General features: G+C 31.8%; 3 protein-coding genes, 1 long non-coding RNA gene and 4 pseudogenes across 8 annotated transcripts; 3 read left to right on the forward strand and 5 right to left on the reverse strand.

The window, feature by feature from the left end:
- The first annotated feature begins 2,709 nt into the window (after positions 1-2,709).
- On the forward strand, positions 2,710-3,322 carry LOC148573056 (2-hydroxyisoflavanone synthase pseudogene; annotated as a pseudogene).
- A 3,757-nt stretch (positions 3,323-7,079) lies between these two features.
- LOC107624960 (uncharacterized) lies at positions 7,080-16,917 on the forward strand. Of its 4 annotated transcripts, XR_015904736.1 has the most exons (6): positions 7,080-7,240; positions 7,560-7,638; positions 8,303-15,403; positions 15,726-15,794; positions 15,905-16,050; positions 16,317-16,917. It is a non-coding gene; the product is annotated as an uncharacterized LOC107624960 (long non-coding RNA). The 4 variants fall into 4 exon arrangements; XR_015904735.1 differs by having other exon boundaries at positions 8,303-15,794; positions 15,876-16,050; XR_015904734.1 differs by having other exon boundaries at positions 8,303-15,794; positions 15,900-16,050.
- A 5,848-nt stretch (positions 16,918-22,765) lies between these two features.
- Positions 22,766-26,275, reverse strand: LOC148573057 (uncharacterized). The gene is made up of 16 exons (XM_088504839.1): positions 26,199-26,275; positions 26,046-26,111; positions 25,897-25,965; positions 25,747-25,821; positions 25,620-25,673; positions 25,382-25,468; positions 25,089-25,154; positions 24,907-25,005; positions 24,738-24,803; positions 24,170-24,653; positions 23,996-24,082; positions 23,743-23,871; positions 23,518-23,652; positions 23,270-23,382; positions 23,106-23,199; positions 22,766-23,020 (listed from the first exon to the last, which is right to left on the reverse strand). The coding sequence occupies exons 1-16, from the start codon at positions 26,273-26,275 to the stop codon at positions 22,847-22,849; spliced, it is 1,875 nt and encodes a 624-aa protein (XP_088360965.1). The 3' UTR covers positions 22,766-22,846.
- A 201-nt stretch (positions 26,276-26,476) lies between these two features.
- LOC107628188 (uncharacterized) lies at positions 26,477-28,510 on the reverse strand. Its single transcript, XM_088504840.1, has 4 exons — positions 28,188-28,510; positions 27,366-27,647; positions 26,764-27,252; positions 26,477-26,692 (listed from the first exon to the last, which is right to left on the reverse strand). Exons 1-3 carry the CDS (start codon positions 28,372-28,374, stop codon positions 26,846-26,848), a joined length of 876 nt encoding a protein of 291 aa, XP_088360966.1. The 5' UTR covers positions 28,375-28,510; the 3' UTR covers positions 26,477-26,692; positions 26,764-26,845.
- A 16,711-nt stretch (positions 28,511-45,221) lies between these two features.
- Positions 45,222-47,103, reverse strand: LOC107624959 (putative inactive patatin-like protein 9). Its single transcript, XM_016327461.3, has 2 exons — positions 45,874-47,103; positions 45,222-45,730 (listed from the first exon to the last, which is right to left on the reverse strand). Exons 1-2 carry the CDS (start codon positions 46,795-46,797, stop codon positions 45,497-45,499), a joined length of 1,158 nt encoding a protein of 385 aa, XP_016182947.1. The 5' UTR covers positions 46,798-47,103; the 3' UTR covers positions 45,222-45,496.
- A 3,805-nt stretch (positions 47,104-50,908) lies between these two features.
- LOC107628187 (mavicyanin pseudogene) lies at positions 50,909-52,052 on the reverse strand (annotated as a pseudogene).
- Positions 52,053-55,351: 3,299 nt separating this feature from the next.
- Positions 55,352-55,840, forward strand: LOC107626862 (F-box/kelch-repeat protein At1g30090 pseudogene; annotated as a pseudogene).
- Positions 55,841-64,821: 8,981 nt separating this feature from the next.
- On the reverse strand, positions 64,822-71,050 carry LOC107624957 (putative pentatricopeptide repeat-containing protein At1g69350, mitochondrial; annotated as a pseudogene). The gene is made up of 2 exons (XR_015905277.1): positions 70,791-71,050; positions 64,822-67,351 (listed from the first exon to the last, which is right to left on the reverse strand). The product of XR_015905277.1 is annotated as a putative pentatricopeptide repeat-containing protein At1g69350, mitochondrial (transcript).
- Positions 71,051-72,089: the final 1,039 nt, after the last annotated feature.

Here is a 72,089-nt window from a genome sequence, read left to right on the forward strand (position 1 = left end):
CGTTTTGTCCAACAAATCAGAAAGAAAAAAGAAAAACTGGGTTGGAAATAAAAAAAACTAACATTTACAAAAGTTAACATAAAATTCGAAATCTAATAAATATATTCTCTAAGTTGACTGCAGAAATAAAAAAAATTAACATTTAAAAAAATTTTACTTTTAAAAAAAAAGAGAAAAAATTTCATGTGAGCATGGACTCTTGTTAGTTTTCTAGTATATAAGATTTATTTCATTAAAAAAAAGTGTTTACTAATTTTTATATTATTTATGGCTGTGTTTGTTTTTAGAGACAGGACAGAACATGACACTGAAACGGAGACAATAGAACGGAGACACTAAAAATTATCTTTTGTATATTATGTTTGGATATGATAGACAAGATACTAATGTAATGTCTAATATTATGTTTGGATACACATGGACAAGACTAAAATATTATATGAAATGACTAAAATAGTCCTGTGATTCCAAATTTTTTACATCAATACAAATTAATTTAATAAAAAATGAGAGTACGAGTACAGACGGAACTTGAAAAAAATATTTGAAGAGGCAAAAAATTTTAATAAAAAAATATATTAGTATTTATATTAAAATAAAATTTATAAATATAATTATTTTATTTTAAAATTTATTATTAATATGTAGAAATACATATGGTTAAGATTAACAAAAAAAATAAATTTGAGTTTGATTAATAAAAATTTTGTTTAAGTTAATAAACCAAATTAATTTTAAATAAAAAATAATTTTAAAAAAATCCATTTTTACATGAAAAAATAATTAGTTTTTGCATATAAAAATCTATTTTTATTAAAAAAAAACTAATTTTTTTATCTAAAAACTAATTTTTCTTTATAAAAAACTGATTTTTCTTTAAATTATATAAAATCAATTACAATTTATAAATTATTTTTAGTATTTTAAAAGATCAATTTTACTTTTGATAATATTTATTTTTCAAAAGTTTTAAGATTAATTATTTTTGTTATTATTTTTATTACAAATCAAATAATATAATATAATGTTAAAATGGTATTAAAGTAAAACCATAAAAAGAAAAGAATTATCTACCCCAATAAAAAATTCTACAGAAAAGAGAGAGTACTTGGAAAAGAAAGAGATAGAGAAAGAACAGGAAGAAAAAAGTATTTCTGAACAATGCAATAGAAAAAATAAGAAGGGGTAATAGTGGAAAAAAAGAAAAACAAAATTTATAAAATTGTCTGTCTCTTTCAAATTCCGTATCCATCATTGTCCTTCATAAAAGAAATGAATACAAAAGTATAAAAAACTATCTCGAAGACAATATGTCCACTGTCCATGTCTTTGCTTTCAAACACTTTTTAAACAAGTGTTGTTCATGCCTCCCAAAAACAAACACTACCTATAAGACATGAATAAAACTATATAAGTAATCAACAAAAAAAAGTATTTCATTTGTATTCACCAATTATATATATACAACGATAAAATTAGAATTTTAATATTAGAGAAACCAAATAAAATTACTCTTTATAATTATTCTTAATTCATATACTCACCCATTATAATTATTCTTAATTCGTCATAAAATGCATTATAAAATATTTTAAAAATAAACATTCTTATTTTATACTTTTTTAGAAAAATAATTATTAAAAATTTAATTACATATTTTTTGTTAATATAAACTCCAATCATAAATTTTGTAAATTATATTGATTTTTATTAAAAATATAATAACATTATAAGAATTAATAAGTTAACTAAATCTTTTTTATAATTAATCAGATCTAAACCGATCACGTTGGCCTGTTTGATAACGCTATTTTTATTATAATTATTTATTAAAAAAACTAATAAAAAATAGAAAATGAAACAAATAATGAAAAAAAAAGAGAAAGGCGCGTGTTCATAAATCATAATTTTATTTGTGTGTGTATATACCACGAGTATTTTATTAAAAAATAAAACTCTAATTTGACGACTGGCGTTCAATCTCGATAAAATCTTGCAAGTTTGACGATGTGATTTGCTAAATTTTTTTAGTTTAGGGAGGCATTAAACTTTAATCCATTTTATCTTTTAATGATCCGTTTTGATTTGTTTTAACATCCCTATTAAAATGATATATTTTAGTTATTTAAAATCTGTTACGGATCCGACCCACGAATCCTACACCCGAAACGATTTCTGAACCCGATTACCCGGATCCGACTCGCTTCGCCCATCTAGAAGGTCCAAAACCGACCCACTAGAGCTTATAACCAATAATCAAATTCAAATACCTCCCTTATCTTAACCAAATAAGAAAAGATAAGATAATTACCATCGCTCATATAAAGGGGAGCCCCAGCCCCTTCAGTATTCATTCATTCCTCGCATCTTATACCTCTTTGATCCATTCTGACTTGAGCGTCGGAGTGTCTTTGCAGGTACTACCCCCCATTGCTCCAGTCAGATAATCCGGCATCTGCCTCGATCCGAAAGTTTTCTATCCATCTCTCAACCCGTACCAGAGACATCTTGTAAATTGGCACCGTCTGTGGAGAATTTGCAACGTCGTGGCGGCTTGACGGATAACCCAAAAGAGCAATCCTCAAACTCACTCACTTGATTTCTTGCTTGTAACAGAGAGCAAAAGGAAAAATGTTTCTTTAACTTGCATCACCTTCTTAGTGATAACATACCTTCGCCCTACTCTAACGGCAAAATCCCAAAGGAACAATGTTTCTTCGACTTGCAATCACCTTCTTAGTGATAGCACTCTTTATGCATCTTCGCCTTACTCCAACGGTGAAATTCCAAATTCTCTGAGCCCAAAGTCTCGCCTCCCTTTAGTGGGACACCTCCACCTCTTGGACCCTCTCATTCACCACTCCCTCATCCGTCTCTCCAAGCGCCATGGCCCCATCTTCTCCCTCTACTTCAGTTCCATGCCCACTGTGGTTGCTTCTTCTTTTGAACTCTTCAAGCTCTTCCTCCAAATCCACGAGGTCACCTCCTTCAACACCAGGTTCCAAACCTCTGCCATTCGCCACCTCACCTATGACAACTCTGTCGCCATGATCCCTCATTCAGACCTTACTGAAAATTCATAAGAAAGCTCATCATGAACGACCTCCTTAACGCCACCACCGTGGCCAAGCTCAGACCTCTCAGGAGCCAAGAGATCAAGAAAGTTCTCAAGGTTCTTGCACAGATGCGGGGGACTGTCAAATCGTGGCAGCATGACGAAGAACCTCGAGAAGCAATCCTTCAGCCAACACCCCCAACTCAAACCCACAAAGCCAAACTCCCGAACTCCAAGATAACACTCCTCCCAGCCACGGGAGGATAACAAGTGCGGCACATCGCCAACCAACTCCAACCCAGCAACAACCAAGAGAGGACAACCGTTCTCCCACTGAAGCCCGACCACTCGACGGCCTGGAAGAGAAGGCATTCCAGATAAATCCAAGAGCTGTGCCTCAGGGTGCAAAACCTCAAAGGCCGAGTTACACCCAAAGAACGGTACCACCCAGAGCATGCAAGCCAAGTGACCTCCAGGACCTGATCTCACCACGATACCAGGAACACCAGGCTGCCTGAGCAATGACACAGCAAACGGCACGACCGCAGCGTTTCCCCAGACCCGAAACACCGACGCGGAAAAGACAACCGACGGCACCATCGGGAAGCCAAACGAGCAAGAAACATGCACGTGGTAATGGAAGCCATCCCATTCAGAGAAAAATCCTTGAGAGCCAAACTCCCGAAGGACTTCAACAAGTCAACTGACATGAAATACGACGGGACCAAAGATCCCCAGAAACACCTAACGGCCTTCAAGGCCAGGATGAACCTGGAAGGAGTCGCCGACATGGTCCAGTGTAAGGCTTTCTCGATAACCTTAGCCTGTCCCGCAATCAAATAGTTCAATGCCCTTCCAAACGACTCCACAGCCAACTTTCATGGCATATCCAGAAAGTTCATGGCCCAGTTCACCACCAGGATCACCAAAGCAAAACACCCCATCATCTTGCTCGGAATCACCCAAAGAAAAGATGAATCCACAAGAAAATACCTCAATAGGTTTAACGATGAGTGCCTAATGGCCGACGAACTCACGTACTCGGTCGCCAGTCTCTGTCTAACCAATGGCCTCATAAATGAAGACTTCCAGAAACACCTCACCACCAAACTAGTTTGGACCATGCACGAAATTCAAAGTATCACAAGGGAATACATAAACGACGAAGAGGTAAGCCAAGTCGTGGCCGCCAACAAATGACAGCACGGTAACACGGCACCTCATAGTAACCCACCATCAAGAGATACACCAAAAGAGCACCTCAAACCCGTGAATGCCAACCGACCACCCAGGGTTGGAAAGTTCTCGAACTACACCCCTACCCGTGCCCATTACTGACATCTGCCACCAAATAGCGGAACGAGGCATCTTTCCGAAGGCGCGTTAGCTAAAGTAACAGACAGGTCGCAGCAAGCTGTAACTACCACCGATGATATGTGCATAAAATTCAAGATTGCTTCGACCTAAAAGACGCCCTCGAAAAAGACATCCGAGACGGCAAGCTCTCCGAGTTTGTCAAAATCATTCGAGAACCTTGGAGAACTAAAAGAGAAAGATCACAAGAACGTGAAGGACACAACCCGAAGACGATACAATAGGCATCCCAAGAAAGTCCAAAAACTGACCCCACCATAAGTGTAAACGTCATCACCGGAATGGACGCGCTAAAAAAGTCAAAATCAGCAATAAAAAAGGATCTCAAAGTCCTAGCTATAAGAAACCAAGCACCAATCTTCTCGGTTCTAGCGGTAATCACATTTTTTTCCGATGACTGCCAACACAGCACTTCGGCGGAAGACGCCCCATTGATCATCTCGGCAAAAGTCGAAACCAGACTTGTGAAAAGAATACTGGTCGACACTAAAGCTTATTCCAACATCCTCTTCAAAGTAGCCTTTGACAAGCTGGGTCTCTGAAACGAAAATCTGCAAACCCACCACAATGGGGTTACCACTTACCGAACTCGGAGACAAGTTTCTAAAACTGGACAATTCCATACTATTACTACTAACCATCGAAACTAGAAGCCAGAGGAAGAACATCCTCTCCGAATTTGTGGTTGTCAAGGACTCTACTGCCTACAACATCATCCTCGAAAAAAAGATGATCAACAACCTATCCGCTCGCTGTCATCTTCACCAAATCCTAATCATGAAGTTTCTGTAGAGTGTGAAAACACCAGCTCGGCCCTCCGCAAGAGATTCCGAGACGCGGCAGGCATCTTCCTCGCCGACCTCGATGCACGCTAAGACCAAAGTCCACACAGAACCATGGGAGAAAATGACAAAAAAGCAGAGTGGGACCTTGCAGACAAGGTCAGGAGCATAGCACACCTACGGGAGCTAGCCCTAAAATAGAGAATAAGTGTAAGGTACAATAGTAGCACGGTATGACGAGATTTCGGACCAGGAGACCTCGTCTTATGACAAAACGATATCAGTTTACCCACTCCCAGAAAAGGAAAGCTCACTGTCAATTTGTTTATTCAGCCTATGACCAAAAAAAATAATAACAATAATAAATAAATTTAATTTATCTGCTTTTGATGGTAGGTTAACTTTAAAAGAGTACTGCAGTTTATACTTTACTTGGAGTGCACTAGCTTTCGCCATAATTAAAATATAAACTATTTTTATTAAAGTTTTAATTTGTTTGGATTTATATCAGTAGCACTATAACAATATTTATTTAAACACATATACATAATTTTATATTTAAGTGAAATTTATTAATATATTTAAGTGAAATTTATTAATATAGACTAAAAAAGTAATAAGATTATTTTGGTTTCTATAAACAAAGAATGCAATAAAATTATATCTTTTACAATAAATTTTTATTACAAAAACCTTTTTAAGTTAAAAATAAGAGTGCTACACATACAAGTCATTTTTGTTTACAAATCTTACAAGTTGGGCCTAACACGCACGTTACAGAAGAAGAAGCAGAAGAAGAAGAAGAAGAAGAAGAAGTTGGGCCTAACACGTGCGTTACAGAAAAGAAGACGAAGAAGAAGAAGAAGAAGCGTGAATATAAATGACTTGTATGATTTGTATGGAAAAGCGTTCTCTCTTTGCCTTCGATCTCCTTATGTTTTTTTCGATTTTCATAGTTTCTGAAATCAAGCTTTGAAATTGTTTTGAAGATGATGGAACTTTAGAAATACACCCGAACGATTACAAAAATACACCCAAACAATTATAGAAATACATCCAAAGGATTACAGAAATACACCCAAACAGTTACAAAAATAAACCAAACAATTACAGAAATACACCCAAAGGATTTAAGAAATACACCCAATATAGGGAGAGACAGTATATTTCTTCTTGAAATCAATACACCCAAAGAATTATAGAAATACACCCAAAGGATTACAAAAATACACCTAAAGAATTTAAGAAATACACCAAAAATTCGTTGAAGTACACTTTATGCATAATTCAGAACTCTTTCTCTTTTTCCTCCTCATCTTCTGCTGCTTCTTCTTCTTCTTCAAAAACGATTTCAGAGCTTGATGTCAAAAAACAATGGAAACCGAGAATAACGAAGAAAGAAAATAAAGAGAAAAGCACGTAAATAAAAAAGAAGAACAGGAAGAGGAAGAAGAACGTATAGCAAGAAGAAGAAGAAGGAAAAGAGAAGGCAAAAAAGTACCTTGAATAATGTTTTTTCGTTTTTTCTGGTGATTTTGACGAAGGAGAAAGAGAAAACGAAAAGAGGAGAAGAAATTTCAATAAAAAAAGAGGGAGGAAGAGAAGAAAAAGAGACACAGAGAAAGAAGAAGAAAAAGAAGAAGAGGAAGAGGAAACACAGAGAAAGAAGAAGAAAAAGAGGCACAAAAAAAACGTGAAACAATGTATTTATAAATGACTTGTATGACTTGTATGAAAAATCACTTGTACGTGGAGAATTACTCTAAATATTAATATTAATGAGCAGGTAACAACAAATTTTTATACTGAAATAGTATTTGGCCTTTTATAAGGAACATGCTCAATTGCTCACTGCTCAGTAACAAACACAAAGTGGCCGGTCGCAGTTCACTACTTCATTCTTCACCGGTCTTCCACCTCCAGTGGAAACACAAGAGGCGAGGTAGGACGCAGAGGTTCCTCTTCTAGCACCTTCCTCCGCCTCTTCTCTTCCTCACTATCTTCATCTTTCTGTCCACTGCTGGGCTGCGTGAGTTCACTTAACCTCCCATCTCTCTCTAACTTAATCCTTTTCCTTCCCCTTTCTTCTCTCTTTCCACCATTCCTTTCATTCCTTTACTTCTCTTGCCCCTAGGTTAGGGTTTCCCCTTTATGGTAATTTCCAAAAGCACTAACACAATGCTGTTTAAGTTCTGTCTTTTGCCCCTAGGTTAGGGTTTTCCATTGTTTTTTCCTCTTTATAGTAATTTCCAAAATCGCTAACACAATGCTGTTTAAGTTCTGTCTTTTTTCCTGTTGTCATTGTATTTTTTGATGATGGTTCACTCCCTCACTCTTCTCTTTTCTAGTTCCACCTTCAACATAAACAAAGAAAGCAGAAGGCAGAGGTTGAGGTGCGGTCGAGGTCGCCACCGTCGAGGAAAGAAGGTACGAACTTCCCACGTTTACCATATTGAATTTTACTAGTGTTTGGCCGCGCGATTGTGTTACCAAAGAGAGGGATGGCGAACACAGAGGAGGATGAGAAGGTAGGAGGCGGAGAATCCGATCTGGAACGGTGTGGTAGCGAAGAGCAAGAGAATGTAGAACAGAGAGGGAGAAGACGTATGAATGTATCCACAACTAATACTATCTACCACCATGAATTCTCCCTGAATGCTACTAGAGTTCTTCCTTTTTGTTGGGGGGGGGGGGACTTGAGTTCTTTGCATTTTAGAAACTTAGAATTACATACTAGCATTTGGTCTCAGACTCTAATCCATCAAACAAAATATAAAATATTAATTCAGAATGTTCAATTGGCGCGATAAATATTTAATTTTAGAGGTGACAATGGGGAGTTGGTAGGGGCAGATTTTTTACTTTTTGCCAACTACCTGTGGCATTGGAAAAAATATTAATTCAAAATGTTTAATTGGCGCGATAAATATATTTACCTCGGCCGATGGGAAGGCATTGAAGAATTTGGTTTAATGAAACATCGATTTAACTGGTTTAGCTTTTTCGATTAGCTAAGTTTTTCTGATCATTTTGAGTACTCCTGTCTTTTGGATATTGAGTTTGGCTCTATTTCAATTGTGAAAAATTGCAGATTTTTGGTGATTTGTGAAGGCTATTATTAGAACGGGACAGTTCGTCATTTTTACTGTTTTTGGAGGAGCCAGTAGATTATCTTGCCTGTAGGTTGGTATTTATTTTTAATTAATTGACTTTTAGTGTTATTGAATATTAATTGAAATTGACAAATTAAGTAAAATAGAAATCATATATAAATTGAAGAATGATTGTATATTTTGGATAGAAATTTGAACAGTTATGATAGAGTTATAGGATAAGAGGCGAAATATTTTTGTTTAGGGACATACAGATCCTTCCAATTTGTTTGCGTTTGCTTAGTATTTAATGTGGGAAATAAGTTAATTAGAATTATTATAATTAAATATGGTAATTATAAATTGTATGATGCCTTTCTGTATTATGTAATGTGTTGGTGAATGTGTGAAAATAAGCTGATGTGCTTGAAATTTGAGAACTTTGGAGTGTCCAAACCGTAGGGAAGACTACGTTGAAAATTAAAAAAAAAAATTGAATAATTAAAAAAAATGAAACAGTAGATCCTTAATGACAAATAGGAGAAATTGTGACGCAAATAGCTCAAAATCGATCTTGAATATACGATATAGTCTTTTTAAATAAGGAGTTTGAAATCATCTTTTTCATTGTATTTTTCATAAATTATTGTTTTGTGTTTTCGAATAATGTATATTTACTTATTATTTATTTTTGAATAAATAAATTGTATTATTTTTTATAATTTATTTAAATATTTCGAGTTGGTATATTTAAAGACATGACAGGTACCAGAATATAATTAACTTATTTTATTTAAATATTTGGTACTGCAATAATAAATATTAACAAGCATAGACATAAACATTAGCATCCATATATATCAAATCATCACTAGAACCATCCATAAGATTCACAGTAATAGAGATCATATACATAATAGAGGTTTGTGGAGTTAGAAAGTTAGCAGCCATGTACAATATACATATAAACGTGCTAGTTACTTACGATCTCTTGAATGCGCATCTGGGCTAAATTTCCCGAAGAAAAGGCCAGGTAACATATATAGACAGAAAATGTGCACATTTCGTAAGGCAATCCACGATTACCACAGATGGAATCATGTCCTTGAGACATTCTTGTCAACCCAGAAACAAAACTAAAGCTATACTCTTCTATTTCCATATTAGAATCTCCAAGGGTAAGAGAAGTCTAATGAGTTTTGGTGTTCAACTTTAACTTGCACGTTAAGCATTGTGCTACGTGCTCCTCTATTTCTTTTTTTATTTGTGGCCACCAAAACATCTTTTCGAAGTCTTGGTGCTTCTTAATGATACCGGGATGTATGGCAAAACTCCCTTTATGTGACTTTTCCAAGATTTCCTATTTTAACTTTCAATGGTTTGGTATGCACAATTGATCTCTAAATCTCCACAATCTATTAGTATCAGGAGTATATCCTTCCAGTTTCCTAGTTTTTACCAGCTCTATCATCTTCAAAATTTCTCGGTTTTTGCCTAAGCTTTTCTTATCTTGTCCTTGAAGTTACATGTGGCTCTGAGTTTTCTATAATGTAAAGAGAAAAATAAGAGGAGATGGGGAGTTGGTGAGAAAAATGAAGAAGGTTAAAATAGAGTGTGGATCGAATTTGCTCGATACCATATCATATTGAAGGTCACGAACACCATGAACATGGATCTTGAAATAGACTAAGCTAATTTCGTAGTGATATAATTGATTAGTACTTCTCTTCTATTTTCAATAGAACAAGTTTTGTTATGTATAGTTAGCGGACTAAAAGTATATAAACATTTTCTATTTTTATATTTAATTATTTTAGTCAATAACAATTTTACAATGATGATAGTACTTGTTACTTTTTTTTGACCGAAATATGTAAATAGTATTCTGTAGGAAATTAAAGAACTCGTTTCATACAAATAAACTTGTATATCTCATTAAATGGTTTCTTCTCGGTTTGATTGGAAATGGAAAAAAAAATGACAGATATTATTTCTTTAGCTACAAATCAGAATATAAACAAACCAAGTCATTCGTTCTTCTCTTTTACACGAGTGATAAGAATTTTTATAGAGCTTCATTAAGTTAAAAATAAAACTGTTATTAATTTTTTTTTTCTTTTTCTTGCTTTTTTTTAATGTACATGTATACAGTATGCATTTGTTGTAGGATTCGAAGTAAAGGTAAATCTGGAGGTGAAAAAGAACGGTAAAAATGATTATTACTTTTCAGTCTATAATTTGGTATATAGCATGCTTATGATGTGATTCTAAGAAGGATCCGCATTGAGGGTTGAAATTCAGTTATAGCTTTATATTTCTATTGTGTCGATACCAAACTCAACCAATAACAGGTGGATTAATAATATAGTTTCTTCAACTTTTTTTTTTTCTTAAAAGTATATTGGGATTTAGATATTTTTTTTGTATCTTATAATTATAAAAGTGTCCTGTGTGTTTTAGATGTTGGCGTAATTATAATCTAAGTAAAGGAACTATATAAGAGAAGGCATCTAGGAGAATGTCATGAAATATTTATGTCATTTTGATTCCCCATTAGTTATTATGAGATCCTTTAGGAATTATAAATCTTTCAATCATAAGAATGTCATTTACACGAACACAGCTACACCTAAGGAAAAGCCGCAATACCACAGTATCTTATCGGCTATGGTGCAACTAAAAGGTTTTTCATTTATCTAACTAGTTGGGGCTTGATTTTGGGAAAAAGAGTGACAGTTTTATTAACTTTATCTCTGTTGTGGAAGTTTATGACCTTGCATGTAAGGGAATTGAAAGCGAAATGATTTTTGGCAGTAATCCTTTACCTCCTCCTCATTAATTAAAAAATTAGATGATAATAAATAGTGACTTTGGTGAATTGGCTTTGTTTAGGACTCTCTGGTATTTTGACTTCGATATTTATTGGACACGCAATTTAAATTGTCCGACTTGTAGTATATTTTTTGTTTTTTTTTGTTTTTGTTTGTTATCTTTATGATCAGTTTGCGTTTGGATATACTTTGTAGGATTGATCACGTAGTCTTTTGGCTTTGGTGAGTAGAACTTATAGAAAAAATTATGGAAAATAACCTGTTTCCATGCTTTTTTCCCGATAAGTTCGACTTACCAAAACCAAAACATAGTGAGCATCAGTTCTACAAAGTATATCAAGAGACAAACTAAAAATAACAAACCAAAACAACAAAATAAAAAATATACTAGAAGCCAATTGAGATTGCGTGTCTAAAAAACATTGGAGTCAAATTAATAAAGAGTTCTGACGAAAAAATTGATCAGAGTCATTATTTCTTACCATCTAATTTTCTAATTCTGATTCGAAGGAGGAGATGGATTATGGATTACTGCCGAAGATCATTCGCTTTCTTTAAATCTAGTGTATCTCTCACATGCAAAGCCATAAATTTCCACAATAGAGTTAAAATTAATGAAAGCGGCGACCATTTCCTCCAAAATCAGGCTCCAATTATTCAAATAAGTGAAAAATCTTTTAGGTGAATGGTAGTCAGTCTATAAGATAATATGGTACGAGACTTTTCCTTAGGTATTGCACCGTGTAAATGGTTTTAATATGATTGAAAAATTTATAATCCTTAAAGTGTCTCGTAGTAACTCCCGAAGGATCAAACTGAGGTAAATATTTCATGATATTCTCTTTAGACCCGTCTCTTGTATAGTTACTCCAACGCCCAAAAACGCACATGACACTTCTGTAATGATAAGATACAAAAGAATATTTAAATCTCAATATACTTTTAAAAAAGAAGTTAAAAAATTATATTATTATATCACTTGTTTACTTGTTGAGTTTGGTTTTCCATAGAAGTATGAATCACGTATGCCATAACTGTAAGTCCAATCCTCAATGCATATCTTCTTGTAATGATATAATAAGCGTCCAAGTGCTATATATCAAATTGTGGTTTGAATAGTGATAATCATTTGTACAGTTTTTTTTCATTTCCAAATTTACCTTCAAATCCAGCAGCTAGTGCTTATTGCATGCATGTACCTTTAAAAATACAAGTAGTAAGAAAAAAATAATTAATAACACAATGATTTTATTTTTAACTTAATGATACTACGTATAAATTCTTATCACTCTTGTGAAAAGAGAAGATAAACTCTTACTAGTTTCTTCATATTATAATTTCTAGCTAAAAACTAATATCGATCATATCTGTCGTATTCTTATGCCATTCTGAATTAAACTGAGGGAAAGCCATTTCAGCGATGATACCTATCAAAATCATGAGTCAAATAAAGCAAAATATTCAATGAGTCAATGAGATATACAAGTTTACTTGTATGAAATGAGTTTTTTAAATTTATTATATTTCATTTCATTTCAAAAGGTGACCAGTACTATCATCATTGCAAAATTGTTAATAGTTAAGTATAAAAATGGAGAATGTTTAAATTGAAAAGAGAAGTGAAAAAAAATACTTCGTAACAAGAAAAATCACTAAATAAAGTATATTAAAAGTATGTGATAAAATATAATAGAAGCATTTTAAATTTTTGAACCACTTATGATAAGTTAAAAGTATTTAGGAGTTTAGTTGTATGTACTAATAGTCAGCTAGCTTTCTCCTGTATGTTTGGTCCCTAAAGCTAAACTATATATAACAAATATTGCTCTATTGTAAATAAAAAAGAAGCAATAATTATAATATCACTATGAAATCATCTGTTTCATTTTCAGCTTAGTTTATTTCAAGATCCATGTGACCTTCAATATGGTATTAAGAGCAAATTATCTCTTTACATTTTGTTCATCATGACCACCGTCTCAAATCTCACAAACAAGAATTAATCGATTCCTATTCCTGATCAACTCAAAGAGAAACTCTTTTCTTCTTTGGCGGCAAATTGCCCTTCTTACTATCCTCTCTAGGGCTGCTCTCTAGGGCTGCACATGGATCGGATAATATCCGCATATCCGCGGTAATTATCCGCATCCGATCCGAATTTTGCGGATATTATGCGATTCGCAGAGCCATCGGAACGGATCGAATCCGTACTATGGTAGGATCGGATTGCGGATTTGGCAGTGATATCCGCGGATCCGATCCGCAAATCCGCATATCTGCACATCACATATAAATAGCATAGTTTAAGAGTGTAAAACCCTAATGTGATATGAATTTTAGCGAGTTATTTTATGAATTTTATAATATTTTGTTTTTAATTTTTTATGTTGTACTTCAACTTAGAATAATTAAACTTAAATCTTGTGTTATTATTTTATTTTTGTTATTTAAGAGAACTATTATTGAAAATATTTTACGAGTAAATAGGCTTAAACAGATAAAAAATGAATTTTCTGAATATTTTTTTGTAAAGACAACAAACAGAATCTCAAAATAATTTTTTTTTTTTAATTTATGCGGATATACCCAATATCCGATCCGATCCGGTGAATGCAGTGCGGATCGGATAAAATTTTAGGCTATATCCGATCCGATCCGTGTGCAACCCTAGTCCTCTCTCGGAATCTTGGAGATCAACTTGATTCGAAGAAGGGACCACCTCTATTTGACACTGATGCAAACAAAGCTGCAGCTAAAGAATGTGCAACCTATGTAACATGGATTTAGCAAGACTATGCAATTCAGACATGGTTATTTCTTCAATGGACATTTCTTTCCAGAATTGTATGGTTGGTTGCAACTGTGCTCATCAAATCTAGGAGTGCCTCAACACACATTTTGCTACACACACTAAGTCTAGAATCAAGTAATTGAAAACTCGATCAAATGATTATAGAGTACCTTCTTGAAATCAAGAAAATAATTGACCTTCTTGCTGTAGTTAGCTCTCCTCTCACCATGGATGAACTTGTGGATGCTATCTTGGATGGGATTAATTCAGATTACAAAGTGTTTCGTATTTTTGTTCCTGATCGCAAAGAGCCTTGGACCATTGCTGAACTCGAAACCTTCCTTACGACTTAGGAAGAGTGCATGATCAACCTGAACTTCCCTGGTCCAAGCCAACCTCACGCAAGCTCAACATTCAACTCAACCATCCGAATCTTTCTTGGCAAACAAAAATCGCATCAGATGCCTATTATGTAGTCGTCTTGGGCATTCGGCATGGCAGTGCTACTTTCGTTTTCATCTGTCATTCAATAATCCATCATCAACTTCGTAGAAGCAATCACCTACTCCACCGTTTGCTATTGTTGTTAATATTTATTGTTGCAGTACCATACATTTAAATAGTTGAAATATTTAAGTAAATTACAAAACAAAATAATACAATTCATTTATTCAAAAACAAATAAAAATTAAATGCACAACAATATTATTCGAAAACACAATAATTTATGAAAATATAATTAAAAGACGGTTTCAAACAAAACTCCTTATTTAAATAGACTATATCGTATATTCAAGATTGATTTTGAGTTATTTGCATTACAATTCCTCTTACATTTGCCATCAAGGATCTGCTGTTTAATTTTTTTTAAATTATTTAAAATTTTTTTAAAATTTTCGACATAGTCTCCCCTACTATACGAACATTCTAAAGTTCTCAAATTTCAAACACATCAGCCTATTTTCACATTAGGCAACACATTATATAATATAAGGAGAGATCATACAATTTGTAATTACCATCTTTAATCATAATAGCGTTAATTAACTTATTTCCCACATCAAATACGAAGCAAACACACACAAATTTCGCAACAGACAAATTGAAAGGATCTCTATGTCCCTAAACAGAATCATTTCACCTCTCTCATCTCACAACTCTATATACGTGTTCAAATCTCTATCTAAAATACGCAATCTATTTTGCAATTTATAAATGGTTTTCATTTTACTTAATTTGTCAATTTCAATTAATATTCAATAGTACTAAAAGTCAATTAATTAAAAATAAATACCAACTTATATAGGCAAGATAATGTTCTGGTTCCTCCAAAGACAGCAAAAACTGTCCCGTTCTAATAGTAGCTTCCAGAAATCTGCAATTTATCACAAACAATGAATACTAGTGAGTGTGTTGCTTAGGGTTGTGCTTTGCAATGTGCAATTCTTAGTCCAACTTTTTAAGTACGAGAGTTTCAGGTAATATTTCTTTCTTTCTACTTTCTCTATTCTCACTCCAGAGGCACTCATGTAAACAATTTGTTGTGGAAATTTATGTTATTCTCTGAAGTGCTTACTCACGGTAAAACTCTGGATGCCATTTCGGGATCATGAGTTTTATCTTCTTATTCTTCTTTTGTAAAAAGGAACGTTTTTAATTATTTTTGCCATGTCTCTGCAGTAAACTGTTCTGACACCAAGACTAAGTTTCCATTTTCCTTCCGGTATGACATTGTCTTCTTAGGTTGAACTGTATAGGTCAATAAAAGTTTTCCTTTTGCAATTTCCCTTTCATGGAAAGGTTCTGGACCAGATGCACAGCTAAGTATTGGATCAGATAATCATCAAAGTCTCTATTGATTCAGCAACTGTAAGTGTAAAAGCTTTAGTGATTTATTTTTCTCGTTTGACATGACTTCAGAGAGCATCTGCTCCTGTGATCTAATAAAAGTTTTCATTTTGCAATTTCCCCAAGGTCAGGAAGAAGTTGACGTTCCGGTTTCCGAAGAATCAGCTGCAGAAAACACCAAGATGGGATACCGATGTGAACATATTTTTCTATTCAACAATCTGAGAAAGCATCATACATGATAGTTTTGCAGATATGACCTCATCATTGAATATATGTGTGTGATTCTTTTTTTTTTTTTTGGGTGTTATTTCCATCTATTCACATAATACTGTGTTGAAATCAACCTGCATGAAGTTGCTTCAGCTTAAAGTGAATCTTACACCTTATATTGATAATTTGCTATACCATCATGCATATTTAATCTTGTATGCATATTATTTGCTCTCCTTAATAGGTTTTGTGCTTCAGTATAAGTTGTCTAGCATGGTCAAGTCGGCATTTATAATTTGGCTTAGTGCGCCTTGAATGTTGTTGGTTCAGGCTCCGAAGAAAAAGGCTAAGAAAGCGAATATTCTTGTAGATCAAGTGGATCTCCAGAAAGCTGTAGAGAAGGAGTTTGAAATGGCTTTGCAAGATCGCGGGATGGAAGAAACAAAAGACTTGAAAAATTGATGTTTATGAAATGCGGGTCAAAAGTGTAATTTGGCAAAAATTGAAGGTTTAGGATTTAATTTGTCAAAAGTTTAGGGTTCAAATTGTAATTTGTCAAAAGTTGAGGGGTCAAATATAATTTATTAAAAGTTGAGGGGTTGAGGAGTCAAAGGTGTAATTTGTCAAAAGTTAAGGGATCTGTTGAATTTGAAGTACTAAAATATTGCAAAGATGATAACTAAAACATTGTGAAGATGATAACTAAAACATTATTGTGTTATTAGCAAATTGTTTGTGATTTGGTCTGTTTAGTGTGCAAAAAAAAAAATTAAATTAGAACTGACCCAAAAAGCAATGACACAAGCCGAATAGCATTCAGCCCACACTCACAGTTATAGCCCAAGACATACTTGTTAGTTTCACAAGTATTTTAAATCAGAAACAAAAACAAGCCTTCAGCCAAATAAAAGAAAAAAAGCAATTGACCAAGAACATAAACAAATCCAAAACGGTACTCCATATCCAAACTCTTTCTTTTAGTGCTAACTAAAGAAATTGAATTTCATTTCACTTAAATCAATTCACTTTATCGAAACCAAAATTCTAGTCTTTCTTCTTTTTTCTTTTACATCACAATACTTAAATGAAAAAAGAAAAAGAAAATTCCGAAGTTAGGACAACATTAAAGAGCAAAAAAAAAAATTTTCAATTTCAAGTAAAAAGAGAATATCAAAGAAGCTATAATAGAAAGATAAAATCAAATCAAAAGGACAAATCACAAAAAAATTTTTAAAATTGTGCTTCATCAAGGAATGTTGAAAAAATACTGTGTTACAAACACCGATCTAAAAAAATGAAGAAAGTAAAGACAATGGTACTCTGCTGTGTATCGACGCTCAAAATTCAAATTTGGAGGCAAAGTAAGAAAGCACGGCTCAAATTCAAGAGGCGAGATGAAAAAAGTTGAAAGAGAAGGTTGAAGGTATGGTGCTTCTATCCTCTCTCTCTTCTGTCACATCGCTATTGTGTCTGATTTTTGGGAGAAAAAAGCCAAGAAGTGCTGAAGTAAGATTTCATGCCCTCGAAACTTCACTTCTCTATTAAAAGGATGAACGGCCAAGGATTGAAGCAAGGAATGAGAGCACAATGTTTGAGTTCCCATAACTCAATGAACTGTTTATTTTTTTTCTTTATGATTTTCATTGAGTATCTCATTTTCTCAATTTAGTCTTTCTGTGTTTCAATGGTAAAAGATAAAATGATGAGGTTTGTAAGAAAAAATCATTGAGTGAAAAAAGGCAGAAAGTTAGAGTTGAAGAAAAAACCAAGTTTATTTCAAAAATTATTTGTATGTATTTCTATTTTGTTGTCATGATTCTAAGGAGATTCTCTTACAAGTTGGGTTAGCACTTTGTTGTTGAACTTAGTCAAGTCTAATTTAGGTTAGAAACTAGATTTGTCTCATATAGGATTGGTTAGAATCCTAGAAAAAATCGGTGAATATAATTTTGTTAAAAGATAGTGAAACTCTATCACTATTGTGATGGAGACTGGATGTAGGCTACATTGCACTGAGTAGCTGAACCAAGATACATATGTGTGTCTTTATCCTTTTTCTTCTCTGTTTCTAGTTCTACATTATAGGAGACAAAACTAAAATATCTCCTGATTCTACTATTCAGCAACACTTCTTCATAACACACCTTGCACGTATCTCTATTTGGGCTCCTATTGCGTTAAGAGACAAAATCATAGTCTCTCCTATTTTTTACTCAAAGTATCTCAACTGAACTCAAAGTTAAAAGTAAAATAAAAATGAGGTCAAGATTCAACCCCTATTCTCTTAACTACTGATAACCATCAATTGGTATTAAACCTTAAAGTTTGGGCACTCCTTCTTCATGTGTCCTTTCTTTTTGTAAAAGAAACACAGTACACTTTCTTTCTTCATAAGATGGGATGTACTACCTTTTCTTTTCTTCTTATGAGCTTATTTTTTATCATCCTCATTTGTTACCAACAGTGCACTTTCACCAAGTTTTGGAACTAGCCTTCCTTCCTCTTTTACACACATCACGAATAATTCATTAATAGACCACTTTTTCTTTTGTGTGTTATAAGAAATCTTAAATGGTTCGTATTGGACAGGAAGAAAATTTAGAATAAGATGCACAAAAAATGAGTCAAAGATCTCAACCTCATGATGTGCTCACGCACACCCGTTATGTCGATAAGTCTTATGGGTGACAATTTGTGCCATTCATATGCTTGCAAGTGCCTTACTAAAAGACTCAAACTATTCATTAATAGCCTTCATGTAATCCTTGACATTGGAATTGAACCACGAATACTAGCTAAGATACGAGACTTAATGAATATCATAGCTAAACGGTTAGATTTCTCCCACCGTTCATATAATGCTACTTCGACTCGAGTATTAGCATTAGTGGTGCCGGAGGCTCTTCCCTATAAAGAGTATAATCAAGGTCTGCATATTCTAACTGAAAGAGAACTTTATCTTTCCACTCCTTATAGTTGTCACCACTTAAAAAATAAACTTCATATACAGTTTCAGTATCATTACTACTGAAAATAATAAATCATGATAACATTACTCCACTTTACATAGACACATCAAAATAAACGGAAAAGCTCTGCATACAAGCCATTAGGGCTTGTATGCTTTACAAGTTTATTAAACAATAAATTTAAAATACGCGCTCCTCCACGTACGTTGATTACACGCGCTATATAATATGCCGCGTATATCTAACTTCCAAATTTAAAATATTTGTTTCCTTCTTCGTTTTCGTTATTTTGAGATTTGGTTGTTCTTCTTCTCACGCGTCTTCCCTCATTCTTCTCCATCGATCTTTTCCTCTTCTTTTCTCACTGGTATGTTCTTCGTTTACGTTATCTTTTTCTCTCTCTGCAACTCGAGCTTCGTTTTCTCTTTTGATTTGTTGTTTTCTGAAATCAAAGTTCGAACTCGTTTTGAAGATAATGGATCCTTCAAGCTCAGATTTTGTGCTGAATCCAGGCGATGTGGATTATGAATTTGAATCTAACGAAGTTCCTGAGGTTTGATTTACAGTAATTTGTATAGCATTGTGTAGTTTAAAAATTGCTGAACATTGTTTAATTACCTGGAATTTATAGCAGACGCTCGGGTGTAGATCAATTCTTCTTTGGGTGTATTTTAGCTATAAGTGTGGGTGTATATACACTTTACTGGTTTTTTGTTATTTTTAATTGAGTTGTTGTTGTTCAGGTGTATTATATCAGACATGATTGGGTGTGTTTTTAGTTTTTGATATGGTGTATTCTGCAGCCTGTGTATTGACAGTTTATGGCTTTAAAGGTCATTCTGTAGTTGAGTTGTTTCGGTTCGGGTGTATCATATTAGACATGATTGGGTGTATTTGTATCATATCTATGGGTGTATTCACAGTTCTGACACGGTGTATTGTGCAGCCTCTCTCGGTTGTTGATGACGAGCTTGTTCCGAAGGTTGGAATGACCTTTACGACCCTTGAAGATGCCGGAAAATTTTACAGGAACTACGCCAAGGCTGCAGGTTTCTCTACAAGAGTTCGGTGCACAAATAGGAAGGGAAACGAGATTAAGAATCAACTGATTACATGTAGCAGAGAGGGAAAATGGAAATCTAAAATATCTCCAACCGAGAAGACCAATCCGACAGCCGGTTTAAACTGTCCTGCAAGAATTTATATACACACATTGAAGGATGTCGGTGCTTGGATCATTTCAAAGGTTGTGCTGGATCATTCACACCCCTGCTGTCCAAGCAAAGCAGAGATGCTCAAACAGCACAGGGAACTAAGCATGTCCATTCGTCGTACGATAGAGAATAACGACGAGGCCGGTATCAGACCAAGCAAAACCTACCAATCATTTGTTGCGGCTGCCGGGGGTCACCGCGAGTTAAATTTTATCGAAAAGGACGTGAGGAATTACATTACCAGGGAAGTGCGGAATGTTTCCGAACAAGAAGATGCAAAGGAATTCGGGAAATATTTCTTAAGAATGAAAGAGAAGAATCCGAATTTCTTTTTTGAGCTCGAACTCGAGGAGGATCAATCGATTAAGCTGGCTTTTTGGGCCGACGCAAGAAGCAGAGCCGCCTTTGAGTATTTCGGAGACGTCATTTCATTCGACACCACCTACAATACAAACAGGTAACAAAATGTCCCTGTTTATGATGCTAAATTAATTTATTTTTACGAATCCGCAGCAGAGGTGTATATTGGCCGTTTCATTGGGTGTATTCGAAGCATTTGTTGGGGTGTACCTAATGATTTTGCATTCTGGACCATGATAATTCGTTTCAGGTATAATTTGGTCTGTGGTTCTTTTGTCGGGGTGAATCACCACGGTCAGTCAACACTTCTCGGATGCTCTTTGATGAAGAACGAAGAAATTGATTCATTCAAATGGTTATTTCAATGCTGGCTTCGTTGCATGGGAGGAAACGCTCCGAAAGGTTTTCTCACTGATTAGTGCGCATCAATGAAAAGGGCTCTAGAGGCCTGTATGCCAACAACAGTTCACCGCTGGTGTATTTGGCACATCATGAAGAAGATTCCAAGCAAATTAAACGGGTACAAGGGACATGCCGATATCGAACAACAAATGAGCCATGTTGTTTGGAACTCTCACAGCAAAGACTTATTCGATAGGAATTGGAACGATTTTCTGGTGAATTTTGGTCTTGCGGACAACAAGTGGCTTTCAGGTAATGTGTTTTTAAAATCTGCAGCAGAGGTGTAAATTGTACGATCTCTCGGGTGTATTTTACTGTGTGTGTTTGGGTGTATTATGCAGATCTGTACGAAGACCGTCACATATGGGTTCCTATCTATCTGGACCACCACTTCTGGGCAGGGATGAGAAGCACACAAAGGAGCGAGAGCATGCATTCATTTTTTAACAAGTACATCACCCGGAACAGCTCGCTCATTCAGTTCGTCAAACAGTACGATAATTGCCTCGGAAGCAGGGAGCAAGCAGAGAGAGAATCAGATGCTGCAGATTTTCATACGGTCATACCGTGTGCAACCAAATCCTCCATCGAAGCTCAGTTTCAAGATGCGTACACTCACGCAAAGTTTAGGGAAGTCCAAGCCCAATTCAGAGGAAAGGCGAATTGCATCACCAGATTAAAGAATTCCGCTCTAGGCTATTCAGTATACGAAGTCGCAGAACAAGTTTCCAGCTCAATATTCGACAAGTTCGCGGTTACCTATGACTCAGTTGCAGCCGAGGTAAAATGCCAATGCTTATTATTCGAGTCGAGAGGGATACTGTGCCGTCACGCACTAAGCGTGTTAAGCTTCGAACAAGTAAGCCAAGTGTCCCCTAGATACATACTGGAACGATGGAGCAAGAAGGTAAAGAGGCAACACACACACATCAAGAGCAGCCACGACGAGCCACTAATGGAGCCAAGAAGCAAGAGGTTCGACCAATTGGTTTTTCGTTCGCAAAATATTTGCGAATTTGCCTCCGAATCGGAGGAGCTGACTGCAATTCTGCACAGTGCGTACGATAACGTCATGGCCGAGATGGAAGCACTAAAAGGCAAAAGAAAGGGGACATCTTCTTTATCCCACGAAGACGCCAACTTGGAATCCGTTAACGAGCTTCAAAGCCCGCCAAGGATTCGAACAAGAGGACGTCCAAAAAACAGGCTAGGTTCAAAGCTGGAGAAACAGATTGCAAATGCCACAAAGAAGAAGAAGACGAAAGTTTTAAGCGAGGTAAATGTAATGTTCTTTAAATTTGTGGCGATTGAGTTTATTTTTCTAGTTAATAGTTTAGCTAATGCGTGAGTGTTATATTCAGATAAACCTGTTTGATGCTGCATCAGTGGCGCATTCAAGTTGCAGCCAATATCAGGGACAAGTTATAAATTATCAGTTCAGGGTACCAGCAGCAGGGGATAACGCTTTGGGTGTATAGTTATAAAGAGTATGGGTGTAAAATCACTGTTACTTTTGGGTGTATTTTTGTTAATTGACAATTTACATATAGACACATATATAGATACATATAGAACAAAAGCTGTAAAAATTCACAGGTTATGGGCGTATATTTCAGTTGATGTTTTTTTTTCATATTTTAGTACATGTAATTCATTCATTTTGAATACAGCACAGACAATTTGGTGTATATTTTATTCAACCTCGGGTGTATTATTAGACTTGCTTTGGGTGTAACAGTTTATAATATGCGTATGCCTTGATTTTTTGCTTTATGTTTTACCACCTGTAATACAGTTTTTGAATACATCACAGACAGTTTACCAGCACAGATAGTTTAACTATGGGAAAAAATATACATGGAATAGAAGTTGTTGATAAATGGCAAATATTTACATCATTTGTTCAATTTACAAACTACCCAGTTTCTATATCAGCAGAATTAATCTGACAAAACGGACTCAATAATACAGAGGATGGCTTCGACAGCCTTATAGCACTACTCTCTCTAATTGCCCGATCTCTCTGTGTATTCATCTCACTGAATAGTATCCGGGAAGCATACTCCACTCTATAGTGGTCCACCTCCTCCTACAATTAAAAAGTATGTTATGTTTAAACAGAAATATTAATTCAGTAAAGTAATACAGAGTTATATAGTTCTAAAGACAGTTACCTGTGTCCAATTATCCCATTCATACTTCCCTTTTTTAATGTTTTCCGGCTCTATTAACTCAAGCCACTTCATTACGTAGATAGCGCAGTCATAGCTGAAAACGAAGAAAATAAATTACAAATCTCATTTAGGAAAGTTTAATGTTCAGAGTCACAAATTTATACCTTGTTTTTTGGCCTGAAATTTTAACATATGAGGCTTTAATTTCCTTCTCCTTCTCGCCTTTCTCGAGAGGTTTCCCGCCGGCATATGTTATCAATCTTGAAAATACATATCCCTTAAATACCAAAACAAATCAGTAATACACCCGAATGAATGGACAAGATACACCCAACTGAATATGGAATATACACCCAACTCAACCTTCAAAATAGACCTATCTATTAAAGTAAAGAAGACAGAGGCAACTTACAGTGAATTTATTAATGTCCTTTCTCTCATCGCTTGGAGCTTTTTTGTGTAGCGGGTCAAGTATTTGACATTTCCGCTTTGTTGTATTTATCAGCCATAACCACCAATGTCCCGAGTGGCAAACAGGAGCAAAAATCTGAAGGATTGCCACATTTCAACAGTCTGTTATTTTATTTGGCATATAAGTGAATAAGCGTACTAACAAATTTACGAAACGAAAACTTACATATGGATGCGAACTTAATTTTTTTCTATCTATGAATTCAATGAAACTCGGGTAGGCTTCCACCCTGAATTCTTTGTTCGTTTTCGGGGATATGAATTCCCCCCTTGGGTGATCCGAAAGTGCCATGCTCTGCAAGAATTGCGATACAAGAAATGAAAAACCGAAAATACACAACATACACCCAAATCAAAGCACAAAATACACCCAAATCAAAGCATAAAATACACCCAAAGTTCATAGAAGTAACACTTACCACAATATCAGGGGGGAGACAGTATATTTGTTCCTGAAACCTCTTTTCATTTTTCTGGTTTAGGATGAGGCAGATGGCAGATACAATCTAGAAATATATGCCGAAATCAATTTTACATTAATAAACGTCGCAGTTGACTTTGGTGTAAAAACATTAATGTTAGTCTAAAATTACCTGAGATTCTATATCACTTTTTGCCTGGAGGGATGCAAGGTGCATTCTGATCAAAATGTATTCTCCTTGGCCAATCAGAGTGCACATCTCCTCATACTCGTTAGTATTGCCACCTGCGTCTTCCTTCAGTCTCGTCCCCCAGATGTAGCACTTTTGTTTCATATCATCCGGAATTTGATTTATTCCCCCAGGAGTTTCAAACTTTGCAGAACTTTCTCCCCCAGTCTCCCTCTGAATTTGTGGACTTTCGTCTTTTCCCTTTGACGCACTGCTTGCTAACTTTTGGACCAAACTGTCCAATTGTTCTAGCATAGTTGCAGTTTCTGGAGATTTTTCCCTTTCTGTCTCCTGCGTCGACGCCCCCTCCTGGCTTGAATCTGTCAATCCGAGGCTGAATGATGGCATCCCCGGATCTGTTTTAGGAACATAGGTTGCTGTCCGTGCCATCATCAACAGGGCAGCAGCGTCCTCTGCGTCTGGATGACTGCATCATTATGTATAAGAATAAGAGTAAGAATAAGAATATACGGACGATAAGCAAAGATTGATTCTAGTCTAATGAACTTACATTTTTGTTGGAGCTGGGGGAAGCTTGGGTGTTGTTTCTTGAAGTTGTTTGGGGGTTTCAGGAGTGCTGCACAGTTACACAAAATTAATCAGGAAGAATATACACCCAAACTGTTATCAAATATACACCCAAACTCTAAATAAATATACACCCAATATTATTTTCTTACGTTTCTCTAGCCCCTTCAATCTGTAGCATAGGGGTTGGTTCGGAATCTGCGTCAGTGGTTGTTTGCTGGGATGCCGGCACAAAAAACTGGATCGGGACTCTAAACAAGAATAAAAATGAAAGGTTAACAACGTATTTGAAAATAATAAGGTTATAAGGTTGAAATATTCTTGGAAAACTCACATTGCAAGCGCTTCCGACGGCGTTTGTTCCCTAACAACCATCATATTGGAATCATTCGGAGTCAACCTAAAATACACCCAAAGAAGGTCAAAAAAGACACCCGAACAATTCAAAAAGAAGATGGGCTTTGTTTTTTGAGAACTTACATAATTGCAGTTTTTGCTTTTTTTTTCTGCCTTTTTTTTCTTGAATAAAATAATAAAGGGCTTTTTTTTCTAAAAAAAATATATACAGAATTAGAAGTAGAAGTTATTAGAAGAACAAAAGTAACGGTTATTTGAAAGAGAAATTACATGCTCTGAGACGGCTGGTTTACACTACTCTGTTCTGTGCGTGCTTGAGAGGAAGGATCATCACTTCCCAAGTTCACAGCCGGTAGTCTAAACAGATTTCATGTTATTCAACCGAAATATACATCCAACTTAGTAAACAAGATACACCCAACTTGATCCACAAAATACACCCAAATTGTTTCACAGAATACATCCAAATCATGATAACAAGATTTTATTAAATAATAAAGCTTCTTACGTTTCAGAGGACACATAGCGACCTTCTGTCGATCGCAGGTCAGCTTGGTTGTCCCTGCGAAACAAGATACAGTTATTAGCAAACAAAAGACACCAAAATCTCAAATACACAGCCCAGCAAGACATACCCCTCTGCAGCAGATTTATGAACGTTTTCCCCTAGCCATTCATCAAGTTCGTCACTCGATATTTCATATCTCTCACTACATTCATAAAATAAGACGTTAACAAAAATAATTATGATGATAGACCGTAGTATAGCTTACGAGGTACTGTACCCGTCAAAGTATTGATCTTCTTCAGGAGGTGAATCCTCCACAACAACTTTTTTCTTTTTTTGTGGTGTTCTGGGTGGAAAAAAAAAACAGTACCAATCAGAAATAAAAAATTAATTTTATCACAGAATTTTATCCAAAGAATTGCTTACTTTTTTGGAGTTATTTTTGTTTTTTTCTTTTTCTTCTCCTTCTTCCCAGGTGATGATTCTTCGCTCCTATAAGTCAATAAAAGACACTTCAGTTAATACACAAAATCTTTATAAAGAAGCCAAAAGAAAGGAGTAATAATTTCAGGACATTACTCATCACTTGGTTCAGATTCAGATTCTGAGTCAGAATCTGACTCCTCTTGCCTCTGCTTTCTTTTTCTTGAGTCCATTCTGGAAGGCAAACAATTGTCATTTAGAACATACTAAAAATACACCCAAATGAATTCACGAGATACACCCAACTAAATATACAATATACACCCAACGCAGCAAACGAAACACACCCTGCTTAATAAGCTACATACACCCAACGTGGACAAACAAAATACACCCAAACCGAAAAAGAAATTACACCCAAGTATGGTACTTACTTTTTCCCCTTTTTGCCGGGGTGTTTTCTTCCCGAATCCTCTGAGTCTTCTTGAGCCTCAGACTCAGAGGTAGAAGTGTCACTGTCAGTAGTTTCTGTGTCCGAAGACGATGTTGGGCTCGCCTTCCTTTTTTTTGTTTTTTTTTATTTCTTATTTTTTTTCTTTTTTTTCTTTTTTTCTCATTTTTTCTCTTGTCTCTGCCAACTTCACAATCCCCTGAAACATGAGATATTTTAGTTAGCACCATTCGGGTAAATAAAATACACCAACTTATTATGATTACTCACCAAAATTTCCTCTCTCTCTGCATTCATTCTTTCCACCAACTGCTCCTTAGTCCAGTTAGCAATCCATGGCTTTGGTGGTCTTTCAACACTGTTCTTGCCTTTGTTTTTTGAAAGATGAAAGTAGATTATCATCAGGGCGAAGAGGCAGCCATTGATTGCCTTCTTCTTCTTCTCTTGATAGTCTGTTATGCCCTTGATCATGAAGGTCAAAACATGCCCCCCAGTTTCTCTCCTCTATGCCGTCCATCTTAAAAATTGGGACCAGGTGCACGGGCGATATTTTGTTTATCGTCGTTGGCAAAAGGAACGCCATCTGTATGTAGAGGATGAATATCCTCTTGAACATCAGGCGTTCCTCTTCGTTGCCAACGCCGATTTCCATCATTTCATCGGTAAGACTTTTGAGGGTCTTACCCTGGAATCTTCTATAAATTATTTTGTCATCATCAGAAAGTTTCTTATAGTCAACTTTCTCAGGAAATAGATCTCCTACAAAAAGGAAGACAACAAAGCATCCAAGTCGGTTCAAATACACCCAAGCATCAGGTTAATATACACCCAAGCAACAACTTAATATTCATCTATAATTTTGAGCTAATTACCTGTTGCATTGATGCCAAGCGCATCACCTATTTTTTTTGGGGTTATTTGGAAAGAACCATATCCTGTCTTCAGTTTGTTCTCCCCAAGTTTGAAGTTGTTTGCCAGCTCCCTTAAGAGTTGGTGATCCACCCTCAGTGGTGGGATGTGCATCAACCCACCGAATCCAAGATCCCTCACAATCGCCTTCTTCTCCTCAGTCATGTTTCTGAACTTATCATTCAGGAGATGTGTGGCACATTTAAGGTCTTTAGTTTGGTTTCTTGCTGCCATTTTCTCTGAAACTAAAAATACACCCAAAGATATCAGTAATATACACCCATATATATATGACTCAGATACACCCATTGATAACAAAAAGATACATCCATTGATAACAGTAAGATACACGCATATATATGAGTCAGATACACCCAAAGATATTCGCAAGATACACCCATTGATAACAGTGAGATAAACCCATAGATATTATTCAGATACACCCAAAGATGTCAAACAAGATACACCCATTGATTACAGTGAGATACACCCATAGATATTATTCAGATACATCCATATAGATATCAGTCAGATATCACTCAACCATGCTTCAATATCAAGCCACATTACAAGGTTAAGCAGTTTACACCCCCGAATCTACGGAATAAACCCCCAAAAATCAACAAAAATAGCAGGAGAACTTAGAATAACAATGTAGAACGACGTAGAACTTAGAAGAACGATGTATAACTTAGAACAGTGTAACAAAGAAGCAAGAGTAATAGTAAACCCTAGAAGAACGACGTAGAAGAAAAGTAAAATATACAGTATTTTAATGGACTTACGTTGAGTATTCTTGGTTTGTTTTTTCTTCAGATTCTTCACAGAGAGGTTGATGGTGTTTTGATGCAGTTTTCGAACTACGATTTCTATATTTTGAAACTTGATTTTCGCTCGAAAATGAGAGGGTTTCGTTGTTTTGAAAGCGCCTTGAGAAATGGAAGAAGTGGAAGAAGTGGAAGAGTCTGCCATACGTAACCGTTCGAATGTTGAGCGCGTGATTTTGACGCGCCATCTTATCTCTCTTCATGCGCGTGATTTCTGTTTGGGCTGGGCCAACTTGTTTGCTTGTAGGCTTGTATGTGTAGCAGGCCCGCAAAATAAATATGAATCATAATGTCATTAAAATCTACTTGCGAACAAAGACTTTAACACAAATAATATTCATTATATTGACTAAAGTGTTAAAATTAAAAAATAAAATATTATTTCTTAATACCTGTGGGTTAATTAAGAACTAAAATATTTTCTATTTCAACTTAATTATATGTGAATAATATAATAAATTTTTATGGATAAGTTCAGTATATCATTCACAACAATTACAAATATATTATATTAATATTTATATAATTTTTTTAAATATAATTATTTTTAAAGATACTGTAGCTACTCCTTAACAAATCATGTATTAATCATAATATAATAATATGATATGCAACGAAAGAATTTATATTACATACAAATATAATCATTATCACCAATAAATAAATTTAGTGATATATATAATAATAAAATAAAAAATGGTCTAGTAAATAATCATTTTGAGAATATTTAGAGAATCCAAATTCAAATCAACTTAACTTTAAAAAAAGATAACAATTGGATTAAGCATTTATTATTATATAACTCCACATCTTTTGTTTCTCCTTCTTTATTTTAAATAATTCAAGAATAAAAAATTTATGTAAATTATAAAAAGTTATGCCAATATAAAGAATAAATATGGTACAAATTTAAAAGATTCTTTTAGAGAGTATTATCTATTATTCTCCTTTTTTATTGTGCGTTAATTTTAATTTTAATGATTTTTTTATTCTATAAATTAATAAAAATTATTGCTAATTCCAAAATTCATATTATGTTTTTTTTTTTTTTTAAATTAATCAAAACAATTGCACAGTAATTAAATTTTAAAATAGTAAGGCAGAGGTAATTTTTGTTTTTACGTACCTCTAGCTATTACCAATAATTCCTAATCCAAATTTGGAACTTTTAATTCTTGAACCATCAAATTAGGATGGAACCAGTGTCTGATATGATGATTATAATTGAGACCCAAATTATATCCTTTGTGAACAATCATATTTTCTCTATCAAAAAACTAACTAACCGTCAATATAGTTAACTAATAAAATTTTTAAATAATTATAATATCATCCAGACTAATTTTTGTATTAACAAACTAGACCAAAAAAAATTCTAACACATTTTAGATATAATAGACTATTATACATTTCAGATAGAATAGACCATCTTAAAATCACTTTTCAGCTAAAATATTAATTATAAATTAATTATCACAAAATTAATTATTTTAAAAAATACTATATAAATAGGAATAATTAGAATAGGTTTAAATTTTTAAACATTCCTAAACAAGTCAAATTTTTTGTAAAATCAAATTTCTACAATGATTCTATTGGGTTAAAAATTATACAAGTGAAATAAACTAAACTAAAATAGTGACCCTATTTTGATTAAAGAAACACAATTAATATAGAATTGCAGAGCAAATGATAAGTATATATATATATATATTAGAATCTAATAAGGTTTGTGGCCCTGAGCTGTCACAATCCATGAAGAACAAGAAATGAGAAAGGGGAGACAATGAAATTAAAGCATGCAACATCTTCAAGTCACGGATCATCCACCATATATATACACTAGCATTTAGTATATATGTACCTATCAAGTACTAAAACATGTACCTCATATATTTATTCAACCATCAATAGTCCAATGGTAATCCATAAATTTGAACAACAAATTAAGAGGGATGATAATTAATAATTAATTAAAGAGACCAGAATATAGGAATAATATAATTATATATTTATCACGTTTTTGAGCTTCATTCGATTTGTATCTATTTTACAATTTTTTATTTTTTAATGTTGAATTTTTTTTCAATTAATAACAAAAATTGAATATTAAACTTTAATTAAATTATAAAATTTTTCAGGCTATATTATTAAATTAATTATCTCAAAAATTTAAATAGATAAGAGGAAGTACATGTATATATACTAAGATATATCTATCATCAAATCTCAATTAAATCCACAATTTAATAATTGTGATTTTTTTTTATATGTTCGAATAAATTTGAAACTAAAATTATCTAGTCGAAAATAACTACTATTTCCATTCTTGTCAATTTAAATATAAGGATATGCATAAAATTATTATATAATCTTTTGCACAAGTAAGTGATTGGTTCCAATTAACAAAGGAAATTAACATAAACAAATCTAAGATACGAACCCGTGAATAAAATATTAAAATTAATATACAATTATTAAATTTTATTTAGTAAAAAGTATAGTATATGACAATGTGGTACATTATGCAAATTTAAAAAGATACAAAATGATGTGGTCTATCATTATGAATATTATTCACATACGATTTTTTAAATTTATTTTATATAAACTATTTATAAAATTAAGGGTTGATATCCCATTTGATTCCGGGTTATACACCACATTTTACGTTTCTTTACTGAACGAAAATACTTCATTTTCTTTGCAGATTAAAAGGAAATTAAAACAAAAATACAGAAAGGGAACCTTATAATAAAGGACAAAATGTATAAATATTGTGTATGGATATTTTTAGTCTGCATCAATATTATTTATATATCTTACATAATATATTATTATAATATATTTATTATATTTAAATTTTATTTAAAAATTTATTATTAATTAATAAATTATTATATATATAAAATAAAATTTAAATTTTAATACTTATTTAAATGAACAAATTAAATAAGTTAATTACTGTTCAAGGAATCTAGGTTAGTTGTGATACATGTGGCTTTAGCATTGATGTCTTCTGACCGTAAATGAATATTTAGATATATCATCATTTATTTACACTGCAATAGCGTGATTTTTTAATTAGACCATGGTCGAATTAAATAAATGGGTGGGTTAGAATCTTATTCAATGCAAAGCATCTGTCTCACGTCTCAAAGGGCCCTAGTTATATGTATGCTGGCCTACGCCTATTTAATTATAATATTAAATTAATACACGTCAGCAATAAATAAACAAATAAATAATTGTATAATAGTTGTGCACCCACCTAACTATATATCTTACCGGAGTGGATCCTTTCAAGTGAAAAAAAAAATAGATAGTGTCTAATATAAAATTTTATTTTTTATTATTCTCTTTTTTATTTAATTTTAGTTTCATTTATAGAATTAAAGGTGAAAAATCACACTTTATTCTTTTAAGTATTAAAAAAAATAAAAAAAAATCTATTCTCTATCCTACTCTATAAACAATATATACATATATATTGTTACGAATAATGTTAAAAAAGTCAAAGATAAATACTTACGAGAGAACATTAATAATATTAGATAAATATTTATAATTGATGAATATGATTATATGACATTTAAAAAAAAAAATATAACCATAGAGTTTGGCTTGTTAAGAATATCAATGTAAAAATTAAAGTTCTCAAGATTTTTATGTATTTCATTTTAAAAGAGTAACTAAAAGGTTTGATATAACTATTTCATTTTAATATAAATTACACTTGCTATTCAATTATATATAACAAAATAATTATATTACGTGTATACTAAAATTAATTATTAATATAAAATATATATTAAAAATAAGAAATAATATATATATTTATATATAAATATATAATAATTAATTTTAATATATAAATAATAATTTACTCTGTGGCTGAAAGCTGAAACTGTACATATAACAGGAAAAATTGCAAATTTATGTTAAAACTATGACCTTCAATTGAGCCCTGAATGAAGATCAGGCTGACCTATAGAGAGAATGAGATGAATGGAATTTAGCAAGTCATAAGAGAATAGTGAGGAAAATAATTCAGCCAATAATTCATCAGTGAGATTTTTAATATACTATGACTAGCTCAACAATGCAATCAGGCATTTCCTGACATTAACATCAATTTAATTCATATCCTGACACTGTGACACACACAGAATTGTTTAATACAGTGCCTAGCTATAGTACTATAAACCCCATATATGGTAGCTTCAACAGGCCCTCCTTAGTTCAAGAAATGCCTCCTCCATTATCAAGGATTCTATCCTCCTTTACTTTAATTTTGTTTAATTTGACTTTTTATTTATTTATTTTTTTAATTTTAGAAATTCGCTACCAAATTTTTATCTCATATAAATGTATATATTTATAACTGTGGTAAATATATTACTCGAAATCGGTTCATATAATAAATCTTAATTAAATAAAAATTAGTACAAATTAATTAAGTCATTTGAATACATTTTAAATTCTATATTAACAACAATTGAAAGATGCTTATATAGTTATATAAATTAGTTGTTATGATGCATTTAATAAGTAACCAAATCAGTAGTACACTGATTGCTGTGTAATAAGTAATAAGTATTTAGCTAATAAAATTTAAATATGTATATTTTTTACATTATTTTTATTTTTAATGCTTAATTATAGTTTATCAAACATTAGTTTTATAATATGCACAAATTTTAATATTAAAACCTTTTTTGCTAACATATATTATTTATATTTCCTGTCATTTTATTTTACAAACAACTAGCATTAATAAAAGTCATATAAATATATAAAACTCATCACCTAATAAAGAAAGAGGGGGGGGGGGGATGACCTTCATAAAAAAATGATATACAATATATCTTCTCTCAGTCTCATATTTGAAATAAAAAATTACTAATACTCCGTTTGAGTAAACAATTTAATTAAATTATTTTTAAAGAAATAATTTAAATAATAAATACTTATATTAAAAATAACTTATAAATAAATTATTTTATATTTAGTTTTTTAGTTTTAAAAGTACTTATTTTAAGAGAAAAGTGATAAAAAAAATTGTTATTATGAGAAAAGTCATTTTTTTAACTTCTCCTTAAGCACCAAAATAGTTTTTTAAAAAATTACAATTTTGTTTTAAAAATTGTATCAGACATTAATACTACAATTTTTCATAAGTTAAAAATTAAAAAAAATCACTTATAAACCTATCCAAACACGCCCTAAATAGACTAAAACTTTAACTTTTTATATTTATTATGGAATTCTATTTATTACATGTTTTTCAGTTTATCAACTTTATATAAACAAAGTATTGACTACATAATTTTTTTCGCTTACCTTTAACTTTCTCGCATTCACGATATTGTCACCTCTGCCACTCATATCAAGAAATACAAATTTAATTTAAGAAGAGCAAATTATAAAGATGTTTATCAAATATCACCATTTAATAATTAATTTATTATATTAATGTATATTATTTGGTTATTATATATACTTAGAATTATGTGGAGGATATAATAAATAAAAAGTTCTCAATAAAATTACTTCTTATCAAACATTGAAAATGATAGATAAATAAATAATAAAAAGTTATCTAAAAAGAAGCAAATAGATGTTACAAATCAAATTGATGAAAACTCCATACACCGATTTTATGAATTTGTGACTCAAATTTAAATTTGAATTTGAATTTATATATTAAATGAGTTTAAGTTAAATTTGAATAAGCTCAACTCATTAATTTGTAAGTTGACTCGAATATATATTGTTCATTTTAATTATTTATATTAATACAAATAAATGATAATTATTAGATAGATAATATATAATTAATAATTTTTTATATATAAATTATAATTTGTATAAAATTATAGAATATATTTATGTGATTTGAACAAATTCGTGAAATCAAGTTAATTTATATATTTTTGATGAGTCAAACTTAAATTTTAATTTACAAATAATTATTAATAAATTAAAGTTAATTTTTATGAGACAAACTTAAACTTAATTAATCTTACTCAACTCGGCTCGTTTTTAGAACTAAATTTAAGTGTGATTAATAGTTAAAAGCTAATGAGTCATTCTTACATACAAAGGAGTCTACACCAAACTTTGTGCAACTTATTAATTAGTATCATCATTATTAAATTACAAACCTATGCCTTTTGGTTTTGGTTAGGCGAGGTATCATGACTATTTTAAAACAAATATAAACAACCAAAAGCAAACAAAGTTTATAATCAAATTAAACAGTTAAATAAGTACAAAATTCCTTCGACTTTCCCATTAAGTAAACATCCAATTCAAAGATATCTTATCTCTTTAATTTCTCCCCAAGTTATCACACAAAAAGTAGACACGTAGTTATGATAAGATATTAATCTAATTAACACTATGCTTTTTTCATTATTCTTCATGAGCCTAAAAAACAAAGCCTTTTTATGCTTCATTAAACTCATTCATCAAGCTATATATATTTAGTTTTATTTGAAGTTGTTCACACGCATGCCCAAATTTATTATTCGTAACACTTTTGGCATTTTGTGTCTGGAATCATATCCTTTGATTGTATTATGCTATAAAATGCTATAGAGTAGTGCACCTGGAAATTATTATTAAAAAGTAATGTTAGGAGAAAGGGGCATTACATATATATATATTGTTAATCTATAGCTATGGGAAATTAATGCTTGGTTTGGTGGAAAATGAATGGTGATCAATATTCTTAAGAAAAGAGCATCACTTTGGTCTCAATCAAGTGGGTTCTACGTTGCCAAACCCTATTAGTCACTTCAACCTCAGAAATTGAAACCTATTAATGTTGTAAGAAAAAAGGACAAATCGATCCCTGATTTTTTGATTTGCGGATATTTAAGTCTCTGAAGATTTAAAAATACATATAAGTTTCTGACTTTTTCAAAATTTTGACATATCAATTTTTGAGTTTAATTTATCTAATTTTAAAAACTCTCTCACGTGTGCATCTGTATCAACCAGGTCAGATTTTTTTGTTGAGTCTGACAGACCCAAATGAACATAAGGGATCGATAAGTCCAAATTTTAAAAAGGTCAAAGACTTAAATGAACATGAGAGATCGATAAATCCAAAATTTAAAAAGTCAAAGACTTAAATGTATTTTCAAATTTTCGAAGACCTAAATATCTGCGAATAAAAAATGTCAATGACTTATTTGCCTTTTTCTCATGTTTTAATTATATTGTATTTGTTACATAAGCAGGTTGTAATAAGGGAAAGCTTTGAAATTTAAATTTTTATTATATGGATATAGACATGGTATATGTATAGTAGTTACTATTTATTACTGTTAATAATGTAAATGCAAGTAAAGTGTGTAACAACACTAATAATAACAAATGTCCTAACTGAATTTGCTAGTGAAGAATTTTAAAATAAAAAATATTGATTGAGAAAAAATGTTTAAGTTAATCATAAACCAACAACAACAACAACAACAAAGCCTTGTCCCACTAAGTGGGGTCGGCTACATGAATCAAACGACGCTATTGTGCTCTGTCATGTATCATGTCTACAGAGAGACCGTTTACATGTAGATCTCGTTTGACCACCTCATGGATGGTCTTCTTAGGTCTTCCTCTGTCTTTCGCCCTTTGTCCATCTTCCATCTCATCCACCCTCCTGACTGGATGTTCTATCGGTCTTCTTCTCACATGTCCAAACCACCTGAAACACGATTCAACCATTTTTTCCACAATGGGTGCTACTCCAACTCTCTCCCTTATATCTTCATTCCTTATTTTATCCAATCGCGTATGACCATTCATCCATCTCAACATCTTCATCTCTGCCACACTCAGCTTATGTTCGTGCTCTCCTTTAACCGCCCAACACTCCGTACCAAAAAAAATATGTCATTCTCAAAGAAAAATACTAAGTAAATAAGTTATTTTTGTAATTTAATTCAACTAATATTTTTATGTATTTTTTTTTATTTATTTTTATTGTATCAACAAGTTATTAAATTAACTTGGTTGAATTTAATTACTAAAAAACTTGGTCAAGTAGTATATATTACCGATTCTAAAATTTGATATATATATATATATATATATATATACTGTCCTTTTTTTATATAATTTTTTTTAAATTATGTTTCATCCTCGTTATTTATATTTTTATTTTCTATGGGTGATGGGAAAAATCCATTGTAATATATAATGGAGGAGTAACATTATCAATATGTTTATGCATTATTAAAAATATCTTTTATTAAAATCTTTAGCAGCACTCTTATTAGACCATTGTCTAGTTCTTAATTAGAACATTGATTAAGAAAAATTTATATATACAATTATATTGAACATGTTTATATATGGCAATCGAAATAGGCAAAATAAGAAAACATACTTGACAATACAAATAGTACTAGTTTGATTCCCAATATTATGAGAGTTTGATGGTAGGTGATGTTATGTAATCTATAAATACAATGAATTTAGAAGATGTACCCTATCTAATTTAATTTGATTTGATGTCTAATAAAAGTACTGCCAAATTCATTTAACTTAAATAGTTAAATATACATTATTGCATTTTGTTATGATATTTAAATAATATTTTCGTCAACTAATTAATTAATTATGCTCGGTCTTGCTCTTTAATTTATGTATGTCTCGAGTTATATTCAATGTCCCTAGAAAATTTTTCAATAATAATTATTAGATGCTAACAATAAAAGAATGAATGAAGCGACTGAATTAGATTGAATAGAGACCAAAACTTCATTATATTACACTTTAATTCACGGGTCCTTAAATTAACAAGTGATTTCATTCATACCCAAAACTGCTTTTAATATAATATATAAACTTGATGTCTTTATCTTCCTCTTATGTATTTTTTTATTCTTGTGGGGAGGGATCGATATATCAATATATATGTTCTTAATTCTTGTCACTCAAGTTTGTCTTGACAAAATATAGCAATGCTTTAGAATCTACTTTACCAAAAGAAGAAAACAAACTTCCCTTAAAATAAGCTTTGATAAGAAGACATTATGGTCCAACCTTGCATTAGTATATATTATTAGCAGTACTATTATTATATATATATATAAAGATTTATGGTGCAAACTTTTGAACAAAGCTTTTTCACCTCACCTCTTTTAAATGGGCACATAGGGTAAAATTAAAATGAAGGTAACAATTGATTAATATTGAAATTTGAGCTTATGACTGATGAGTGCTGAGTACTTTAATGGGGTATGGCATGGTGTCTCTGTATCTTTTACTATAATTCTGGTGAGATTCTTTTGAGATTCATGGTTTTTCATATTGCCAAGTTGGTAATCTGATTATGGTAAGGCAAATATTTTAGTGTTTATAAGTTTGGTGTCAAAATTGTCAAACTTGACTTTTATAATAAATTTTAAATATTTAAAAATTATTTATTTTTATATTTTAAATTAAATATTTATTTTTATCTCCTTTTAATAAATTAGATAAATATATATAGGCATTATAGTATGCACCTTATAGTAATTAACTCTTAGTTTAGACCTCGATCAGTTTTATATAGTTTAGAAGTAGAGTAGTTGATTATTTTCAGAGAAATGTTGCTTTAACAAATACATTTTTTAAATGAATAAGTATAAAGAACCTATTTTTAATTAGCTAACTTTAGTTAATTTTTTTATTCTTTTTTTTTTTTGAAATTTTAGTGTTAAAATATAGCATTTAGAATATTTAGAGTTTAAAATTTAAGATTTAAAATAAAAAATAATTTTAAAAAATTAATTGATATTGAGTGAAAAGATTATTTTTTAATTAAACTCTTTTTAATATGTAATTAGTGGGAAGGAAATTTTTTAAAATGCTAAAAATTAAAGATGCCCTTTTATTGATAGTAAAATTGAATAAATGTTAATCTAAAAATGTTGAAATAACACTTTTTTTTTCCCCTAAAAATAAGAGATGCTATTTTGAACAAGTAAAATAAACATTCGACTAGACAATAACATATTTTTTATTTAGGGTGAATATGAGAAAATAATAAAAATAGTGGTGATCTAAAACTGCTAAAAATCTGTTTGTCGACACCTTAAAAGACAGCAGTTTAACAAGCTTCACAGATTTATTTAGTGGCGGTCTAAAATTACCGCAATTTTTTTTTTGAAAAACCGCCACTTACCACCATTTTTTTTTTGTAGTGATACCTCTTTTAAAATGAAATCTTATATTTTTAATTTCCTCTATGGTAGAAGAAATGTTAATTGTTGATGAGGTAAATTTACTTTAATTTAATTTGATTCTTCTCTTCTCTTTATTTATTTATTTCTCACTTAATCAAACTTACTATCACATTTTACTTTTTAAATTTAACTCTAATTTTATTGACTTGCTGAAGTAACATTTAACTAGCTGAAAAAATAAAAAAAAAAGATTTGTTTATTAGCGGCCAACCATACACAATTTTGTTCCAACACACGTCTCCTTTTTCTAATATATATATACATACACCATTTCTTTTAAAAATCACACTTCTCATGTACCGAGAAAAAACAAAAATCAATCTTCTAATCCAATCTTTGACCCACCTGATTGTGATATGGCAAACTAATATATATGTTGCAATATCACCAAACATAGCTCTTAATTAATTATGTTTCATCAACAATATAACGATCCCTCAATATTATCAATGTGAATAACTTAATATATAGCTAATTATTACTAGTGTCATCACCACAAGAGAACATAAAAGTTAAAAAGCAATTATTAATAATAATATAGGAAAATTATTTTACCACTTTTAAAATTTATAACATTATTTTTTATGTCATTTTTTTAAAATTATCCTTCGTTTTTCACTTTTTTCACAAGAATTTTTATTGAGAATAATTTAAAAATAACATAATAAACGAGTGATATTATCAATTAGAAAGGGAAAAAAATTACTCCGATCTCCTATACTATAATATATTGGTATTACCCCGTGTTTGACCCACATTCCTATATTTTTGTTGGATTCAGGTGGTTTTGGTGTTGGTTTTTGGATAAATTGAAACTGAATAATAAAAATAATAATAATCTATCTATTATATAAAGAAGACATAAGAGTAGTTTTGTGTCTAAAATATTTATTTAAAATACTTTTCATTATATATATATCTTCTTGTTTTCTATTATATAATAGGAATATGAGAATAGCTTCATATCCAAATTATTTTTTAATTAAAATGAATTTCATTATATATAATTTATAAAATAAAATGTTATGTACTATCTTGACTCATTTCAAATTTATTATTACTATATTTATAAAAAAATTAAAATTAATAGGTACGTTAATGTCTAATAATAATAATAATAATAATAATAATAATAATAATAATAATAATAATATTTTTCTTTTAAGTCACCAAAAAAAAAAAAAAAACTAGCCAGCAACTTGAAGCCACCAAGCTCTAAGCGCGGCTTAACTTCCTCTCTCTAACCCTCTCTTAGACTCTTAGTTTTTAGTTCTTACTGTCACTGAAGTTTGTAATAAGTTCAACTAAGTGTGTGTCCAAAGAAAAAAAGAAAATTTTACCATACCTAAAACTGAAACTCTGGAGCAGCAGCTGTAAGTGGAATATATGTGCCATTTATAACCATAAAAATGAAATATTATCTTATGATTCTATTTGTTTTGAGAATAAATAGAGAAAATAAGTAATACTTTTCATTATTTACAACAAGTTACATTCAAAATATGAAGAAATTAATTTTTTTATTTTTTAATACTAGTAAATTAAAAAATATTAATTAAATTAAAATAAAGCAAAGATACATATTAATATACCTAGGTCTCATAATTCAGTTATTACCTTGCCAATTAATTTTTATGAGTATGAGCACTAAAATTTTAAATTCCCAGTAACCAATAAAAGTATTCACACCATAGATAATACATTCTTATCTTCTAGTTATTATATATATATATGTTATTTGTATTTTATCAATAATATACTACACAAATAATTATTAACAGATTATAAAATTTATATAAAATAAATCTATTATATCTTATATCTAATAATAGAAAATACATAAATTGACTTAATTTATGAAATGAAATTTAAACACAAAATATTTTTCTATTTTTACCAACAAATTTTAAAAAAGAAAACAGATCTTTTTGTCACAAAGGTCCCTACAAATAACAAAGCAATTAATTGATGATGGGGAACTATATATACAATAAATGAGAACCCATGAAATTCGTTGCGCCGAGGAATTTAATTTTTAAATTTCTTTGGAAAAAAAGAAAAATAGTTTAATTTTGATTCATTGACGGTAATATAATTATATTTATTTTTTTAAATAATTATTTATACGATTAATATAAAAAGTAGTTATTTTTACTAATAAAGTGTTATATATATAATTGGATGTATGTATAAAATTAAATTAAAAAAAAATAAGAAAAAAAATAAAATTCCCTTGAACAAATGGACTAAAGCCTAAGCACACAAAACATGGCCCTCATGAGAGAATTGGTTTAGGGTCCCCACTTTGTTATGTTGGCACCTTCAATAATAATAAGCTTCCCCACTACTATTACTGATGAAACCTAGAACTTAATACTCCACACACTGTGTCCACATCAAACAGTTTGGCCTAAAAGTAAAAAAACCATTATATGCTCAGAACTCTGCTCATTTTTATTGGCTATGCCGTGAATTTTGTCTTAATCTTTTAATGTCAATATCGGTTCAGTTAATGAAAGTGAGTTTTATATATTAAATTGTGCCATGCAGCTATCTAACTCTGAGTAACTTCAAGAGTGTCCAATGCCCTAAAACAAGAAACAAGAAACAAATAACCAAAAACTATAAGCTTTTAATAGTGTGTCCTTATAAGTTATGTGCACTTAACGAAAAGGTTTGAAAATTACTAGAAATTAAAGAGTAATAATTCATGTTATTCTTATTCTATTATGCTAATAAGCTAGTACGTGTTTATGATCAAGTCATCACATTTTAATTTTATTAATATAGTAATTCAATAATGCATATTGTTTAAGGGTTTTTTGCATTTAATAATAAAAAATCTAGCCAATGAGTTATAACTCAAATGACATAGTTTTCTCATACCCAATTAAGAGGTTGCGGGTTCGAGTCTCCTATATTTAATAATAATAATAATAATAATAATAATTATGTCTCTATGTCTCAAAACTAAAAAAATTAATATTTGTCTGCTATTTTTATTTTTAAATTTTAAATCAAACTTAACTGTCACGGTTTATTAGTAATAAAAAAAAAACAGAAACAGATGTTGATTTTTTTTTCCGATAAATATAAAATTATATTTTGTATTTATAAATGTAAAAATAAAATCAAACAATTTTACATATACATTCAATCATATAACATCATATCAAAGCAAGAATAATTATCTTTTATATTAACCACATGAATAGGTATCTAAAAAATTAAATATTATTGAACAATTAAATCACATATTTTATACTAACGTACATCAAAATTAAATTCAAATAAAAAAATCCTATTATTTAATAAAATTCTTATTAGTTAAAACAGTTTAAAAATAAAACTAAAGAAACAACGAATAGGCAATAATTATATTACATATAAAATTAAATTTGAATATATAGTAAGAGTAGATAATATATATAGAGATATATGATATTTGTTGTTTCAACTTTCAAGCCTAGTTATTATTACCAAATATAAAGTATCTTTGTTTGAGAAAAAGGACCACAAAGAAAACCCAATGAGAAGAGAAGGTAACGACATATATGTAAGGAAGCAGATATTAGAGGCTAAATAAATGCCGTGACATACATGAGTGACCAGTGGGTAGTGGCTATGTGATTCCAACAGTACTATGTTCTATTTTATATACTGTGCATTCACCAAACTCAACCACCGGATCATAAGCTCCAACATCATTCACTCGAGACCATACTATAAATGAAATACAGAAAAGGATCAAATGCTGAAATTAATGGACATAAAAAGGTTGCTTTTCTGTCCTCCAATAATTTTTTAAACGCCTGCAGGAAGAAGAAGATGGTGGATGGCTTAATTGGAATAATAAAATCTTTTATTTCTTGAACCGTTTAGAAAAGACGAGTGTTATGGTTTGTGTATATATATTTCTGTGAGATTGGCACTACTAGAAACAAAACACGTTTATTATCATCGGATTTTCTGTCAAAATTATCTAATGATAATTATTGTTATATTCATCTTGAGAAATTTTAAGGTGGAAACTCAGGTGCAGTCGACTTCACGTGAAATTAATATATGAGAACCGTTAGATGATTTGACTGATTTAACTAAATTTTTATCTAACGACTCTTAACTATCAACTTACGTGAAGGTAAAGGTGACTGTACCTGAATTTTTACCCTTTCGCAATTCGGCTTATTTGGGACAATTTTATATCCCAACACTTTTAGATATAAACAGCAAGATCAAATTTTATTTTTATAATTTATTTTATAAGTATTAAATTTAGTTTGTCGTTAAGTTTGATGTGATTTGAAATTAAATAGAAGGCTTAAAATTAAAAAAAAATAAAAAATCTAAAAAAAATCGCTTAAATATTATTGAAAATGTAGACATTTTATTAAGGATAATACTAGAGAGACAAAAAACACAGTCAGAACTTGTCTTATTTAATATTAATTAATTGTCGTAACAATTAATAAATACCAAATAAGATAAATTATGGTTGTTTTTTAACTAATTTTCTTTGGTTACCAAATATTTTCATTTTATTAATAGATGCAGTTTTTTGTTATAAATAAATATGTAGGAGTTAAATCGATGAAAATAAATGAGAATTTATCGATGCATGATCACATATACATGTTGTTGGAGCTTAAATGATACGGTTGTAGTCAACGCATGTAAGAATTTATCTGAATTGAGACACAAGAAACCCAAAACGTCATGATTTTGTTATTCTTCCCTTGCAACTTGCAAGCGTCAACATGCCAAGTCATAGTGATGAATATGAATGAGTGCTCATGGTTGGTCCCCGATTGTCCCCACTATAACTTTCTTTGGGCCCAAAAGATGGCACTCAACTCAAGATCAGAGAGAGTGAGTAGAAAAGAGTGAAAGACAATGTATAAAACAATTCTAATATTTGGAGTTTGTATACTTTAACCATGATACATCAAACGTCTCTTAAAAGATTTTGAGAAATAATATTTGTAATATATTTTTTATGATATAAAAAAATGGTTAAAAAATGATACTAGCATTTCTAACGAAATATTTTTAGAATACCATATTTTTTATATTTTTAAAAAATAAATTGGTTTAAAATTAAAATTTATATTAGAATTAATTAATAAAATAAAATTGATATTACTTTAGAGATATAATATCACTTGATAAAGAACTAATAAAATTTTGCTGTTCATATAATTATATTGATAAAATAATTAAAAATAATATAAAATTTTAATTAAATTAAAACTAAATATTAAAAAAACAAATTTTATTTTTAATTTTCAATCACTATTTATAACATATGATATCATAAATATTTATGTGTCATTCTGTAGACTTAAAATAAAATTGAAATTAAAATTAATATTAAAAATACTCTAATAAATAATAACTATTATTTCTCAAAGTTCTAACACTATCTAGGGAACATGTCTTCTGTGTCACAATTATTCTGTGTTGAGATCGATCAAAGTGAGTTCTGAGATATTGGTCACAGAATTGTGTTTGTACTAATTTATACTTTTTTTTATTTTTTTTCTTCCTTCAAAATATCCATGATTAAGTTGACACTGGTGATTAATCTCTTCACTACTTGTTCTGGACAAGAATAACACTAATAAATACAAATTAAATGAGAATCTAACGTTATTAAAAAATAAATATAACATCATAAAGACTAATAAAGTTAAGGATACACAAAAAAAACTAAATCATAGTATTAAAATTATATGAAGAAGACAACAAATGTCTAAATAATTATCCTAGAATACGAGAATAAAAAAAGAGTTTAATAGATAAAAATGAATTATCTTTAATACCTAAAAATATTATTAACTTAAACATTGAAGTATTTAACAGGTTATCCTTCCAACTTAATTCTACAAGTCAATTAAATTAAGATCTCCTATACCTTAATTTCATAAATTCGCATCCTCAAACTAAGATACGAACACTACTCAATCATCAAACTTTTAATTAGAACTTATTATACAATTGATTAGAGTTATAAAACCATCAATTCAGTTAATAATATCATATATAAGTATAACAAAACTTATGCAGTTAAAATATAAACTACTGAAATTAATCTTCAACTCATCTAATAGTTAATATGATATATAAGGATAATAAATACACTTAACTTTCTTTTGATGAAAAATCATATAGCATTTTAAGTTTGATGTTCCTATACTCCACAAATTACGCAGTCAATTCAGGGGATTGACAATTACAGTTCCAAGTCAAAAGGTGACTAAGAATGAAAAGGTAAATGGTAAGTCCAATAGTTGTGTCTCCCACTATGAGTAGTTCATTTAAGGCATTTGATGACTGTTCTTCTGCTTTTTTCTATGGAAGGTTTAGAACTCAAATTTTATCAATTGAGATTTGAAAGAGTTTCGATTAATACTTAGAATGCAGTGAACTTTAAACGCAAAACATCTGAAATATTTATACACCAAACAATGCTCATCATCATGTACGCCACTACTTCACTCTTTCACTCCGAGAAAAAAAAATTTAATGCAAGTGAATATATAATATATAATGCTTCATTACTTTAATTTTTATCCTAAATATATCCAGTTAACAACATATAAATTTCAAATTGTTTAATAAGTTGGTTTAAATAGTTTAGCACTTATTAAATTAAGTTTTAATTTTAATATTATAAATAATAAATGGCTTCCACTATGCTTAACATTTTAATGAAGCAACTAAAGTGTCATAATTTAAGAAAGTAAGAAAGAGGAAGTAACCCTACCAGGTTAATTTCTTTCAATAGAACTCTACCAGATTAATTATTGATACAACTGGCACAGCTAAGCTAGGTAAAAAAACTTGAGGCAATTTTTTTTGGTCATGTTTTCTTTTTTTTTTTTTTCCTCCATGACAAGTTGACCTTGTCATCTTGGTTACACCTTGCAATTACAACTTACAGCATCTAACAAAGTAATAAAAAGGAAAATTAAAATGAAAAAGCCAAAAGAAAATTCGAGAAAAAAAAGGGAAAAAAAAAAGAATCTAGCGGCCGTTAACCAGAGGGTTGACGGCGGAATTCTTGCGGGGACTTGACAGCGGGCTGGGTTTTCCGGAGGCAACAAGCCGTTGCACGAAGCTATCGATTCTGTTTCCGTTAGTCTCTGTCAGTAACCGCTTCCCGCCAAACGGTAACGACTCCAAAGCCCTCTCTTTCAGCACCTCACTCTTCTCTTCCACTTCCTCCGTTACCGTTCCTTCACTTCCCAAACCAAATGCCTGCAACAAACAAACACACACATTCTCCATCAACATTCATTTAGATCATTCCGTTCCACATTTTCTCTTTCATTTTCTTAGAAACCAAACATCAATGAAATAAATAAATAAGTAGGAAGAGAACCGTTTCCACTTTCATGTACCTGGATTCTGACGTAATCATTGCGGTTCCAGCAGAATGCGTTTCCTAACATCTGGTCAATCGTCTCGGAAACACCGTCGAGGACAATGTCGATCACAGAAGGTTCGTGATTCTCGCGCGCTTTGGCGCTGGATGATCCATTTCCGATGGAGAGGACGAGGAGGTCCTCGACGCCGTTAACCGCGGGGAAATCGCGCTTGTTGTGAAGCACGTGCGTGACTGCTGCGGCGGTAGGATTGTTCATGACGAGTCCGCCGTCGACGGCGGAGCAGGATTTTTTTCCGTCAACGGATTCCAACGGAAACGGCTTGAAGCAGCTAGGAGTGGCCGACGTGGCACGGCAAACCTTCCAGAGCTCGAAGTCGAAACTCGGAGACTCGCACGCGTCAGCGCGTGAGAACACGAACGGCGCTGAGCTCTTGAGGTCGAAGCATGGAACAAGCAGAGGCTTGCACGTGTCCTTCAATGTCAGCGATTTTCCGTCGTCTTTTCTCGTGAACACTTCCTTCAACACTGTTTCCATGCTCCGGGAAGAGAATCTCCGGCGCCGACGGAATATTCCGGCGGATTTGAGCTTGTACAGGTCGGAGTTTCGATCGGCGACGAGATTCACAGCGTCGCGAGCGGTATAGAGCGGACGGCCGAAGGAGTCGGCGGCGGTGATCATCGCGGCGAGGACTGCGCCTATGCCGGTGCCGGCAACCACGTCGAAGAAATCTGCGATGTGAGCGTGGGGATCGGAGATGTTGTGACGGATCTGATCCTCGAGGCGGAGTAGGGCCGCACCGGCGACAATGGCGGTGGTTCCTCCGCCGTCGATGCTGAGAATGCGGGTTTTCTTGCTGTTCGCTTCTTTGGTGCAATGAGAGAGCCATTTCTGCTCCAGCTTTGAGAAGATCTCTAAGGTCACTTTACTTAGCTCCATCGTTTTTTTTTTCTCTCTTTACTCTCACTCTATCTGTGCGTGTTTGTTAATTGCTATGGTTTGTTTGGTTTTTCACAAAACAGAGGGGTTTTGGGTTATTTTTATTCTTTGATTGTGTGTATGTGAGAGAAATAGGAGAGAATAGAAGGTGAGTAAAGAAATAAAGGAGTGAATCACGCTTTCTTGATGAGAAGGGTTAATGGGTTGGGAGTGAAGTGAAGTGAAGGGTGTGTTATGTGTCTCTGTGTCCTGTGTGTGTTGTGTGATATGAGTTGGTGAGATGAGAGTTAAAAGGAACAGGGGACTGAAAGGTGCGTTTCGGAATGGGGGTAGTTATATACGCCACCATGTCGCTTCCTTGTCTTTTATTACAGTGCGCTACTTCATATCTTTTTCATTTTTTTCATTTATGATTGTTGTACGTACTAACTTATATATAATCTTCTTCTTGATCTTTTCTCATTTTATTTTTCTTTCTATATTGAGTCAACATCCACATTTGTATATAGAATGGAATGTAAAATTCTTATTAAATGAACTTTTATATGGTACCAAATCGAATATATATGTATAATTTTTAAGCAATCAATGAAAGCATCTAATCTGGAGAAGCAAAAGTTGATATGTATAATTCTTCTTAAAAACAAATGAGAAGTTAATAAGCTGATTAGACAGAAGAGGATTAAACTTCTGGTTTCAAAGCCTTCACCTGTCACATGAGTTTAGGAAAGTGCTGCTTAAGGTACGTTTTGTTTTTATTGGCTCAACCTACCAATATTATTATTTTAGAAACTATGAACATTATTCTGTCAATAAATGATAATGTAAGAAATATTTTTTTATTTTTTTTGGTGTCTAAATATTTTTTTATTAATAAATTATAAATCATCACATTAAATTAAAAATTACTTTTACACTCACTATTTCAAGAGAAAAATCAAGGCCCATAAATTTTGAGACAGTAATATCACATATTTAAAAAATTATGTTCTACTATTTATCACTTGTTACATGAGTTAATTTCATTTAAAAAAAAGGAAAAATCATTTTTGAAAACCTCATATGCTAATTAAGAATAAATGAATAATAATGTTATACACTATAGAAGAATTTTTTCTACTCCAAAAATGTTAAGAATTCCTCATATATTAAGATATAGTAAGAAAATATAATGATGATCCCTATTATAAAAACGGAAAACCAGAGGATCTAATCACGCTCATGTGGCAGTGTATTAATTTTGTTTGTTTGCATGTTTGCATCTTATGGTGTTGGTCCCGTGAGGGGGTGTTACGTGGTAAGAGTGAGTTTGCACGTGCAGGTGCGCGTGCCGTAATGGGGTTGCCGGATAAATGATAATAGCGTCAAAGTCGGCTTTTGAGTCGGCTCGGCTTACGCTGTCTCAGCAGTCAGTAGTAACCACTAACCAGGCAGCAAATGCAGCAGTACAGGCCATCATCACTCACTGAGTCACTGAGCCGGCACACAGCAGCCGCAGTCATTCCCCTTGTTTATGTCACAATTCACAGGTAACATTTCACTTTCTTTTTTCTTTTCTAAAATACTATTTTATATTTTTGACTATGTTATTTTACATTTTTTTTTTCGTATGCGTTTATTATGATTAGTATGTAGTCTGTACTCTAGTGTGTTGTGTGTACTTGTCTTTTTAGTTTTACTATGATTTAATTCATTTCTTCCTTGGAGCGGGGAAGCAATGGGAGTTTAGTAATGCGTATAAACAAACTTTGAATGGGACTATAAGTAAAGAAAATTAAAATTTTTCAAATAATTCATAAAAATTGGATTAAGTATAAATATAAAGGTTTATATAAGAATCTCTTTATAAAATATATATTTTTATTTTGGCTTCTATAATTTTTATTTTGGTTAAAAATTACTGACAAAATATGTCATATCATTTCAGTACTTTTACTTATCATATTAATATCTAACACTTGATAAAAAAATATAAACAATAAAGACTAAAACAGATAATTTTTAAATTTTATTAGATCAAAATTAAAGAAAAAAATTACAGGGGCCAAAAACTTATTTAAGTCAATTTAATGGTATATATAATATGAGTTCTATATATGCCACATAATCTCTCCATTCTCACCTCTCAAATTCAAGTCTCAGTCTTAATTTCAGAAAAAAAAAAAAAGAGTTCTTTACGTAAAAGAAAATAAATATAATAATATAAATAACAGAACTTTTTTATTTGTAAAAAATGGAGAAGAACATATCAGGAAATCCTTTCACTCAGAGAAAAATAAATATAAATATAATACATAAACACACCACTATTTATTTCAAATCTGCCAATTAGTTTCACTATAATTTTGTCTCAAATTATGGCTATTGTAAAAGTGAACTCCCGGCCCCCTTCCCCTCTTCCTTTTCTCATTGTATTAAACCATAACTTAACCACTATAATCCAAACACACGAATAGTTTTCGACAACTAAAAGGCTACAAAGTTTGTTTTGTCCCTTCCAGGAAAGGAAAAAGAGTCAATACGATGACCAAATAGCACCAATGTAAAATGCTTGTATTCAGTTTTGTTTATCTCCCTGACCTCATGCATTTTGTTCATATATTTGTGGGATTTTCACTCATGCACAAACCTGGACTTCATCATGCACACAAATGGAACATAAGATTTATAAAAAAGACAAAGTGCAAAATGTAAAAGATGTCTAGGGCCCAAAAATGGGGAATGTAAATGCCGTATTAACTCATTTACAAAGTTACAAAAAGAAAAAGGCCTAGTGTCACCGCCCAACTGAATCAACCAGGCCGCAGTTTCACCCAATGCGAAAGAGATACATAGAATAACAAAATAGTATCGAGTTTATCTAGAGCTGATGTATTTGGTAAAATGAAAAAAAAAAAGTGTTTAATTACTTACGCATTAAGGTAATACAATTAGTTATTGGATTTCGCACGGATAGCTGAAAGTAGGGTTGTTAAAATAACAGTTTAAAAAATACCAAAAAAAAAAAGTTTATAAGCGGTGCTTCAGAATTCGGAATTGCTTTCGTAAAGTTGCTTTCAAGCTATGGTGCTAATGATAATTCTCATAATACAAATTAGAGCTATTCTAGAATGATTATGCTATGGTTATTAATTTATTATGATATTTTAAAAAATGTTATTAAAATTAAAATAATATTTTTTTATTATTAAACAATACTTTTTAAAAAGTATTGTTTAAAAATGGTATTACCGAAATATAAAAAAAGTATAACTTTAAATAACACTTATATATTGACGGTAATCACAGTAACATAGCCATATTAGATTCTTCTACGAATTAAAGGATTTTCTGACCAACTGCTGGAATCCAATGTATAATGTATATTTACATTAAATTAGTCAGATTGGCACAATCACTAAAAATAAAATACAAATTATAGTGTGATGATGGTTCAAAAGATCTGTGTTGACTATAAAACAAATTTAGAAAAAGCAAAAAAAAAATCAAAAGGGAAAAAAGAAAGATAATGAAAAAATCTGGAAACATAACTGGTCCCATTCCAGATGTGGGTACAGTCGTACAGGATACTCAGTTGTTGGATATCACATGGAAAACCAGATCCACATATTGATGAACAGATTAATTATAATAAAACGATCATGCATACTAATAGCATAAGAAATGAATGGAAAGCCTGCTCTTATACCTGAGCATATGATCTTGGAGCAAATGGAGACAACTTTTGCATGAGAGAGCAAAACAAGGAATAAAGCAGAAAAGAGCATCATATATGTCAATCCATCAGATGCTGAAACACTATATTGGTCCCTTCTGACATTTATTGATATAGATCTGATATATACCTCTCATTGTTTCCAGAGTACTTAGTTAGTATAACGTTTTATCAAAATATAATGAACTGAATGCAATATTTTTAATCATAAAAAAGAGGTCAGTGTACTTTAATATTATCAAGAAATATTAATGATGCTAAAAGGGGATAGCATGAAGGTTAGCAGTCCCCTTATTTAATCTCATTAGAGATAAATGCAATTCATGCATAAACTTAATAAAATCAAGAAAATATTTAGTTGTTCATACAATTCCGTATCTATCTATCTTTAGTGTGCTAATTAATATGGTCTGTTAGACTGTTAGTCTTGTAAATGCATAGTGCAAAAACAGTTGCAATGGTGAGGTAGAAATTCCTGATAATTGCAGCATTATTACTACTACTCTGTAACAATAGTAGACAGTGACACTTATAAATATGCTTCGCCATCCTAACTGCCAAGATTATTAAAATGATGGATGTCAAATATGATGGACCTTAATATGAAGCTTCTGTCCAGCAGAACAATGGCCATCATTGCTACAAATGAAGTAGAATTCGCCTGGCTTGGTGAGGCTGACAGAGTCAGAGCCAGTGTGGTAAACGGCCTTTGCAGAGTTAGTCTTGCAGTGAACATAGTCATGGTGACTCACTTCCATCACATCATGGTATTGCGTGAGGTAAGTGAAAACTACATGTTTCAAACTCTGTTGTTATTAATTAATGAACAGCAGGAACTTATTAATTAGCCATGCATCTTATATGAATTGAATAGAAATACATGCTTTGTTCACAATTGAAATAAGGAAGAATGCCACATAAGGTACAATTGAACAAATATCTTTTTTGATAAGGTTTTGAACAATTGATAATATTGACTGTACACCACTAATTAACACCAGTAAATACATGGAAATCATGTGTTAAATAAATAATTAAGGGTTATATACTTGTATGGATATTTCAATTATTCTGTTAGAGAATCTGATGTTCAGGGTTATATTCTGAGTGAATCTTTAGTTGATATAAGAGCTAGTGTACAACTGGCAACTCATTCTTATTATCATGTTCATGTCAAACATATATATATGCATAGCCATGTATCCATCTCATAATAGAATTTGAAAGATATTCATTATATTTCATGATTTGGAGTCACAAATATAAATAATGCCATGCCAGATATTTTTTATTAACACACAGGAAAAAGAAAGAATAGAAATGCAGAATAATTTATATATCAATTATAGTATATATAGTGAATGAATCACTCACTGAGAGTATCCCCAACATGAAATCTCTTGGTAGAAGCCCACCTCTTATAATCTGGGTGGTCTATCATGGTCCACCCAGCAGAATCTCCCACCCTGTAAACTGCATTCATAGAAACCTCACAAACACTAAACAATACCACCGTCACAAACAAGAGAACCAAGGCCATTATTAGATATTATATTTGGTGTTGACAATGTATGAAGATATCATCAAACAAAAAGATTTGGAATCAGAATAGGTAACTAAATTAGATGGCAGAAGATACATGAAGAATGAGATGAAAATTAAGAAGTTTGGTCAGCAAAATTGTGTGAAGTGTGTCTTGTTACTTATGCAGAGCCAAATCATGCTTATGCACACCTTTTGGGATATCCTAGTTGTTAATGTTATAAGTGTGAAGAGTGTAGGAATTATGAAATTAGTCTCACATTAAAGAAAATAAGAGAGAATGAGAAATTTATAAGATGATAAATTTATTAATTTAATATTTTAAGATTTTAAGTTGAATGTGATGTATTTTTATTTTATATTCTCTCGTTTGATTTTTCTTTAAAATAAATTGTTAATGTTGGAAGTGTGTTTAAGTTTGACGCCTTAAAATTTTGAAAACAAGAAAGAGCTTGGAAAATGAAATAATATTAATTCACTCCTAAAGATCAATCAATTAGGTAGTTTTGACTGATAATTTCTGTCAAAATTAGTGTCAAAAACTAAAAATTAGAGACCCGTAGAAAGAGAGTAAAATAATAAAGTTTACTATCATGATTCTCTTCATATAAGAATAAGAGTAGTTACCAAATCACCTCAAAGATTTTAAAAGCGGATATTTTAGTTCTTAAGAAAAATTAATACACAAATCAATCTCCAAGGTTTTACTGCGGCAGACAAATTAGTCCCCATCTCATTTTTCGGCAGAGTAATTACTCAAATCAGTCCCCAAAAATTTAAAAAACTTGATATTTTAGTTCCAAAAAAAATTAATATACAAATCAATCCCTAATATTTTTTTCCGTTAGACATAACAATCCTAAAAAAAATAATAAAATTATTATTATTATTATTAATTGCATGATAATATTGTATCATAATTTTTTGTATTTTTTGGACAAAAGTAATAATAAATTTGTTCATTAGATTTTTATATATATATATATATATATACATATTCACTAAATAATAATAATAATATTCAATAAAATTATTAGCGATTATTCTACAAAAAATTTAAAGTTGAAATCATTTGATATTTTTGTATTTAATACAATCAAAAGATATCCTATTTTAAAAATCATGTTTGTATTAAAAAAAAATATTTTAATTTAGATTTCAAAGCATCATTATTCACCTTACTTATTTCTAATAAAAAAGAGTGTATTATTATTGTTGTTGTTGTTGTTGTTTGGACAAAAATAATAATAAATTTGTTCATTAGGTTTTTATGTATGTATTTATGATATATATATATTCACTAAATAATAATAATAATAATAATAATAATAATAATAATAATAATAATAATAATAATAATAATAATATAAATAATAATAATAATAATAATAATAATAATAATATTATTATTATTATTATTATTATTATTATTATTAATACACTCTTTTTTGTTAGAAACAAGTAAGGTGAATAATGCATGATGCTTTGAAATTTAAATTAAAATATTTTTTTAATACAAACATAATTTTTAAAATAGGACATCTTTTGATTATATTAAATACAAAAATATCAAATAATTTTAACTTTAAATTTTTTGTAGAATAATCTCTAATAATTTTATTATTATTATTATTTAGTGACTATATATATATATATTATAAATACATACATAAAAATTTAATAAATAAATTTATTATTACTTTTGTCCAAAAAATACAAAAAATTATGGTACAATATTATTATGTAATTAATAATAGTAATAATTTTTTTTTTTTTTTGGACGGAGGACTGTTATGTTAAACGGAAAAAAATATTGGAGATTGATTTGTATATTAATTTTTTTTAGGATTAAAATGTCCCTTTTTTTTTAATTTTTGGGGACTGATATGGGTAATTACTTTATCGAAAAATGAGTTGGAGACTGATTTATTTATCGGAGTAAAATCTTAGAGATTAATTTATGTATTAATTTTTTTTAGAAACTAAAATGTCTGCTTTTAAAATTCTTGGAGACTGATTTAGATAATTATTCTAAGAATAATATTCCTTCTTCTTGACATTTGAATCAGGCATGTGAAAATAGACATTTTATTTTATTGGTTCTTTGATATGACATTTATCTCGAAAAATTAAAATGTTAAAAAATTGGAAAAAAATGGTGATGATGTTCCTGAAAGGCAACATTAAATTTTCCATAAGATATAATGTTTTTAAACCATAGATTCTCTTATTTTTATGTTCAGTCAAAAAGTACCACTTTTTTATTTTAAGAGTAAAGGACAAATCCGTCCCTAACCTTTTTTTTCGCGGACATTTTCGTCTTCGTGGTTTGGAAAATACTTTAATGTCCCTGACCCTTCAAAAAAGTGGACATATTTACCCTTCCATTAGAGCCGTTCCGTTTGCCCTTACGAAAAACGGTGACGTGGCTCCCGTGGTGCTGACGTGGCCGTTACGGGCTGCCACGTGGGATGGACTTTTGAAAAGAGGACGTATTAGTCCTTTCACACCAAAACGTGTAACTTTTCAAAACAGGACATATTAGTCATCTCACCCCAAAACGACGCCGTTTCTCCCCCACCCCCAATCTATGAAATCCTTGAGCCCTAATCCTTCGAATTCAGTGTGAAGGTGAAGCGGGTGATGGAAGAAAGGGAGCATTCCAACCCATGGCATCCGACGGAGCTCGGCCACAAGTCCGACGGCCAGACCATCGAGTGGCTCCTCTGCCAGGCCGAGCCCTCAATCATCGCCGCCACCGGAACCGGAACCACTCCCGCCAGCTTCTCCTCCGTTTCCGTCTCCATACGTGGCAGTGCTGGCTCTCTCTCTTCTCCTTCCTCAACCTCCGCATCGTCTTCGCTCGACCACAAGCCCTTGCTCGCTCCCACTCCCTTCATACTCGGCAAGTGCATATGCACTGACGACGACGCTTCTGCCAAGGACGACGACGTCTCCGTGGGTCCCGCCGTGGGGTCCTTAGTGATTGCTATTTCAGATAAAGTTGAGATTTTTTCTATGTGCTGCTTCTAAGCTTTTGTCTTTTTGTAAATTGGTATCTCTGTGCTCCAAAGTTAAATTCTTTCCAGTTGATAGTAAAGTTACTGGCTTTGTGGTGAAGTTGCTTTCATAAAGTCAGGAAATTTTGTGTTTGTTGAGGAGGATTTGGATTTTGAGGGGAATGAAATCAAGTTTAGTTGTGAAAGGGAGGGTTTAGGTGAGGTGTGTATTTAGATGAGAAAGGTATTGGATCCTCTCACTGGAAATTGGCGCTCTATCGCCAGCATAGGAACCAATATGGCATCTTATGATGCAGCAGTTCTCAACAGGAAGCTTCTCGTCAAGGAAGGATGGTTATGGCCCTTTTATGTCTCTCCAAGGGGACAAGTCTATGATCCCAGAACAGATAATTGGGAAAACATGGCTGTTGGACTTAGAGAAGGCTGGACCGGTTCAAGTGTCGTTGTTTATGGCCACTTGTTTGTTGTCTCGGAGCTCGAAAGAATGAAGCTAAAGGTCTATGACACAGAAACAGACTCCTGGGATGCCATAGATGGCCCCCCTTTGCCTGAGCAAATATGCAAGCCTTTTGCTGTCAATGCTTGCGATTGCCATATTTATGTCGTGGGCCGAAATCTTCATGTTGCTGTTGGTCATATCTCTAGACTGCTTCCAGACGAAAATTCTGACGAAAAATGGAGCTTCAGTGTTCGGTGGCATATAATCGATGCACCGGAGAGTTTATCAGATCTCACTCCTTCAAGCTCTCAGGTGCTATTTGCATAATTTTTCTTATTCTCTCAGATCTGTTTTCTCCATATGCAATTTCTGGTAAGTTGCTGATTCTATTTGAGAGTGTAGCAATTTTTCCAGAATTATAAGGAGTTCTTACATATTCTTCATAAATTGCACAATCTGGACTGGTTGAATTGTGAACTGAGCCTGTGAAATTGAATTTGTGCTCTGTTGTTGGTGAATATGTCGCTGAATTGCTTGTTGAATTTGAATTTGCTTAGACTCCTGCCTCTCATTTTTCTTGAAATTCCGCTGATGTTGCTACGATTTGTTACTCTGTTGATTCTTTGTTTATGTGCTTTGAATGCATTGCTGATGATTCTGGAATTACAAAATTGGAAGTGCTGAATTTGCTGCTTCTGGATTTGGTGAAGTATTGTTGATTGGAAATGCAGAAGGGGATTAAAGTGTGTTTGGAGGGGTGGGGGAGAAACAGCGTCGTTTTGGGGTGAGAGGACTAATATGTCCTGTTTTGAAAAGCTACACGTTTTGGTGTGAAAGGACTAATACATCCTCTTTTCAAAAGTCCATCCCACGTGGCAGCCCGTAACGGCCACGTCAGCGCCATGGGAGCCACGTCACCGTTTTCCGTCAGGGCAAACTGAGCGACTCTAACGGAGGGGTAAATATGTCCACTTTTTCGGATGGTCAGGGACATTAAAGTATTTTCCAAACCTCGGGGACGAAAATGTCCGCAAAAAAAAAGGTCAGGAACGGATTTTCCTTTACTCTAATTTTAATATGGAGAAGAGTTTGGTGTGATACAACATTATGAAGAACATGAGTACTTTATCTGCATGTGGTGTCAGGGGGACTGAAATCGAACGGAGGGAGTTGGAGGTAGGAACTCGAACGGTCTGATTAGAGGGCACAACTCGGACCGTCCGATTTGTGCGATCCTAGCCACGTGTCGCACGTTCGTTGCCCCTTAGAACAGTGTCCCTTTATACTAACATGCTTCCTGGAACCTCAACTCACTCCCTCCGAGTCACTTTCATAGTGAATCCCACCAGCAACCCCTTTCCTCTCTTCTTTTTCTTGAGCCTCCAAAATCTCATTGTTCTTCATGCAAACTTGAAGAAAAAATTCACAATGCCAAAGAAACAAAAATATAAAGATGTTGATCGTCCTGAATTTCATATTATACATTATCTCAGCCATCCTAATTATGTAAGTTTAGTTTTTAATTTTTTTTATATTTCAGATTTATTATTATTGTTAAAAATTTAGGAATATATATTTAAATGAAGTAAATATTATATGTTATAGAATTATTATTATTGTTAGAAAGTGAATTTAGGAACATATAGGTTAAGAAATTGTGATTATCATTAGAACTTAAGAATTTATTGTTGAAAGTATATATGTATATATATACAGTTGTAGTTGATTAGTGAACTTTTTAATTAATGATAATATTTAAATTGATGTAATGTGATAAATTAGTAAAAATATATGTTTAGAATTTTTTGTAATAATTTTAGAAATTATAATTAATTATTATGTTTAAGTTGTATAATTTTTGGAAATGGTTTGAAAAATTTTGAGTAAATTAGGTAGAATTTTTTGTAATAATTTTTTGTTTGTTGTTAGATTTTTAATTGAAATAAATATGTTAGTGTAGTTGAGGGTTTAATGAAGTAAAATTTTATTAGTTAAACAAGAATTGGATTTATTTATTAGTTATTATTAGTAGTAAGGTAGTTTGTTGTTAGTGACTAAATAAATAAATAATTATGTAATTCAATGCTCATTTGGGAACAGAATGAGTAAAATATGTATAATAATAATATCGTAATTTTTTATATTTTATAAAGCATTCAAAATAATTTATAGGGTTGTTAATTAAATTTAGCAGTTAAGTTAATTATTCGGGGATTTAGTAAATTTGATTAAGTAAAATTATTTGTTTGAATTGGATTTAGTAAAATTATATATCATAGCTTTGTGATTTCAATTATTATGTCTTGTTTAGTTAATTGTGAAAATTATTTAATAATGATAGTTAATTAATTAGTAGGTTAGGTTAGTCATACATGGTAATTACTAAATTAACTAATTAACAAAAAGTTTAGTATGAGTTTAATAAATTAGTTGCCCTAGTTAGATAATTATTATCTTATAATAGTAAATTAGTAATTGTTAATGATTTGACTAATAATCTGATATGCTTTTGTAGAGTTCACGGTATCTAACATGTGATCACCCACTCTCTCCGAATCGGTACAATGATAGGGTTGAAGAACATTTACGGTTTACCGGTTTTTTGTTGGTTAATGTGCTGTGACACTGGAAGATGTTGCTGTTATTCTTGGTCTTCCAACAGACGGTCTTCCAGTCACAGAGATGACTATGAGTAGTTTTGAAACCTTAGAGGCGGAGTGTTTGTAGCAATTTAGGGTTGCACCGAGGAAGTCGGACTGTAGAGCAAGTTGCATAAAACTGACGTGGCTTCGAGATCTAAAATAACGATTACAGTTCGTTGACGAAACCAGCATGCAGAGGTACGTGAAGTGCCACATTATGTTATTATTTAGTACAGTCTTATTTGGTGACAAGTCTGGGGCATGTGTGTACTAGAAGTTCCTGCCTTTGCTTCATGATTTTGGCAGTATCGGATAGTACAGTTGGAGATCTGCATGTCTGGCACAGCTGTACAAGTCATTATGTAGGGCATCTCGTTTTGACTGCAAGGAAATTGATGGTCCGCTAACACTTCTGCACATAGGCTTGGATCCGTCTCCCATATCTAGCGTCGGTTCTTCGGGAACCCCGCAACTTGCAAACAGGTAACATTATCTTACACTGACATCCTTTCTTCATATTTAGAATCCAAGTGTGTTAATGAATTAAGTCATATTAGGTGGCGTAACTGGGAGCGTGGAGACCGATGCTTTAGGTATCTTCAAGGTTATCAAACTCGCGAGTCTAAGTAAACTCGTGGAGCTGACCTAGACTCGACTCGCGAGTTAACTCGTAGACTCGTACGAGTTCACCTATTTTATATATATATATATATATATATCATAATGTATATTTACTCAATTCTAACCCTTCAAAATTAATAATATCAATCTTAAAGCACATAATAAATTAAAATAATAGCATACATTATAACAAATACTTTAAAATACACATTCAAATCCTCTAATTATTCTTATACAAATACAATATAGAACACACAAAGTCCAATGGTTCAAACGATGAAGAATTTTCATTAATTGAATCTAATAGTTGAATTGGAAGCTTGTCCCTAAAGCTGAAAATTTCTAAAAGTTATTGAAGGATTACAAGTGTTCATAACATGCAGCGAAAATAATAAAGTAATCCTATTGATCTATTTTTGTGCTTAAAACTTTATTGAAATAAGATGGGTTAGATGCCAATACCTGAGTACCCTAGTGAATAAAAACTTTCTCCTTCGATAGTACGAAGGTAATATGTGTATCGACACCGAGACTGATCCTTGTTGTCAACTCCTTGACCAATGGATTTAATTGAGAAATTTCTTACAACTCCTTGCATCAGTAATTCTTCATTAAGAATTGGAATATTTGTGTATGTGGAGGTAAAAGAAAAAAACTTATGTATCTTTCTTTTATCATATACACATATATAGTATGAGATTGGTGACTGATTTGTGAATCAAATTACAACTTAATTTAAAACAGAATCAGTTAGGATCTTATCCATATTTAAAACTCATCATAGAATAAATAATTAATTATTTAATATTCTCAATTATCATATTATTATATTCATGGTGCTAGCAAAGAATATAATAATATTTCATTTGAATTAATATAATTATTTATTTGATCTAATCAAAATAATAATTAAATGATTATTTACTAAGGATTAGAACTTGTTAGTGTGTGACCCCATAGGTTCAATACTAAGCAGGTAGTAAATTAGTCGTACTAAATTTACTAATCAAGGTTGGCATCTAGCAACGCTTCTTGACGACCCGATAGTATGAAGTAATAATATTTTTACTAAGAACCTCAGAAGAACAAAGTATAATTCCTTTCATCTTTCCAGCTCTTGGTTAACTCTTAGAGTATGGTTTAATTGTCAAACTCTAACCTGTTATCATTATTATAATGAACTGTGAATGACCTAAGAAACTCATTTCTTCATTCATTCGATCCCCTTGGCCAAGGTTTTATTCATCTCAGTCATTATAATTATAGAGCTTAAACTCTTTACCGAGAGTTGACGGATTCCTTATTGACGAATCATTAATTCTACAAGTATTTAAATCATACCCAATATCCATTCAACTAGCACTGCACCCTAGGGTATTAGGTGTTCAGAATTAAAGTATAATAAATACATTGTTAATATGACAGTCGCAGGTCAAAGAAAACTCTATTACCATGTTCATCTTGAGAATATCCTATTGATAAATATACGGTAATTATAACATTAGGAATTCTCAAAGTGAGTCAGTTCAATGGTCATATCTCTATATGCACCATCTATATATATAATTTAATAAATGAGATCTATTAATCTTCATCCAATAAAGATCATTATATATATATATTGATATTTCCGGATTATTAATGTCCTTTTTAATAATCCTATGACTAAGAACAATTTAAATTAAATTATAAAAGATTTATCTCTCAATATTATGATCACTATCACAATGATAAATCTCTAAATTTAATCAAGGACCTTATTATATTAACATTTTAATATAATAACAATAACAAATTATTTGATATATGATTGATTGGATTGTGGTCATACTCCTTATTCCCAACAATCTCCCACTTGCATGAGAGTCAATCATGATAGATTGGATCTTGGGCATACTATTATCTCAATAATCTCCCACTTGCACTAGAGCCAATCAATCATGTGTATCATTTTCAATGCAAATTTGTGTTTATCAAAACTCTTTTGACCTTAAATACCTTAACTCTTGAGCATATGTGCTTGACTTTTTTTGCAAAATATGCCTAATATATAATAAATATCACATTTTTTCAAAACATGAAATCTCCCACTTCAATAGTGCGTAATTTTATTTTAAGGACAATCCTTATTATTGAACATGATTATAAAAATCTAATTAACCATTAGATCTATCTGTATAGAATTGTATCATTATACAAATAGGCTACTTTTTCGAAAAGTTAGTTTGACGATTAAACCTTTTATACTTTGAGAAAGTATATCCTCTATTGAGTGGTATACAATTCTAATAAAAGTAATTGTACTCCCACTCTTTCTTTAAGATGGAATCCCTTTTCTAAAAAAGAGTTTAACATCTTATCACAGACACTTTATCATAAGAAAAGTGATAAAAATAATCTCATTATTTCTTTAGGGTAACCAATAAATCTCATTTATCGGACCTAATATCAATTCTATTGTTGTGCAATCTCTTAACACATATAAGACATCTCCAAACTCTAATGTTCTTGAGTTTCACCTTATACCTTTTCCATATCTCATATGGATAAAAAAAATTGATTTAGTGATAAATTTATTAATTTAGCAACATTTCTAAAACATAGTCCAAATATTTAACAAACAGTGATCCTCAACTAAATCAAATTTCATGTTTCTTTAAACATGATGGAGTACATAGAGTACTAGTATTTGTGCATTAAGAAAATTTCATTCTCTATTCAATAAAATATCAATTAGATATTAGAGATTTTACTTTAAACTCTTAGAATAAAAATACTCAATATCTTTAATATTGGTCAAACCAACCTTTAAGAGCAATTTTGATTAGCATTCTCAATACTCATGTTGAGCTTTTTCAGAAAGACCACAAACCTTAATCATTTAAGGCCAATTATAAATTGTTTGTAACAAACTAAATCTCCAAAAATGCTTGCAAGAACAATTCTCGCTACAACCATTTGCCTAATGGCATTCCAACTTCTAAAGTTGTTTAATTCAAAATATATCGCCCAATACTCCCACTAATTTAAACAAAATTTTTGATAGTCATACTATCGTACTCTGGGCACTACATCTTCTCAAGATGTTCAGTAATAAATAGTGAAAAAATGTTTTTGAATTTTGAATTTATAGATATAGTTGTCAAAACAACCCATCCAGTAAAGCAATATTTCAAATACTTCATAAGTACGGACTATTCCATCACAAATTTTATTGGACAATATTATTTCAATAGGATTATTATGTCTATAATAACCCTTTCATACATGAGAACAATTCTCAATTTGTAGCCAATTTTTTACTTTTAAGTATGCATATGAAAGATTGACATATTTAAAAATTTAAAATATGAAAGTAAATCAAGAAATTTATATTTCTGACAAAATTATTTAGAATTGTGAATGAGTACCTTGGTTGTCAAGTTGTTACTCATATCTATTCCAAATAAACATGATTAAATTATATCTCATACAATTATAATCCCAAATAATTATCCGGTTGTCAAACAATTATTTAACTGAATTATATTTTATACTCCTAGATAGTCTAGGTTCAAGCATAAAATTAATTCTTCTTATACATCATCATATGCATAAATAAATTCTATCTTTGAGTACAAGTCTCCTGGTTGTCAGGTTGCTTATTGTAAACAAGAAATAAATTTATTTTTGACAATCTCCTAACTTTTGGAATTTATCTCTATTGTTAGAGATTTTTTTTATCAGTACTCATGGATTAAATTTTATACTCTCAAGTTGTCTAGGTAAAAATATAAAATTAAATTCCTAATACATCAAATGTATATACTGATTATTATCTTGAAAATAAAACTCCTGGTTATCAGGCCGCTCTTTATAATAAAGAACATTAGAAAAACTAATTTCTAAAATTATAGTGTTCAAAACACATTAATCAAATCAAAATTTGATTTTTCATGTACTAACGTTTAGCCTTAAAAAATTATCAAATCAAATTTGATCTTTATATATACATTTATATATATAAGAAATAAATAAAAGATATTTTGCATCTTATTCTTTTTATTGTGTTCAAAATCACAATAAAATTAATAAATAAATAAAATCAAACAAAATATTTGATTATAAATATAACTTTTATATTAAAAAAATGATAATTTAATCACAATTAAATAATTAAAATAAATTAACTATTAATTTATTAGAAAATCATCTCAATGGAAATAAATACATCACATGCTTAAAAAATAATTTGAATTAATCCTATTAATTCACAGACTTTAAGAAAATAGGAATAAAAATTTAAACACAAAAAAGCCAAAGCTTTGATACCACTAAAGAATTACAAGTGTTCATAACACGCAGCGGAAGTAATAAAGTAATTCTATTGATCTATTTTTGTGGTTAAAACTTTATTGAAATAAGATATGTTAGATGCCAATACCTGAGTACCCTAGTAAATGAAAACTTTTTCCTTCGATAGTTCGAAGGTACTATGTGTATCCATACCAAGACTGATCCTTGTTGTCAACTCCTTGACCAATGGATTTAACTGAAAAATTTCTTGCAACTCCTTGCACCAGTAATTCTTCACTAAGAATTAGAATATTTGTGTATGTGGAGGTAAAAGAAAAAAACTTGTATATTTTTCTTTTATCATATACACATATATAGTATGAGATTGGTGACTGATTTGTAAATCAAATTACAACTTAATTTGAAACAGAATCAGTTAGGATCTTATCCATATTTAAAACTCATCATAGAATAAATAATTAATTATTTAATATTCTCAATTATCATATTATAATATTCATGGTGTTAGCAAAGAATATAATAATATTCTATTTGAATTAATATAATTATTTATTTGATCTAATCAAAATAATAATTAAATGATTATTTACCAAGGATTAGAACTCGTTAGTGTGTGACCCCATAGGTTCAATACTAAGCGGGTAGTAAATTAGTCGTACTAAATTTACTAATCAAGGTTGACGTCTAGCAACGCTCCTTGACGACCCGATAGTATGAAGTAATAATATTTTTACTAAGAACCTCAGAAGAACAAAGTATAATTCCTTCCATCTTTCCAGCTCTTGGTTAACTCTTAGAGTATGGTTTAATTGTCAAAGTCTAACTTGTTACCATTATTATAATGAACTGTGAATGACCTAAGAAACTCATTTCTTCATTCATTCGATCCCCTTGGCCAAGGTTTTATTCATCACAGTCATTATAATCATAGAGCTTAAACTCTTTACCGAGAGTTGACGGATTCCTTATTGACGAATCATTAATTTTACAAATATTTAAATCATACCCAATATCCATTCAACTAGCACCTTAGGATATTAGGTGTCCGGAATCAAAGTATAATAAATACATTGTTAATATGACATTCACAGGTCAAAGGAAACTCTATTACCATGTTCATCTTGAGAATATCCTATTGATAAATATACGATAATTATAACCATTAGGAATTCTCAAAGTGAGTCAGTTCAATGGTCATATCTCTATATGCACTATCTATATATATAATTTAATAAATAAGATCTATTAATCTTCATCCAATAAACCTATATATATATATATATTGATCTTTTCGGATTATTAATGTCCTTTTTAATAATTCTATGACCAAGAACAATTTAAATTAAATTATAAAAGATTTATCTCTCAATATTATGATCACTATCACAATGATAAATCTCTAAATTTAATCAATGACCTTATTATATTAATATTTTAATATAATAACAATAACAAATTATTTAATATATAATTAATTAAATTGTGGTCATACTCCTTATTCCCAACAGTTATGTTTCTTTTTATTCTTCTTATACTTACTGCTCATCAATTGAAATCTATTGCTGGTTTTATACGAGGTATTATCTCCTTATGTGGTTTGATAAATTTTTTCATACCATACAACTATATTTAGCTGAAAATTATAAAGGCTATTTTAATGACTGAATAATTTCACTGTATATCCTCAAGCATGAAATTTAATATTAATATTTATTCTGTATTTTAATCATAATAATTAAATTATGGATGTTCTTAGAAAAATAAATTAATATAATTTCCATAACAAAAATAAAACAATGTCTTAACTGTATTTCTCTTTTTCACAAAACAAATATTTAGTGGCTCCTCATTCATAACAAGATTTACTTTTTAACAACATTCTGATAGCAAGAAGCCATTATCCAAGCTCTTTATTTTCTCACCAACTAGAAATGCATGCACTTGATTTTCAATTTGAACCCAACTGTAACCTGGATTTTTTTTAGCTCCCCTTGATTTCATCAATTCCCTAACTTTGTTTGCCTCATCCCATCTTCCAGCTTCTGCATACATATTTGAAAGCAGAATATAGTAGCCACAGTGCTGAGGCTTCAACTCAAACAGATGCTCAGCAGCCCAGCAGCCCAATTCTACATCTCCATGTATCCGACATGCGCCGAGCATCGCACCCCAAATATTAGCATCTGCTTCTATGGAAAGGCCTCTAATAAGGTTTGCAGCTTCTTCCATTAGCCCAGCTCTTCCAAAAAGATCAACCATACAAGCATAGTGCATTTGTGTTGGTTCAATATTAAGATCCTGCATCATTATAAAGTACTTCATCCCTTCTTCAATTAACCCCCCATGACTGCAAGCTGACAAAACCGCGATAAAGGACACTGAATCGTAATCCACACCATCTTCCTTCATTGCCTCAGAGGTTGATTGCAGTGTCAAGCTCACCCAGCATACCATAGCCTAAAATCATAGTATTCCAAGAGGTTGTATCCTTGTATTCGATACAGTCAAATACCTTGCTAGCAAGATCTATTCGTCCACATTTGGTATACAGATCCAAGAGTGAATTTGCCACAAAAAGATGTCTGTAAAAATGCTGTCTCACCAGCAGACCATGGATCTCTTTCCCTTGCTTCATGGAAGCCAGATTTGCACAAGCAGATATGGCACCCATGAATGAAACAATATCAGGTACCATGCCAGAGAGTATCATTTCTGAGAATAAATTCAAGGACTCTAAGCAGTCACTTGTTTGGGAATATCCCATAATCAACATATTGTATGAAACTTCATCCTTGATAGCAATATTAAAGATATTTCGAGCAAGGTGTAAGTGTCCGCATTTTGAGTACATATCTGTAAGAGCATTAGATACAAACAAATCAGAAAACCATCTCATCCGAATTATTTTGGCATGAATCTCTTTTCCAACATGCAAGAAACCTAATCTTCCACAGGCTGAAAGAACATTTGTGAAGGTGACCGTGTTCGGAATTTCTCCATTAGCTTGCATTCGCCTCACTAACTCTATGGCTGCAAATTCAAGTCTGTTTTGAGCAAGATTTGCAACCATGGCATTCCAAGATACAATATTTCTATCTATCATTTTGTTGAATACAGCCGATGCTACACCGGAATATCCTGATTTTGCATACATATCTATCAATGAGTTAGCAATAAAAATATCCTCCATACCAACCTTTAAACTTAACCCATGGACTTCCCTTCCCAACTTAAAAAGTCCTAATGCTGTTAACACAGGCAACATGCTAGAAACCGTCACAGAATTTGGTAACATTCCTGCATCAATCATCAACCTAAATACATTAAAAGCGTCTTTGTAGAGCCCTCTATAAGAAAAACTTGTCATAACAGCATTCCAAGAAATTATATTTCTCTTATCCATTTCATAAAAAACACGTTTGGAGGCTTTCTCATTCCCGCATTTCCCATAAGCATCAACCAAAGCATTCCCAATCTTCACATGACAACCCACCAAACCAACTTTCAAAGCATAACAATGCACTAGTCTCGCCATCACCTCGTCCTCAGTCTCCGCACAAATAGGCAACACACTAATAACGGTGACCAAATCCGGTTTAAACCCCGACGACTCTGCAACCATCTCTCTGAAAAACCAGAGCGCCTTATTATAGAACCCATTCATAGAACATAACCCAATAACTGTGTTCCAAGACACCTTATCCCTTTCAGGCATTTCATCAAACACCTTCTTAGCATCAGCGAAAAATCCACAATTACCATAAAACATCAAAAGGGTATTCCCAACAAAGACATCATTATCAAAACCAAGTTTAAAGACAAAACCATGAACCTCTTTACCTTTTTCAACCCGCTCGAAATCAGAACAACACTTTAGGACAAATGGAAAAGTGTGATCATCAGGCCTAACTCCAGCACAAATCATTCGGTTGTAAGTGTGAAACCCATCAAACACTCTAGAAATGGAGTTTGCACGAATGAGAGTGTTCCAGAGGAAGGCGCTATGGGAATGCAGAGAGGTTCGCTGGAAGAGAAGGAGAGAAGCAGGGAGATTTCCAAAGGTGGCATATTGAAGGATAAGGGAGGCGCAGAGGGAGATGCTGTATGGGAGGAAGCCATGGATGAGGGCAACGGCGTGAACTTGCTTGGTTTGAAAAAGAGTATTGGAAAGGTTGCAGAGTTTTAGAAGGTTTGAGTGGGTGTGTGTGTGAATGGCTGAAGAAAAGGGTTTCTTGAAAAGATGGGAATGGAATATCATAGAACAATGTTGCTTCCTTCTCTGAAAAAAACCAACAAATTTAGTGAGACTCTGTGAAATAGATTTTGTTATAAGCTTTTGCTAACTTTTTATATATCCTTTACATGATTTAAGATCAGTTATAACTAGACAAAAGTACTTTACAATCATTTATAAGAGCTTTTATAAAATATCAATTGAATAAAATTCTGAAATTATAAAATTAATCTGTATTATTTTATATTCAAAATATTTTAGACTTATTATTACAATCTTAATAAATGAGAGTGAAAAATGTAATTTTTTTCTTGAATGTAAGCAAATCTAAAAATCATTTAACTTCATAACGATGAATTCTCATTCTCAAAAAAGTACTATAAATAATATATATATATAGAGAGAGAGAGAGAGAGGGAGGGGGGGGGGTTAAATCTTCACAATGCACATGTATGTATAGTATTAAGTGTAGATTTAAATTATTAGTTGAATAGAATAAATTTTATGTGGCACTTCGCCTTGTGTTTTAGTGAGGATCAGTAAACTCAACAATTATACCATGTGTCCCTCCTACCTGCAAAGGAAAACCAGTCGAATCTGAATGTGCAAAGAATTCCAACTTCCAGGTGATTGCCAGGTATTAAAATTGAATAAATGGGAGATGTGGTGTCCTTAGAACAAAAAGAGTGTTTCAATTCTGCTTTTGTAGTTCAGTTGGAAGTGATTCACTTAAAATTGATCTTTTCGAGTAAATCAATTTATGTTTGGTACTTCATCTAAAACTGATTTTGACAGAGTGTACAACTCAGAATCAATTTTTGCCTCCAAAATCAACCTTGTGGGAAGGGGCACCCCCAAAAAAGGTGAATAACAAAAAGATAAAAACACGACTGGATTATTCATTCATTCTACAGATTTGAATTGGAAACTAAATTAAGAATTCTAAAAAGACAACCAATGGATAGGATTGTAACAAACTTTCTATTACTAAAGCAGTTGGAACATAGATCAAAATCTGCCTGTCAGACACATTACACGACTGATGAAATATATAACATGAAACAAAGATGCAAATAAATAATCATCAATGGAACAAGCATTCCAACAATGCATGTTTTTAATAATAGAAATTTTCTATCAACCTCAATGCAATACTAATTGAAATCCAAAAATTTAAATAACATCTCAAACTATACTCTTCATCACACTATACTAGGTAATGCTACTGCATGCCGTTGAACTTCGGATATTGTCCTTGTTATAACAAATTCAAGGTACAATCACTAAGAAATTCAACTCAAATGTTATCAATAAGTAATTATTTGAGTAGACCAGCAACAAATACAAAATTCAGTGAATGTTATCAATAACAAATTCATCTTAATGATTTTTCAGCAACAAAAAAAACTAGCTCAGTGAATTTTCATCAACAAATTATTTAAGGTTCAGTGAAGTAACAAATTCAAGGTTCAATCACTAAGAAATTCAACTCAGTGATGATTTTCAGCAACAAAAAGACTTAGCTAAGTAATTACTTGAGTAGAACAGCAACAACTTCAAAATTCAAACCAATAACAAATTCATCTCAATGATTTTTCAGCAATTAAAAAACTAGCTCAGTAAATTTTCATCAACAAATTATTCAAGGTTCATAATCAATAACAAATTCATGTTGATATTTTCAGCAACAACATCAAAGACAATAACAAAACAGAAAAGGGAAGAACAGGGGAATTTGTTGGAACTCCCCAAATCGGGACCAGCTTCTGGCTGCGCGAAAGAAGCTGACGGCGGGGAGGAAGCTCACGCCTCACGGCGAGGGTTGCTGACAGCGAGGAGCAAGCGCCGGGACCTGCTGCTTCTGCCACCGGCGATGATGAGAGCAGGAAAGCCGCGCGAGACCGTGAGAGAGAGAGAGACCAGATCCGAGAGAGCAACGACGAGCTTGATGGCGACGCCGGAGACCGTGAGAGAGACTGGAGCCGAGAGAGGGAGGGGAGTTTGGGTGCGACAGCAGTGACAGGGATGAGAGAGCTCGAGGTTTAGTCTAGTGACATCGAGGGAGGAGTGTGAGTTAGCCTTGCCAAACGACGTCGTTATTTTGTGTAACAAAATCAAGATAAAAATTTATAAAGTAATTATTTATAAATATTACATAAGTTTATTTATTTATTTTTTTAACAATATTTAATTTGAATCAAAGATAAAAATTTATATTCAAAGCATTCTTTATCTTCATGCATAATTCTAATAAATAAAAAATATTTTATTTTTTAATTTTATATTCAATTTATTAAATTATCTTTAATTTTTATTACCTTTTCAAAATTATTAATTTATATTTTTATTATATCTCATTGTATCACACACTATTATTTTCTTACTATTATTCTCTATGCACATACCTGTCATTGTCTCATCCAAGGTTCTGAAAACCGGACCAATCACCGAACCGCTCTAATCACTGTTATACTGGTTTATTAGTCCAACCGGTCTAACCGTGGTCAACCGAAAAAACCATTCCATAATAAAATAATAAATAAATTATAAATAAACATCCTAAAATATCTTTCAAATTTAAAACTCTACATAAAATATTACCAACTAAATGTAATTAATCATCAAAATATACAAAAACTTGCTGCAAATTTGTTGACAATTAACATAACTATACTTCAATTAAAAATAGTTGGATTGAATCACACTGCACAAGTTAAAGATAGAGAATGTTGCCTTAATGTAGCTGAGTCACAAGTAAAACAAAAAAAAATGATAGTGTTGCACAACAAACACACAACAGAGCATCCAACACGGAGGAGGGGCAACGAGTTGGTGGAGATCAAGAGCAGGGACAGTGCAACCAAACAATGAAAACAGAATTTTTTTATATAACAGAACAATCAAAACATGAATCATACAATCACTCATTACAAATTTTTTCTTCGTAAGAACAGAACAATAAAAACATAAAGCATATAATAAATCAAAAGATCACGAATTGCAAATTTTTTAATAAGAACAGAAGTTAGAACAATGAAAATTGAAGAAAGATCAACAGTTTTCAATCCAATTTTAACAAAGCTCATCACAATGATTAACAACAAAAAAAAGCACTGAAGGAACAGTGAATCAGTAACATAGGCGGTGCAAATTCAAGAAACTTTAATAAAATTTAACTACAGAAACAGGCAGCAAAGCAGTAATAGTGATATCAATTTAAATTTTATCATCAAATACAATCAGTGAGCAAAGCCAATCAACGAAGCACTCACTGAGCATTTTGTTCTGATTCTGCGACTGGGAAGCAACAAATTCAAGTTACAGCAACAAATTTAACAAATCCTAGTTCAGTCACGATTTACAGCAACATTTAGACCAGTAGCAAGGCAAATTTATTGATTAGCAATTCAGCAACATGCAAAAATACAGGGAGAAGGGTAATCTGGAAAAGAGAGAATAGGGAAGCAATGGTGCAGGAACTCACCAACCGTCGACGGCGAGTCGACGACCACCCCACTGAAGGCGACGAAGCAAGAGACAACCCCACGAGTTGCTTCTGCCGCCAGCGATGAGACAGACGAACCACGAGATGCCAGGTGCCAGAAGTGTGACTGAGACGAGACTCGAGTGAGACTGAGAGGCAGAATCGAGCAGAGACAAGCACGGACGACCAGAACAGGGAACCGATGGTACAGTGAGTGCTCGAGCAGCAACCAACACGCCACGGGAGGATGGACGATGTGCCGAGTTAGAACAGAGGGTCTGGGTTTGGGACGGGGGAAGGAGGAAGCCGCGGAGGCGCCGACAACCACGGACGGCGGCAGCGGAACCGTTGAAGAAGCTAGCCCTAGGGTTTTGGGTTGGCTTTTTGAACTTTGAAGAAAGTTTCTTTGCTGCTGAGTGCCGACTGCCGAGTGACACACTCACGAAGGAAGGGGGGGGGGGGGGTGTTGGGTTTGGCCGGTTGGGGGAGGGGCACGCGTGGGGTTTCCTTTTTTTATTGGCCGGTTTCTGATCCAATCCAATCGACCGGTTCAGCGGTTCTTTTTGTGGTTTTAAACATTAAATCGGACTGTTCTTATCGTCAATTTTTGGTTGAATCGGTTCAACTGGTCGATTCGGTCCGATTTTCAGATAAAAAAAACTTTTGAATTCATAGTTCTAATTTGTTTTTTAATCTTCACTTTTGTTTTTTCAAAGTTAGGAGTGAGGCTCGAACCCGCGACTTCTAGGTGAGTATGAGGAGATTATGGGCCCGTTTGGATAAATTCATAAGTTACTATTTTTTTTTTAACTTATGAAAAGGTATACTATTAATATTCTGATACAATTTTCAAAACTAAATTGCAACTTTCTAAAAAATTATTTTAGTACTTATGAAGAAGTTAAAAAAAAATGACTCATAATATAAGACTTTTTATGACTCTTTTCTTAAAATAAGCACTTTTAAAGTTAAAAAACCAAATATAAAATATCTTATTTATAAGTTACTTTTAATATAAGCATTTATTGTTTAAACTATTTTTTCAAAAGGAGATTAATTAAGATGTTTACCCAAATTGGACATAGGTCATTTGAGCTATAGCTTGTTGGCTTGTTAACCCTCACTTGATATAACTCAAATTTAATAGGTTGACGGTGGTGATTCTTTTTTATTTGTTAAAAATTTTCAACTCTCTCTCTCTCCCCCCTCACCCTCTCTATCTCTGTCTTTTCAGAATATTTTTAACTTTTTTTATAATAAATATTTTTTAAATTATGTCATGCATAAAAGATCACATTT

This window comes from Arachis ipaensis, chromosome B2, assembly GCF_059453495.1.
Source record: "Arachis ipaensis isolate K30076 ecotype BB chromosome B2, ASM5945349v1, whole genome shotgun sequence".
Taxonomy (NCBI): Eukaryota; Viridiplantae; Streptophyta; class Magnoliopsida; order Fabales; family Fabaceae; genus Arachis; species Arachis ipaensis.

Excerpts from the sequence above, each read along its gene's own strand:
- LOC107624959 (XM_016327461.3), bottom strand. The coding sequence starts at position 46,797 with ATGGAGCTAAGTAAAGTGACCTTAGAGATCTTCTCAAAGCTGGAGCAG. Across the intron at positions 45,731-45,873 it reads ATGATTACGTCAGAATCCAG|GCATTTGGTTTGGGAAGTGA; the intron begins GTACATGAAAGT and ends TGTTTGTTGCAG.
- LOC148573057 (XM_088504839.1), bottom strand. The coding sequence starts at position 26,275 with ATGGACTCAAGAAAAAGAAAGCAGAGGCAAGAGGAGTCAGATTCTGAC. Across the intron at positions 23,872-23,995 it reads GTCTCCCCCCTGATATTGTG|AGCATGGCACTTTCGGATCA; the intron begins GTAAGTGTTACT and ends CAATTCTTGCAG. Across the intron at positions 23,021-23,105 it reads AATGGGATAATTGGACACAG|GAGGAGGTGGACCACTATAG; the intron begins GTAACTGTCTTT and ends TTTTAATTGTAG.
- LOC107628188 (XM_088504840.1), bottom strand. The coding sequence starts at position 28,374 with ATGGCAGACTCTTCCACTTCTTCCACTTCTTCCATTTCTCAAGGCGCT. Across the intron at positions 27,648-28,187 it reads ACAAACCAAGAATACTCAAC|TTTCAGAGAAAATGGCAGCA; the intron begins GTAAGTCCATTA and ends GTGTATTTTTAG. Across the intron at positions 27,253-27,365 it reads GCTTGGCATCAATGCAACAG|GAGATCTATTTCCTGAGAAA; the intron begins GTAATTAGCTCA and ends TCCTTTTTGTAG.